General features: G+C 32.0%; 2 protein-coding genes and 1 long non-coding RNA gene across 3 annotated transcripts; all 3 read left to right on the top strand.

Moving 5' to 3' along the window:
- Window positions 1-23,784: 23,784 nt before the first annotated feature.
- Window positions 23,785-42,726, top strand: Cdk1 (Cyclin-dependent kinase 1). The gene is made up of 3 exons (XM_065499598.1): window positions 23,785-24,006; window positions 24,780-25,283; window positions 42,232-42,726. Exons 1-3 carry the CDS (start codon window positions 23,858-23,860, stop codon window positions 42,488-42,490), a joined length of 912 nt encoding a protein of 303 aa, XP_065355670.1. The 5' UTR covers window positions 23,785-23,857; the 3' UTR covers window positions 42,491-42,726.
- A 3,958-nt stretch (window positions 42,727-46,684) lies between these two features.
- On the top strand, window positions 46,685-49,677 carry LOC135951786 (uncharacterized). The gene is made up of 4 exons (XR_010575994.1): window positions 46,685-47,162; window positions 47,270-47,495; window positions 47,581-47,705; window positions 49,373-49,677. It is a non-coding gene; the product is annotated as an uncharacterized LOC135951786 (long non-coding RNA).
- Window positions 49,678-56,022: 6,345 nt separating this feature from the next.
- Window positions 56,023-56,658, top strand: LOC135950525 (uncharacterized). The gene has a single exon (XM_065500062.1). The coding sequence runs from the start codon at window positions 56,023-56,025 to the stop codon at window positions 56,656-56,658; it is 636 nt and encodes a 211-aa protein (XP_065356134.1).
- Window positions 56,659-72,089: the final 15,431 nt, after the last annotated feature.

Below are 72,089 nucleotides of genomic sequence, written 5' to 3'. Positions count from 1 at the left end.
CTCTTGGTTTTGGAATTCTTTTTGAGCGTCGTAGATGCTGATCACTTGGTAATTGCGAATTCTCTACATTTAACTGTTCACTGGTTTCTTCCCGTCGTTCTTGCGTTATTTTGTAATGTTGACTTTGTGGATTTGAAATTGACCAGCTTGTGGTGTTTCAAATTCATCATCTGTGTAGTTTTCCCGAACTGGGTGTGGACAACATTCTCTTCATTTACTGGGTCTATTGCATTGTTAGGAGAACTTGAATTTATTTCAGGATGTTGAAGAAAAGGATGTCTGGGGTCTAAAACATTATCATTCATATTTTCTGGATATGTAATACATGTATAGGACCTGTTTTCCACAGCTCTTCTATTGATATAACTGAGATTTCCATTTTTCACATAATTTTGTACACCTTGACTAGCACCACGAATTTGGTCAATATGTCTTCTTACGTACTTGTTTTGATAAAGAATTTCGTAATGAATATCGCCTAAACGCCTATATATTTTACCAGATAGCCATTTGCTTCCCTTTTGATTACCGGATAAAAAATATATGTTGTCACCCACTTGAAATTCTCTAAATTGCACGTGTTGTTTCATAAATTGTTTATTTGTTATTTTTGAAGAAACATTTTCTGGATGTACTAAATCAAGACGGGTGCGAATTTGACGTCCTAGATAAAGTTGTGCTGGAGATACTCCAGTTGTGGAATGAGGTGCATTCTTATACTGCCTTAAAAACTCGTTGAGATTTTGTTGCAATGTTTGCTTTGATGTACACATAGCTTTTAATGCGTTTTTCACTGATTGAACGCTCCGTTCAGCTTGGCCGTTTGTAGATGGATGATACGGAGCAGTGTATTTATGATATCTGACCCCTACAGCCGTCAAGTAATTGTTAAACTGTTCTGATGAGAAATTTGTAACATTATCGGATACTACCATCACTGGAACACCGAAATTTGCAAAAACTTCATCGACTAATGTAATTGTTGCCTCAGCTGTTATATATTTAGTTATTTTCACATCTAGCCATTTGCTATAGGCATCTGTAATAATTAGTAACATCATACATGACTCTCGAAAGGGCCAGCATAATCTATATGCCAGCATAATCAAGGCCCTTTAGGATATTCCCAGTGATGATCTCTATACCTCTTAGGTTTATTTGCTACAATCGTTACAGTCTTTTGCCAGTGCTTCAATATCTGCGTCGATTTTTGGCCAATACACAAAGGAACGAGCGATACCTTTCATTTTTACCACCCCTAGATGAGCTGCGTGCAAATTTTGAAGAATATCTTTTCGAAACTTCTGTGGTATTACAACTCTGTGTTCGAATATTTAGCAATTACCTGAGAGTCTATAAGTCGATTCTGGTGCAGTGTAACCATTTTTTGCTAAAGAATATCATTTCTCTAATATTGCAACTATTTTCCCAAGTTCTGAATCTTTATGAGTTTCATTGGCAATTTTTTCAGCTGTAACGGGCAACTGGTTAATTTGTCGGAAAATAAATGTATCAAACTCGTCGTATTCAGCAATTACATAATTTTCGTTGCATTGTTACTTTTTTAAACTATCTGGTACAATACGTGACTTGTAATCTGCATTACTATTCTCTTTGGATGGTTTATATATAATTTCGAAGTCAAAATTACTTAAAAAATCAGCGTAGTTTGCCATACGAGAAATGCAAAGTACTGGAAGCGATTTACTAGGGTGCAAAATCTGAGTCAGTGGCTTGTGATCGGTTATTAATGTCCAATGCCGTGTATATAAATATTTAAAGAATTTTTGTAAGGTCCATACTATGGCCAAAGCCTCTTTATCAATTTGAGGGTAACGTTGTTCTGTTCTACTTGCGTATGCGATATTAAAACTTGTGGCGACACTAAAATTTTCTTAATATCGTTATAAGCAGCATCCGCCATTATATTCCATGAAAATACCTTTGATTTAAATATATCTCGTAATGGCCTCTCACGAGTTGCTAAATCCGGAATAAAAGCACTATAGTATGAGGCTTTACCTAGAAATAGCTGCAAGTCTTCTAAGGAGTTTGGTTTCGGCAAAAACACACTTTGATTTGTTTAATTTAAGATCATTTGTTGTAATTCATTAATATCTTTTGCAAATAATAGTATATCATCAAAGAAATTAAGAAAATTAGGTAATCCTTTTAAAACTTCTTCCATTTTTCGCTGCCATATTGCTGGAATATTTGCAGCACCATAGACTGCACGAGTGGGTTGTATAAGGCCATAAGCAATAGTATTTAAGGTAAGAACATGTCCAAACTCTTCATCTATTGGCAAATGCATATAAGCGTCGGTAACATCCAGATGAGCAAACATTGTTGCACCTTTAATTCTGTTGAATAAATCTTTTGGTTTTGGAATAGGATGCTCATCGATAATCATTTGAGGGTTGACCGTGGGTTTATAGTTTCCTGTAATACGTAGAGCTCCATTTTTTTTGGTTACTACGGATCGTGGAAGCCCATTCTGAGAATTCAACTTTTTTATAAAAACCGGCAGCAATTTTGGCATCAATTTCCTTGGCATATGCTTCTCTTAAAGCTAAAGGAACTTCTCTTGGTCTAGCGAATATGGGTCTAGCATTCGGTTTCATATGAATCTTTATAGGTGGACATTTAAGCTTTCCAGCTGAACTACCAAATACATCTTCAAATCTATCTACAATTTGTTGTAGTTGATTTTTTTGAATAGAATTTAGTATCGGTACATCTGAAGTAATAGTATTTAAACTAAAACTATCGTTTTGTGAGTTATTTATTCGTGATGGAGATGAAAATAGATCTGAAAAATTAATACCATGAGCAAAATGACTTATCCATTCACGACCACACAAAGTGTCTAAATCATCTTCTACAGCATATGGATTCAAAGTACGAGAAGTTTTTCCACTGTCACATTTTTTACTACTCTTAATAGCACGTAAACCTTTCTTGCTAATGATACTACAAGGAGCACCAGTATCCAGCTCTTTTCATACGATTTTGAAAATTTAACTTTATTTATAAAACGCTTCATCGATACTTGACCAGTTTTCGTTTTACATACCTTTGAAATATGGCCGATATTACCACAAGCGAAGCATTTCGCATTTTTAAATTTACAGTTGTTTCTCGAGTGGTTCCTTTGTTATTTTTAATTTTAACTGGAGTAAAATCTAACTTGAATGTTTGTTCCGGTTGCGACAATCATTCTAGCCCCATTAAGAGCTGCTCAATTAGCATCCTGTCTAAAAATTGGCCATACTCGCAGAATACTGCTCCATTTTTCAATCGAAGACTAAATTTTGCTACTGATTCACCCGATTCTTGTTTCATTTGTCTAAATTTCACGCTCTCTGCATATTTATTTTTCTTTCCATCAAAATGAATTAGGATATCTTTGATTTCATCGTAATTTAAATCTCCTGGCAATCTCGGACTTGATAATACATATTTTGAATGCTGTATTAAGTTGTGTGCCCATACGCACACGTGCATAATTTGCATACTCAGTTTCTGCAACTCTTGATAACTGCAACGCCCAATGGTCATTAGAACATTTTAAGTTTTAACTGACTATATTTAATTTTTTAATTTAATTAGTATGTTTTATGCTAAAATTGCGACGAAAACTAAGCTCCCAATTAGCATGTAGTATGAAATGAATTTGACTCTGATTCTTTTTTTGCTATTATCAAATTGTTTATTGAAAACGAATATATATTTATCTTTTTAGTTTTTGTATACATATATTTACTAGGATATTCAATTAAACGGGTTTCTGTTTTAATCGGTTAATCGAGCAAGTAATTAATCGAGGTTTAGATTTAATCGGTTAATATTCGGTTAATTTTAAATTATTCGATTAACCGAATAATTTCTATTTGAAAATAAAAATTTTAAATTGAAAAGAAAAACACGAAAACACTTGTGATTTTTTTTTTAGGATTTATTGAGATCTTCTGAAATAATCTTAAAAAAATATAATTTAAATGCTTTCCTTTTAATTTTTTTTTTTAGTTTTAATAAAACTTGGAAAAACTCTCCCACTGATAAAGAACATACAATTTCTCAGTTCTCTTTCTAAGCATATAAAATCCTAAATCATACCATTGGAATACATACTTTAATAGTTTCGTTAAGTTCTGGGGGCAAATCTCGGCATTCGATATCGAGTGCACGTTCGTGTAGAGAATATTTTCGATGGCCGCAATGTTTTGGATCACGGTTGTCGATCGTAATTTATGTTACCTACTACTATTTCTTACATTGCTGAAGAAAAACAAAAAAGGATAACAAAATAAATAAATTTGTGATAAATTGTGAAAAAATGCAGAAAAATTTTAATAAAAATGGATTCAAATGTTTTTGTTTGTATTCCTCATCATCGGCCATTGACAGATTTCAGAATGTTTTTTACTTTGATCAGCACAAAGTACCATGTGCAAAGTTGTGAAATAGTAAACAAAATACAAAACAAATTGTGGCCCAAAATTTTACAATTTTAAATAAAATACATATGTACAGTAGCCCAATAAAGTCTACATACGAATTCAAATTAAATTTCTTTCGTTGAAAGCAGTATTTGTAAGTTAAAATTTATGAAATATATATGTTAAAAAAATAAATTCACACTAAAAAAAATTAAAACAACATCACTTAAGTCGGGTTTAGCAACATTTCCTATCACGTCCAAAATTTCACCTTTATTAGACTTTTTGATTCTGAGTCAAATAACGAAATTTTTTTTTGGGTTTTTTGGGCTTTAATGTTCAGAATATTATGAAACTTAATAAGTAGGCGTGACCGAAAATAAATTTTTCGTTATTTTACTCAGAACTCTAATAACAGTGAACTTTTGGGCCTTATTTGAATTTTTTTTGCTAAAATCGACATAAGACATGTATTATTATATATTTCATAAAAAAAAACTAAAAAAAACTGCTTTAAATTAAAGTAACATAATAATTTTTCCTGTATGTAGACTTTCTTGGGCTACTGTATATTTTTTACAATAATAAGTATATTTTTATTTATTTATTATATTACTTCATTGTTTTGGTTGATTTGCTTAGTTTTAACACAAAACGGCAGTGTTTGTTTTCGATAAGAGATTACCAATCGAGTAAATACGTTTCGATAACGACTGCCGTAATCCACGTTAACTACATTTCGATGACAAAGTACTCGATTTCGAATGCGGTGATTTGGCCCCTGATAAAAGACTCATTAGGACAAAGTTCATCATAGAACATTCTAGAAAACAGGTCATTTCCAAATTCCTTGGTTTCAGTTTTCGTAATATACATACTTCCAAAAACTATTGCTAGAAGGGAATGTTCACCAGTTATGAAATAAAATGTATGTATTTAAAACTATATTTCTAATAAAGTGCAGAAAAAAAGAATTTTTCTTTTAATCAACACAAATTAATCGGTTTATTTGTTATTTGAAAATTGTCAATTTTAAATTTGGCCCAATGGGCTTGGTTAATAAAAATTGTATTGATTAAAAACAAGTAACAGAGCTATATTCGGCTGTGCCGAATCTTATATACCCTTCACCAAAGTATACCTTAATATAAATACTAAATATAAGACCTACAGTGATGAAGATTTGTGTATTGAAAAAAAAACAACAACAAACAAATCTATTTATAAATATATACGTCTTTACTCATGCACAATTGTATGTTGAAAAAAAATAACAACAACAAACACTGTATGTATGAGATGTATCCTCCAATGTGCCGCAGGTCTCACAATCTCCTGAGGATATTACACCCATTTTGCGATAGAGCCATTACAGAATGTATGACCGGGTAGAATCCGTTGTCAAGTAGCGGGTTCAATTTCTCCGCAAAAAGTTTCCCTATCATCCTTAAAAAATTTGGTGTCAAAAACCAAGTCCACTTGTGAACTGATTGGATCCATTGTTAAATAAAAAATAACGAATGTATTTAATGCCAAATGAACAGAAATACAAACAAAATTTTTTGGCGAAAAATATTTAAAAAATTGATGGATCGGGACGCATGAAATATAATATTCTCGTACCTACCAACAATATGTACAAAATTTCATAAAAATAGGTAAATATTGATATTTGGATATTGCTCATACAAAATACTTAAATATCGGCTAAAAAAACGGGTTGGTGAGGATCGGTTGATGAAAATTTGGGGTTATAGGTATTTTTTAATGCCAAATAAATAAAATGCGAAAAAAAGCATTTGGTCAAATTGTAAAAATAAATTCTGGATAGGGTCACCCTAATGACCTAGCGGAATGAAATATACTTTACGACCTATTCTCATACCTACCAAACATACATACAAAATTTCATAAAAATTGGTTGAGCCGTTTCGGAGGAGTTCAAACACTAACACTGTGACACGAGATTTTTATATATTAGATAGATTTTTATTATTATAAAATATTCGTACCAAATTTCGTATTTTTAGTTCCATTAGTTTCGGTTATATCATGTTATTAACAGCAGATATTCGCTGAGGTGGGTCAACGTATTTCCACATATCTTTGTCCATATATGTTTTACCGATTTTTCCAAACATTTTTCAGAAAATAGAAACATTAATAATAAATTTCATACCCTTAGAGGTCCTTTTATTTTGGCTCTATCGCACTTAAAATTCAGTTGATGAAAAAAATTCAAGTATTTGTCTTAAATTGGTGGCCACCACTGTATAGGCTGATAAATGAGAATTGAAAGATCTCATAAACAACAAGAGATTGAGAACATTGTTACGCTCTTTGTTTGTGCTTCTTTCCCCCCGCATCATTTATTTTTTTTAAAAAATATTTTGGTTTTCATTCACATTCACATGCGCATTCTATATTATATATATTATTTGGTTATACACTTAAAGGCCTAATTAGTTTGTACGTTCCGTTCCGTTCCGAATCAGCTGTTTTGTTTTTAGCATAGGGAAATTTGTGTATGTCGTTAGTTTTTCTGTAACGTTGCCGTTCTGTTGCGGATGAATCTGTTGAAAACTGAATTTTGTCCGCAACGTTAAGTGACAGCTAAAACAGCTGATATCATATACACACAAAAATGCTAACAATATGAAAGCAATGGTGCCAACATTTTTGAAAGGAAAATATTTATTATTAACAAAAGAATAAAAAATATAATATTTTCAAAAAACATTGAAATTTAATAAAATAAATCAAGGACTTAATAGTTATAACTTTTATTCGATAAAAATTGCGAATAATTATTAATAATAAATTATTATTTCATTTATTAAGAATAATTATTATTTCCAATTCTTATTTTTAAAAATATTATAACTATTACTATTCGATAGTGATATTATTAATTATTTTTAATAGTTATGAATAAGAAATAACATAACTGTTATAACTCATTTTATATAATAAATTTTAGTCACACAGTTTTTTTAATAAATGATGTTTTATTGCAGTTAAGTCGTTTAAATTGAAACAAAACATAAAAACATTGCTCTATTTAAAAAGAAATAACACTTGTTTACTTGAAAATTATTGTTAAAATCTATAATAAAAAGGGAACACCAAAATTACAACTGCTATCGCAACGAAATATGATATCAATGTTTTATGCACTTGAAAATTTCTTATACATAAATATTAAAAAACTTTATATTGTCCCGTTACTTTAGTTTTATTGCAAATGCAAAGTCTATTATATGATCAATGAATACAAATCAGGTTATTCACCTAATGTATCCATCCACATGCATAATCTGCAAAAATAAAACAATTAATATCAAGAAAATATTAAAAATAATTATTATCGTAAATAAAAATAATAAAAATCTTTACTAATAGTTATCTGTAAGAGAAATAAATATTTATTGATCATAATAGTTATGAGCCAATGTAAAAAGATATTAATTGGATATAATAATTATGTTTAATAAATATTTATTTTCATTACACATAATAATTAAAACCAATTTTTATAAAATATTTCTTAAAATGGTAAATTTTTTGGTACCTGAAAAATGAACATAATTATTATTTAGGGTCCTTGAAATAAATATAAACTTCTTCTAATGTATGTAAAAAAATTAGGTTAAATTAAATCATTAACAAACAATATATGTATATATTTATAAAAATGTTCACAATAATATGTTGACGGTCTAATACAAAAAACACTAAAAATAGTAACAAAATCACCAAGTTGGTTTTTTTGGTTATTATTTTAAAAACAGCTGATACGATCTTACGGAAAAACTAACTACAATATAACAGCATTCAGAACGGCACAGAACAGAAACGTTACAGAACGCAAAGACTAATGGAGCCTTAACAATAACAGCAACTAATAGCATCAATTGTAGAAATGTCAATTGTGCTATAGCACAACCAAGGAAATGTGTATTATTGCTAGAACAATTTGCCAGCACAACAAAATAAAACAAATGGCGTACAATATTAGCACGACAAAAAACTGTGTGTAGATTTTGTTTTTGTATATCGTACTAGCTGAACCCGGTCCGCGTTGCTGGCCTTTAGAAAACATCTGTTTTATATTGCATCTCGATCTCAATTTTAATATACAGTGTCGGAAAAAGTCGGTAATCCAACCTTCAATGTTAATACATGTGGTGGCATTTCGGCTGGCTCCAATGAATTCAAAAATTCAGAAGGACAATTGACGACTTGTTCTTCATTCATTACTGCATCAATCGATTTGTATTTTATTGTTTCGCCAGACACTTTCAATTGTATTTTGTCATCGAGCTTGTTAACATCATAATTTTTTGATTAAAAGTAGATTTGATATGGAAATTTCTTATTCATGCACCTAATATGCAAGAGTAAACTAAATTATTTATCACAGACCGAAAATCAAAAATCTGAAGATTCCGTGAAAATTGTATCAAAATCGGTCCAGCCATTTTTGAGTCCATACCGAACATACATACACACATCCATTTTTATGAAATACTAGCTAAAACCCGCTACCCGTAAAGTAATGATTTACAATATAGTAGTCTATATAAAATTAGTTTCTAAAGCCAGTACTCTGTTCATATTTGCGAAAAATTATGGTTTTTTCATGCGAAAAATTTTACATGCTGTTGACAGCTAGCTGTTGGCACAGAATATACAGAAGTGTCAAATTTGACGTTTAAAAAACTCCAAATCAGATGTTAGGGCAGTTCTCATAAAAAGAGATAGCAATATATTTTGTACTACAATATCAGTGATGTGTTAAAGCAAAACGCTATATACAACACGAATTTGGTAGACAAAGAAATGTGAACAAAACAAACAAATAAATTTGTAAGACAATTTTTTCGTAGTTTGTGGCACAAAATTTTTTTAAATGGAAAATTATAAAAATGTGTGTATTGTTTACGTGTAAATTTAAATGAAACAAAATTTGTTGTTGTTTTTTACATTTGCAAAATAAAACTCCACATGTACAATGGCAATTAAAAGTGAAATATTACAAAAACAAATGATTGCATCAAACTAAATCGGAAAGAAATTGAATTATTGCGGCTGAAAATTAAGACTAAAACAAAATGAAAAGGGCAGTTACTAAAAATGAAACAAATATAGAACTATATTATTTTCTGTCTCGTGACGCCTCTGTATACTTTGTGCTGTTGGTTTTAATTTCGTGCGAAAGAAGTGCTGCGTATGTTATTTCGTGTGGAAAAATAAGGTTGCCAGATTTATTTCACATGTTTTCCACAATAAAAACAGAGTACTGCTTTTGCGAAATTATTTCGCATATATTTCATTCCAAAAAAGCTTGGATTGTCTAGACTTAGTCCGCAAACTTGCAAAGACTGACCTTGAGCTTTATCAATTGACATTGCAATGCTAAGCAAATAGGAAACTGCAATCGATTAAAATCAATGGCATTTCCGAAGTTATAATCGGAATACAGTGAGCCTCAAAAGTGAGTATACACCAAAAATTATTTGATTTTTTTAAGATAATGAAATTTCTAAAATTTATTCATCGATTAAAATTTTAAAGTTTCGGTTTGTTGGAGATTTGGTTGAATAATAGATTCGGTTGTAGAAAAAAAATATTTAAGTCGGACTATAGTGATTTTCATGATCTTAAAACACTTAAAAAATCGCTGGTGTGTACTCACCTCTGAGGCTGTGTGACGTGCAGCAATACATTTGTCCCTTTATACTTCCCAGTTATAAAAGTCGCCCCGATTAGATTGTTCATTAATTTCCTTATACTGTATGTCGAGTGTCATTACAAATACGCAAACAATCATACAAATAAACACACATTGACTTTTATATATAGATAAGGGTTTCAAATGAATACATACAAATTATAACATTTACTTAATATTTTTGGTAGTCCGCGCATTTCTGTACTAAATATTAATATTGATAGCTGTGGAGTTCTCAGTCTCCCATCGGACGCGTCCCAGGTGGCGGTTAGGGGGAGCAACTGCCTAGTCTAGTGATACTGTTTTGACAACAGGTCATTAGCCTTGACAATTGATCAAGCGATGTCAATATCTTAAGATACATTTTTAACAAATGGTCTAAACTTCTTGACATAGCTAGGTTAGTAAACGGAACTGCGCTAGCCGACTATCATATTACTGTGATGCATTTTATAACAAATGGTCACAGTAGGATGTAATTGGTGTTAGGATAATGTTATTACTGGTGATACATTTTTGACAAATGGTTGCCTAGTGCTAACACATTCTTTCTCTCTTCTTAGTGTTACAACCCGCGGACCAAAACTGTTCTTTCCTCTCTCTACTCTTTCTTTTCCCCCCACTTGTAAGGTCAAAGTGATGGTAGCAGTGCTGAAGACCTGAATGGCTAGTAAGTGGTTAAAGAAAACTAGTCGCTAACAGCTCCCCTCCGACGCCAGGGCACGGGTCGGTTGTAATTCAGTTTTTGCCTAATCCATGTACGCCATCCATGTGTCCATCCCCTTACGCGCTCACTCGTGGGAACAAAATGAAAGAATCTTCCAAAATACAACAATAACAAACAACAGCAAAAGGTCAGCAGGGGAAACCTATGCTGGCTGATTGCAAACAGTGACAGTTCGACTAAAAGCAGCGAGGTAGCCTTGGATTTTAAGCCGAGCACCTCTAAAGCTGCATTAGCCCTCGCTGGTAATACACCAGCAACAGCCCCTTCCTTGGACACTGTCGATAAGACAGTTGTCTCTGCGAAAATGCTACAGGTTGGATCGTCGAACCAGAAGTCGGGTCCAACCACCGTAGCCCCACCCGCCACTACGACAGAACCGAACGCCCCCATTCGCAAAGAACCATCTAGGAGGGCTTTCGTGCAAAGGCGTGCCGCTATGCGCATTATCGAACGGCTTGGATCCAAGTCGGCCGATGCGTCCGAAGCAAGAGGCTCGTGTGATAAGAAGGCCTTACAGTGAAGTTGCTCGCAATCCACTTGTAAGGGCGATTATCGACAGGAGTGTGGAGGACGGAACTATCTCCCAGGAGAAATGGCTGAAAATCCGTCAGGGTATGCTGGGGGAAGGTGGTCAAGGTTTCCGCACCTGAAGGTGCGCACAGAAAGGTGGTCGTAGTCCTTAACAAGGAATCCTTGGCGCCACTACGTGAGAGGCAAAGCAAGATATACTATGGTTTTGATAGTATCAAGCTGCGCATCTACCGTGGTGACGACAAGCTCGACCCCGAAACTTCCGGTGTTAAACTGGAAGCTCCGCTGGATATGGACTGCAAAGTTAAACTGGATGACTGCTAGCTCTGAGGACAAAATGGAGACCCAATCACACTCCAGTATGGTTGGGGACCTATTCTGTACTCGGGACGATGTGGAGGATGAAGATGTTCTTCTGGAATCAGACCCAGAAGACGTCGACGTTAAGGTCATATATGATCCAAAGAGTACAAACTTTTGTACATAAGACGCACAGGTAAAATACGATCTTGCATTTTGGCTAAGAACCATCTTAATATCTTCATTCTTTCTGATTATAGCGATGAAGATACAGTAGCTGCTGCTTGGGAGACAGGTGCAGGTAAGGTGTGGCTGCTCTCAAGCTATATGGCGCACGACCAGGTTGAACCACCACCAAACAACCTGGTTCTAATATGATGCGTGCCGCAAACCCGGCCAGAACTCCGGTAATTATCGGAGCTGACGCAAATGCTCACCATACAATCTGGGGTAGCTCAGATATTAACGAACGAGGTGAGTACATTCTAGACTTCATATTAGACTTTAATCTGGTAGTTGTCAATCGAGGTTCAGAACCTACTTTCGTGGTAGCAAATAGGCAAGAAGTTCTGGACATTACGCTTGTCAGTGCAAGCCACTCGCAACTCATAAGGAATTGGAAGGAGATGATTGCTCTCTGTCTGATCATAGGTATCTGACATTCTTAATAGAATTGGAGGTTGAAAAGGAAAAGCCTTTTCTAAATAGGAGGAAAACCAAATGGGATGATCACAGGCGGATCCTTGATGGTTTACTTCCCTCACCCCCTCTTATAGGTGACACTAGGGACATTGAAAGCGCTGTGGAAAAGCTCACACTTTCTCTTAGTGAGGCCACGAGACGTACATGCACTCCATCTGCACGCAGATGAAAGGTAAGACCTCCATGGTGGTCTTTAGACATAGCGAACACTAGGCGTAGTTGTCGTAAACTATTCAACGAGGCGAAAAGATCAGGCAACTGGTCAATGTACAAGTCTATGTTGAACAAATTTAAGAATCAGGCCAGAAGCGCGAAACGTAAGTCCTGGAGGAATTTCTGCAGCGGCGTCGAAAGTTCCTCTGAGACAAATCGTCTACGCAAGATCTTGTCGAAAACACCAACTGTTCAAGGTTATATTCAGAAACAGGATGGTAGGTGGACTACTGATGGACGTGAGACACTAGAGGTACTCATGGACACTCATTTTCCGGGGAACTTGCCTGCAGACATGGCTAGTGCATCCCAACCGAACAATCGGACAACTCCGTCAATTATAATTGACGAACATTTGATAAAATGGGCCATACGGAGTTTTGACTCTTACAAGTCTCAGGGCCCAGATGGCATAATACCAGCTGATCTACAGAATAATATAGATCTAGTCACTCCTTGGCTGATAGCTATTTATCATGCCTGTCTTGTATGGTCGTACATACCACAACGGTGGACCGGATGCAGTGTGACATTCATTCCGAAAGGAGGGAAAGTGTCACACACCAAAGCAAAAGATTTCAGACCGATAAGTCTATCATCATTCTTGCTGAAAACCCTTGAAAGAATCATCGACATCCACATACGCGTGTCTTTGAAACAAGGATCATTATCTCCTTCTCAACACGCCTACATGAAAGGCAAATCTGTTGAGACAGCACTTCACTCCTTAGTGGGATATATTGAGAAATCCCTTGAATTTGGTAATTTCTCTTTAGTGGCCTTTCTGGATATAGAAGGAGCCTTCAATAACGTAGAATCTGCAACTATTGTTTCAGCTCTACAGGATCTAGGTCTAGACCAATCAACTGTAAGGTTCATCACGAACCTTCTACGATACAGGATCATTCGCTCCGAAAAGGGAACGGCAATGATCACGAGAATGGCCACTAGGGGTACACCTCAGGGAGGCGTCTTATCACCACTTCTGTGGAATCTGACCATAAATTGTCTGCTCAGGAAATTGGATCTCTTAGGTTATAAAACTGTCGCCTACGCGGATGACGTCGCGGTGGCAGTCTCTGGGATCCACTTGAACACGATATCACAACGCCTGGAAAACGCACTCAGTATACTAAGTCGGTGGAGTACGGACAGTGGACTGAGTGTAAACCCAGGCAAAACTGAACTTGTACTGTTCACAAGGAGGTACAAGATTCCTCATTTCTCGCTTCCCCTATTAAATGGTGTTGAACTAACATTATCGGACAATGCAAAATACTTAGGTTATCTTTTAGACTTCCGAATGAATGTAGAATTATTCAGGCTGAAATATCAGCCATCAAAACGGCGGCTAACTGGCTTAGTTATAACAAGATATCAGACAGGGATATTTGTATATACACTGACAGTCAGGCCGCTATAAAATCCCTAACAGGTGTATACACAACATCTAATTTAGTCCAGGAATGCCGGGCATCCTTAAACAGGATGGCGAGACATTCAAAAGTCGTACTCAAGGGGGTACGGGGACACGGGGATACTATGGGCAACTGTGTTGCAGATGATCTGGCGAAAAAAGGCGCCATGTTACCTGACGGAGACATAGATTTCCTATGTGGGATTCCGTTATCCAAATGCAAGCTACAAATTAGTAACTTCTACTATGAGCTCGCTCAGGCAAGATGGGAATGTGAGCCCACATGCACTATAACCAGGACGATATGGCCCCGATTAAATCGGGGACGAACAGTTCATATTTTAAATTTATAAAAGCTTTATAAAATAAAATTTTCATACAAAATCTGTTTTATAAACCTTTAGTGCGTTAACTTCTATGAGTTCCGAAAAAACTCATTCAATTATATATTAAACTAGCTGTACCGGCAAACGTTGTTCTGCCATAGCTCCCACAAAGTTTGAAGACTCCCACTATAATAGTACTCCAGATATGCATTAATAAATTTTTACTTTGTATCGGAGGTGCCATGCCCATTGTACCTATATAGGTCAATTGTGAATCTAAACCATCCAGGGACTCACTCAAACACACACAACAAATTTCATCGAAATCGGCCCAGCCGTTAAGGAGGAGTTCAGTAACTAACAGACGTACAGAAGAATTATATAAATAAAGAAGAAGATAATGTTTACAGTATACATTCATGAAACATAAATGGCACGATAATCGTTCTAGTTGGTCCATTCCAATTTCAGAGCTAAGATGTGCTAAATTTGTTGAATTTATTACTTCAAATAAAGATTTAATAAAAGCTGATAAAATTGATTAAAAATATAAATTCAAAATTATGGACTGAAATAATTAAACTTTATTAAAGTTTATCGTAGTAAAATAAAAAAAATGTGAAAGATTTTATAAACTATTTTTTGAAACAAATTAGATAAAATTATAAAAAATAAATTTTCAGACAAAGTTTGAAAATCTCGCAGTCTTAATTATCCAGATATTTAAAATTGACTATGTACTTTGAATGGAAAGTGCCACACCCACTGTTCCGATCCAGACCATTTTTAGCTAAACTCCGTACAATAATTAGAATTTGATTCATACTTAGTTTAAATACATTACAATTATAGTACTCCAGATATTCGAAATTATGTATTTACTTTGTATGAGAGGTGCCACGCCCACTAACACAATACCATATTCACCCAAACTATGTAGAATAGTTTCACAGTTATAGTTCTCCAGATATTCGAAAATAACTATTTACTTTGTATGTGTCACGCCCATTTTTAGCGAAGATGCGCACAATTATACCGAAGTAAATTCTGCGAAGTTTTGCGGCTTTCACAGTTATAGTTCATCAGATATTACATAATAAGGGTCCTCATGTAAACGCTTAAAAGCCTCGCAAACTGTGCAATCTGTGCATTTTTACACTCTCGCAAATGAAATGTCAAAAAATGTATGGAAATTCGTTTGCACAACTCCGATAAGTTTGCGCGACAATTTAGACTCGCAAACTTGAATTTATTGTGCATTTGATGAATCAGCTGCTTTTGTTTACTTTTATTTATAAGAAATAAAAATCAAATAAAATATAAAAATATTGTGCATGTGAAAATTGTGTAACTTTGGAACAGAATGATTGTATTAAATGACATTGTGTATGAAAACATTAACCAACAGCTAGAACATAAACAAAGTCCTCCAAACTATGTATACCACCGTTTGTTCCAAAGATTTAACTTTCATTCAACATTTTAAAATTAAAATTTATACAATTTGAAAAAAAATTATTAAAGCTTTTGTTGAATTTATGTATTTTTATTTGACAAATATAAATTTTCTGTATAAACTTGCACAAAATTGAAAAGGTGGGTTCATGAAACATGTTGCGCAAAATTGCCCATTTGCACAAATGGGAAACTTAAGCGTTTAAATGAGTACCCTTAATAACTATTTACTTTGTATGGGAAGTGCGACGAACACTTGAATTTTTAAAATAGCCTATTGGTCCATCCAGATATAGGGGAACATACATAACAAATTTCAAGACCATCGGTCCAGTGGTTTATTCTGCTATAAGTCACAAACAAATAAACATATTCCTATAATATTAACTATTCCTATTTTATTTACGTTTATGTTTTTTTAAAGTCTAGATTATTGACTTTAATAAATAAAATAGGACAATAATTATAAACGAATTTATTTGAATTTTTCCCAGATCATTTAGTGCTGTCCCGTTTTGGAAATTTCAAAAGGTGGCAAGTCTAGTACTTCCATACAGAAGTAACATACAGTGTATTGTACTGTACATCTTCATGTACTGTACACATACACATTCGCTACAAAATGTACGAAATACCTTAAAAAGTTTTAGAGTTTGCGAAAATGTACATTAAGGTAGGGTCAGACTACGCAAATTATTTGACACAAGATGTTTCATGTGTTTGATCAAAACTACATCAAATAATTCATGGGTTGATTTTGTGGTCACACTGTAAACATTTATTTGCCATATTTGTTTAATCAAACTACACTGAAATACTATCAAACACACGAAGGGGAAAATATATTTGTCTTGTGGTCACATTTATGGTAATATTTTTTCTAAATAATTATTAAATAAAGCTGCAAAAAAACTTTAATTTCTTTCATCAATAAAGAAGACATTTCTAGAAATTAATATATTAGTAGATTTTGCTTTACAATTAAAAGAATTGTGAAATTTCAGTACTTTTATTTAAACGTCAAATATTTTATGTTTCTAGTTTGAACATGAAATATTTTTGCATGGCAAACAAGAAAACAGCTGAATTTGATCAAACAAATTTATTTGCCGATAATAAATTTGACCAATGTGTGACCACTAAACAGCAAATATTTTCATCCATTTTGTGTAATTTTTTATTTGATCTTGCAATTCATTTGCAAGGTCAAACAGCGTCAAATAACAGCTGCTGCATCATGTGTTATCGCAAAAGTAGTGTTGCTATATCTTAAATTAAAAATCGCTAAATAATGAAAACAAATCGCGAAAAGAACTAAATTTTGAACAATTTAATAATATATTTATTAAATGTTTATTTATTAAATTATATTAAAATTTGTAGGTATAATTGAACTTAATAAACAATTTTGGAATTTTATTGTATTTGTTTTGGCTTTGTTTGGATTTTGAACTAAAAATCTTTTTATTCAAACAAAACGAATATTACTATGGTAAAATTAACAATAATCGGAAATTAAAATGAGCTAGAAGTCTAAAATAAAATTATAAAATTCTGTGTGTTAAAGAATTAACGTGAATTGAACTATATTTAATCGACAATTGAAAAATAGAGAAGTCAGACTACTTCTTAACTTTGGTTGAAAAAGGAAATTCATAATTGAAATGATTTTTTTTATTAAATATTATTTATCGAACACGAGTTTTTCTAAACTTTATTCATTCAGAATAAGAACATGTTCACAAATATTATAAAATTATACGGAAATGTTTATCTTTTTTACATACATTTTTTAATAATTTCAATTCAATTGTATTATCTAAAGATTTAGAATAATTTTTTATGATAAAATCAGAAAAGTAAAAATATTATTAGACATATTCTCCTTCTGCAGTAAAAAAAATTAAACAGATCATACTGTTTAATGTATAAACAAGTAAAGGGCACCATACACTATCAAAATGCTTGATGTCACTTTCGTGTACGTGTAATTTGATGCTTTGATGTACACTTGATTGAAGACTCGTCAATCTGCATTTTATTTTTGATTTTGTGGTGTTAACACCAATAGCGGGAATTATATTTAATTTTTATTTGCACTAACATGTATTTAAAAATGTCAATATCGGATGCAACTTTAATTGCAATAACGAGAACATGTTGAGAATAAAGAAAAAAAACAAAAATAATAAGTGAAATATGTAATATAAAAAATTATTCTCTTCATCCGACACGCTCATCAACCTCACGCCTTGAAATATTTTTGTAAATGACTTCGTGATTGATGAGAAAACACCATACACTATCAAAAAGTGGCATCAAGCATGGTAGAAATCAAAATGTTTTTGATTTTCCATCAAGCGTTGTCGGTGTCACACATACAAACTCATTTTCACTAATACTACCATAGTGCTTGATGAGTATTTTGATAGTGTATGGTGCGCTTAAGAGTGCTATATTCGGCTATGCCGAATCTTATATACCTTTCACCATTGTTGTGGATGCATTATTATTTTTTATAATTAGTATATATGTATGTACATTGCCCACTTTCAGCGTACAGCATCGTAAATTTATCAAGAACACTTAAAAATTGTAGAAGTTACAAACGAAACAAAACACTAAAAAACAACAACAACGCCAAACGAAACAAAACACAAAAAGAAAAAACAAAAACAAAATATGCAAGGCAATGAAACCAACACACATCCAAACATACGTTTAATTGTATAAAAAACAACAACAACGCCAAAAGAAACAAAACACAAAAAAAAAACAAAATACGCAAAGCATGCACATCCAAACATACGTTTTGTTGCTTTATTGTCAAAACAAAAACCAACACACAACCAAACATACGTGTTTTTTTTGTTTTTTTTTTATTGTTTATTTATTCACCATTTTGAAAACTTAAACTATAATAAACACTAGTTAACAATATTAATTTTAATTATACAAAGTATCTTAATAGAGCTCTCGAGTATTATTAGAGAAACAAGTGATTTTTATTTACAAAATTCATACTTGATGTACTTCAAATGAAGAATACTTAATTTTTTTTTGTAATGAAAAGTTAAAAAACATTACTTAGATATGTTATAGAGGTTATTAAAAGGGTCAAAAATGTGGAAGAAGCATATGTATTCAAAAATTAATTTAGCCACCAAAATTTTTTGGTTTTTGATCTTTGCGAAGTGCAAAGTTCCATATTTGATATACTAGTATTATACCTCAATGTATTACTTGATGTTGGAGGGCAATTAATAGCTTTGATATTGGCCCGTCTAAAGTTATGGTAAAAGACTGGGGTGCAATTTTCATCTTGTATTAATTTAGCTTTATCGAGGAATAAAAAAGCCTCCGGTGGAACAAATCCTGTTTGCAAGGTATTAATTATGTATTCTTCATTTGTATAGTATGGTGCCAATATTAAGTTATTTTCTAAGCATGATGTGCATCTTAAAATATTGTTTCTTATTAAATATATAATAAAATTATTAGAGTGTCCAAAAAACCGGCAAAATTAAGAAACCGGTTTCCGGTTTAACCGAAAAGGTGTGTTTTTGAAAAAACCGGTTTTGATTTTTATCTTTTAAAAAAACCGATTATCCGGTTTCGGTTTTTGTCTTTAAAAAAACCGGTTAACCGGTTTATACTAAATTTTTATTCAATATGAAAAATACGCTACTTTAAAATTTTTGAATTCTTAAAGCAATATTGTTAAATGCTACAATTTTCTATATAATTAATCAATATTTTTACAAATGGTATCAAAGTTTTTCAAAAATATGGTTAAATGAGCTTTTGAAAATATATTTCATTTAAACCGGTTATCCGTCTTACAAAAACCGGTTTTTCAAAAAACCGAAATGTTAAAGAAAACCGAAATCGGTCGAGTTTATAAAGATGAAAAAACCGGTTGACCGGTTTTCGGTTTTGAATACTCTAAAAATTATCAATTCTAATTACATTTGCGATATTATACAATTTTTTATTTGAAACATATTTTATAAAATTACTTTGTGGTGATCCAAATAATGACGTACAAGCTCTTAAACATTTTCTTTCGAACACTCGTATTTTTTCCATGTAGGATGGCGAAATGTTAAACCAAATTGGGCATGCATAAGTTATTATTGGTCTAATTAATGCCTGGTACATAATAATTTTAACTCTTGGTTTTATATATATCGAATAAAATAGAGATTTATACATAAATAAAGCTTTTCTTGCTTTATTTAATGTTTCATTAACGTGGTTGTTAAAATACAAGAATTTGTCTAAATGTACTCCCAAATATTTGACAACTTCTTTATTTGGTATAATTGTGTTATTTAAATTAGATTTTATCCCAAACGATTTCCAATTTTCCTTATGTTATAATTGCATTTATTTACTGGTGGTCTAAACAGAATTGTCTCACACTTTTGTGTGTTAATTTTCATACTCCAATCAGTCGTAAACTTTTCGACAGTGTCAAAAGATTTCTGTAAATTGTGATTTATTTTTCAATAGTACTATCAGCGTGATATATTACAATATCATCAGCAAAAGATATGATATTATCTATTCTGCTTAGCAGATCTAAAATAAATAGATTAAAAAGAGTAGGAGAGTTCACAGTTCCCTGTTGTAATCCGTTTGTAATACTGAACACTTTTTTGACTTCGTGTCTTTGATGACATACTCTAAAAGTTTTATTGCTTATCATATTATTGATTTTTGGGTTACTCTAATCTCTACCCTTCTTTGGTAAAACAATTACTTTTGCTTCTTTCCATTTTACAGGAAAGTATGAATTATTTAACATGTTATTAAACAGATTGCAATATTCGAAAATCATAATCTCAGGTATATTCTTCAATACTATATTTGGAATTTAATCTACACCTGAAGATAATTTTCAATGTAGTTCCAGAAATTTTCAGATTTATTTTTGTAAGATTGTTTGTAAGTATTTTTCAATCGGACGACAGAGTAAGAGTTTGGAGAAGGCCAAACACTGAATTGGAAAATAACAATGTAGTAAACACTGTCAAACATGGTGGATAAGGGGTCATGTTGTGGGGTTGTATGGCTGCATCTGGTGTAGGAAACTTAGTTTTCATCGACGGTTCAATGGACAAAACAGTGTACCTTACAATGCGCTCTAAAGTTAAAGCTTGGGAACGTTTCTATTTTCAGCAGTACAATGACTCCAAACACACTGCCCATGACGTCCGAATATGAATAGTGCATCATGTTCCCCACATTCTCCCGACTCCTCCGCAATCACCTAACATGAATTCCATAGAACATGTGTGGGATAAATTGGCCGAACGTGTAGAAAAGAACCATATTATTAGTAAGACTCAACTTAAAGAAGTCCTGTTACAAAAATGGCAAAATATTGGAGCTGGCGTCACCAAAAATTGATCGATTCAATGCCAAGACGATTAAAAGAAGTCATTAAAAAGATAGGCTACTCCACAACATATTAAACTATTAAAAAAAACTATTTTCCTATTATAAATTAGAAACTGTGTGAATATTTTTGTTCCCCTTAAAATCGAACTTCGAAACATTAGATAATTATTTTTCTGATATATTTCCATAAGTTATATGTAAATAAATATTTTTGTTGAAATCCGAACGGATGTTGGGGCCTTCGTTTAAAAAATATGGACGATTAAAGATAAACCTGTATGCTGTGTGAATATTTAAGTCCGGCACTGTAAGTACATATTATCAATATTGGACGGATCGCGACATTTATTTGAGGACAAAATAAAAATGCGTGTAGACGCGACGGACGACAGAATACTCATTCTGCCGTGTGTCTAAATATAATTTTTTCAGTATTCTTTAGAATTATGAAAATTTAATAGAATAAATTGTATTTCTATGGAAATCAATTTAATGAACTTGAGCCTAAATAATAATTAATAATATTAATCAGAAAAAAACGTTCGACATAATAACCACTAATATTAATATATTAATATTAAATATTGTAAATTTTTAACAATATTCACATAAAAACAATCTGAAGAACTATTTTTGAAATAGTATTTTAAAAATAAAAATTCTTCTTCTTAATATAATATTAAAAAATACTATTATACGGATTACAAACTACTGACATTCATATTTAGAAATCTTATATATAAAAAGAAATGTACATTTTGATGTCACCACTAACTGCGAAAACGGGTCGACCGATTTCAACCAAAATTTCAGGGTACGTTGGGGATGGTCTGTAGATGGTTTATGTGAAGTTTTTACGAAATTGGCATAGTAGTTCCGGAGATATGGCATTCTTCTGTACGAGTGTTAGTAACTGAACTCCTCCGTAACGGCTGTGCCGATTTCGATGACATTTTTTGTGTGTTTGAGTTTGTCCCTGGATGGTTTAGATTCACAATTGACCTATATAGGTACAATGGGCGTGGCACCTCCCATACAAAATAAAAATTTATTATTGCATATCTGGAGTACTATTATAGTGGCAGTCTTCAAACTTTGTATGAGCTATGGCAGAACAACGTTTGCCGGGACAGCTAGTTTTTTATAAAAAAGAAGAAAATAATCAGTTTTTAAATATTTAGGAGTAATTTTTATATAATTTCCTAAATACTCAATACGAATATAACATTCTTACTTGTTCTGATAGGAGTTGTCGAGTATAATAGCAATCTGTTTTTGAAATTTGCCAAACACCTCAAAAATGTTTAGTTGCTGGTAAAAAATCTGTTTTTAATACCTTTATGCACTTATAAGCAAAGACTCGATAGAATTAATTCTTAATACCATTTTCGAAATAAAATTAAACTGTATCTCTTAACCATTCCGTTAATGAATTCATTATAAATTAATTCATAGGCTTAATTCATTTGTATTGAATCAAATGTATTGAATTCATTCCTTATAGAATCATTAAAATGTTCCTTAATTCAAATCCATTACAAAATAGCTTTAAATATGTTTTGAATGATTACATTTTTTCTTCAATTAGGTTTTGGTTAAAAAAATTTTATGAATTTTCTTACAAGTTAATTACATTATGAATTAATTCAGCGATTAATGAATTCTATTAAAATAAAATCCTTTGAATGAAGCTAAAGAATTAGATATTTGGAATGGATTTATGGAATGAGTGGCTGGCTATTTTTAATACCAAATTAAAATATTGCTGAATTAAGCTCACATTGAATTAATTTGAAGCTCTGGGAACGAATTACCGCATTCGATATCGAGTAAAATGCATCGTTATTTTGTTATTTGAGATTATGGCATTCGATATTGAACAAGAATTTCGATATTGAAATTATTTGTCGATGGTATATATGCTATTTAAGTAACCTTGAGAAATCTTAATGTATTTCTCAAGCAAAAATTTTTTTTATTGTACTCGACAATACTTACCAGAAAAATCTTTCATTCTTATTTGTATCTACAACAAATTGATTGCAAATTTCAATTGTTCATTTAGAAATCTTTAGTTTTACATAAATTTCAAGAAAAACACTCTTCTTCATATATTTATTTTAATTTCTAAAATAAAATTTAAGTGGAAAAATCGTCGGCATGCTAGCGAATTTACAAAAGAAATCGCCAAACGTCGAATCACTAAATTTCCTAAAAAAAATCGCCAAAATTACGTAAAATCGTCATACCTAATACCACTGTGTATTTGGCAAACAGAAACGTAGTGGTGTTTGAAATTTGGTTTTTCAAAATCCAATATGTTTTTGATTTGGTGTAAATGCACTATTAAATAAATATAAGGAAACATATTAAATCAAATATTAGATTGCTGAATTTGACATTTTTTACGGTATAACAAAAATCACGGAATTGGCATCCCAAGTAGGAAGCATTATAAACCTGTAATAGTTGACATCACTCATTATTGGCAATAATAACCAGTAACCGGTACTTATGTGAAAAACAGTATTTACATCACTAATTAGCATTGCTGTATTGAAAAGCTTGGCGGCATTGTGGATGTTTGAGAAATAATTGATTTCAATGGAGGATTTTCAAAAAATTGAAAAAATAGGTGAAGGTACCTATGGCGTTGTATACAAGGGGCGCAACAGGCTAACTGGACAAATAGTTGCAATGAAAAAAATTCGTCTCGAGTCCGATGATGAGGGTATACCATCCACAGCAATAAGGTACACTATTTGCTTCAAATTATCTTAGATTTTGGTCAATTTTACACGTACTCTTAAAATTGGCGAACATTTTTAATAGGTATTTATATAAATTTTTTTTAACCATTATATAAAATATGGTTTTGAAAAATTAACTTTTATAAGACACTGGTTTTCGACATAAAATATTGAAGGCAGCATGAATTAAAAATAATGAAACACATTTTTTTATAAATTAATAATCAGGCTATACAGGATTCTGTTATTAAATAAAGACGGCATTCGATACATATGTAGGTACTTGTGTTTTATTTATTTCAAAGATAACTAATTGTATTGTTGACGCATGTTACAATAATTACAAAGTTTAATATTAACCCCTAGAACGGAAAACAATTGTTTAAATCATGATACAGCAATATTAGGTAATAAGTTCTCATTTATACAATTGATGTAACATCAAACAACAGAAAATTTTAAAAATTAAATAGCAAACTAAAAGATTTTTTAAAAACCATCCATAAATTATATTCCCTCTATGTACATATCTTCAAGATGAAAAAGAATATAGAATAAAGCAAAAGTGCGTCATGCTGACTGACATTCTATGAAATATCTATGCTCTAAAATATATTTCTGAAAACAAAATACATTAGAAATTTAAATGTTTGTCAATAAATAGCTTTTCTGCTTTTTTACTAGGTCAAGTACTATACATTGTGAATACCGCTATTATTGTAAATTTTTTAAAAAAATAAAAATTTTAAAATAAAAAACTTTGTATTAATTTTTAGGGAGATATCGTTGTTGAAAGAACTAAAACATCCCAACATTGTTTGTCTTGAAGATGTCCTAATGGAAGAAAATCGTTTGTATTTAATTTTTGAGTTCCTGTCTATGGACCTTAAAAAGTATATGGACTCTTTGCCACCAGAAAAAACATTAGACACTGAGCTTGTAAGAAGTTACCTTTATCAAATAACAAGTGCTATTTTATTCTGTCATCGAAGAAGAGTTTTGCATCGTGACTTAAAGCCACAAAATTTACTGATTGACAAAAATGGTATAATAAAAGTAGCGGATTTTGGACTTGGGCGTTCATTTGGTATTCCCGTACGTATTTACACCCACGAAATTGTAACTCTTTGGTACAGAGCTCCAGAAGTTTTGCTGGGATCTCCGCGGTACTCGTGCCCAGTAGATATATGGTCTATTGGATGTATTTTTGCAGAAATGGCTACCAGAAAACCACTATTTCAAGGTGATTCGGAAATCGATCAGCTATTCCGTATGTTCAGGTAAATAACTATGATGCTTGGAAATGTGACGTCTCTGATGTTTGGAAATGATTTTACAAAGATGAATCGTTTTTTCAAACAAATATTAAATTTTGCATTTAGTTTTTACTTAATAGTTCTCAATACAGAACTTTCTAAAATGAAATATAACCAAAAAATCAAATAGGAAATGGTCGATTTGTTAAAAATCTCTAGCCGTATTTGTCCCAGGCCATATACAGTGTTGAAAAAAATAATAGAAACGAGTGCTTTTTTAAAATTTTGTAAGTATTTTAGTCAAGTTTAGATTTGTTAAAAAAAAAATTGTATGCAGTTTTGTTTATCAGACATACAACATAAGAAAAAACATAATTCCTTTTTTTTATTTATATTTAAATACATTAGGTCTGTTCATTTACTTTCCCAGTAAATACTTGCAACGAGAGAATAAAATCAAAATTTACAAAATTACTCTTTTAAATTCTCAATAATAGTAAAAAGTAAATGAACGCTTTTCCAGTAACAATTGTTTTATACACACAATTTTCTTATTTTATTCCTTTTAAAATGTATAAATACTCACATTTTCTTCAATTTTATTGATAATTCTTTTTTTTTGACATTTTTTCACCACAAAAATAAAATTGTAAATAAATAAACAATAATACAAAACATTTGAAATATAAGCTGCTAACTATTACGAGTTCCAAATAGAACTTGTAATAGTTTGCAACGAGAGAACACTCTCTAAAATTTATACGTTCTTGATTTTTTCTCTACTTGCAAGTTTTTTGAGTTAATGAACGCTTTCCCAGTAACAATTGTTACTAACTAGTAACAACTTTTAGTTATTGAACAGAGCTATTATATGACTAACAATGTGAAGAGTTGTTGTTGTTGTACCAGCAGCAGTGTTTGCTGAGTTGACAGCCCTTTTCCGAGTGAACTCGGGTCATTCCGGTGCGTAGAACCGGCTGTCGTGGGAATGGCAATGTGAAGGGTCAATATTTTTACTGGAAAAATAATAGAAACGCGTAAAAGGATTCAATTTTTAGAGGCACATTTCCAAACGTCCTTGTCAATGGAAAACCCCTTTTCCTGGATTTTCCCCCCATAATTCGTCCTTATTTATTTTTATTGATTTCAATACATACATTTTTCGGGCGAAACCCTCCAGCTTTCTCTTGAGCACTATCCAAAGGTGTTCTAGTGGGTTTAGGTCCGGTGACTGCGATGGCCATTCCATAAGAGGTACTTTGTTGAAAGCAAACCAGTCCTTTGCCAATTTTGAGGAGTGCTTCGAATCATTGTCCTGCTGAAACTCCCATCTCAAGGGCACCTCTTTCTCAGCAAATGGAAGTATTATGCTTTGCAATGTATTTGCGTAGTCCGGGGCGAATATTTTGTTCTTTATCCAAAATACTGGACCTGGTTTCAGTCCGTAAAATAAGGACGAATTGTGGGGAAAAAAATTCAGGATGAGTGATTTTCCATTGAAAACAAAGGTAGAGCAACAAAATTATAAAATAAAATAATTTTTTAACTAAAAATAAAAAAGATGTGCCTCTGAAAATTGAATCCTTTTACGTGTTTCTATTACTTTTTCCAGAAAAAATATTGACTTCACGTTGTTAGTCATATAATGTATTTAAATATAAATGAAAAGAGTTGTATTGTATTTTTTTAATATTGTGTTAACAAAACTAAACTTGACTAAAATACTTACAAAATTTTTTAAAAAAACACTCTTTTCTGTTACTCTATACAAAAAAATCAAATTTTTTCCAAAGTTACAAGGTCCGACCAATAAATTTTGATAGAGGAGACAAAAAAAAAAGACAAGTGTATCGGTGTTTTGAAAGTTTACATCTGAATTTCATTTGAGGGGGGGGTTAAAGTTTCCCAACTCTGGCACATTCTTATTGTTAATCGGCATAAGAAACCATGTGATCCTTACATTTTAGGTATAACATGTGTTAAGCAAATTTATGTAAAATATTATGGAGAACATTTGTGTAGAATAACATATTGTACAAAAATGTTCTCCGTAACATTTTACACTGTGATTGAAATTGGACGTGTTTTATTTTACTCCGAGTTAATTTGTTATTTTAATGATTCTTTCGGAAAATAAATATAAATTACACCTGTTTATTAATTACGCGAAAGGACGCTTTTATTTCAATAATATTATTAAATAAAACAATCAAAACAAGAACTAAAAGACAAATAAGTGAAAATTCTTTATTTTTCTTCTTTGAACCCTGTGCATTAACTATTAAATATAGATCAAGAGTGTTAACTAAAGTATTTACAACTACTCTTTAATGAGTCTCTTTAACGAAAACAGTGAGCGAAGGTTAAGTGTAAACGGCAGAAATGCATACGTTACAGTTAATGCAGATGAAAAAAATATAAGTTGTGTTCGCGTACTTGATAATTTGTAATAATTTGTACAAATTATCACTGGAAGTTACGGGATTCCGTTCGTTTACTTTTAAAAACTTGAAACGAGAGAGCAAGAGAGTGTTAAAAGTGACAGTAGATAGAGAACATGATATTTTTTACTGGACATTTTTTGTCCAGTAAAAAATGTCAACATAAAAAATATGTTTAAAACATATTGTTGCAAATGTAAACAAAACCAAAAAGTTGAAAATTAACACAATTTGCAAGTCTTACAAAGAAAAGAAGTAAAATAACAAAAACAAACGTTTTAAATTGATTTATAATAAAATTCAACTTATTTTTACAAATTGTTGTTCGCGTACTTTTTTGGATATTTTTTAAATTGAGAGTAAATGTATTTTTACGCTCTAAATTAAAGTTACTGCATAATTTTTACTGTAAAGTACGCGAACACACTTATAAACAAAACAAACAGAAGAATAGATGACAGCTTGTTTTTAACCGCCAAGCCTGTTAACCGTGCTCGTTCTTGTTCCCCCGCATTGTCAACAAATAATGATTGTCAAACGAAAGAAAACCCAACAGCTGTTAATCTGGAGTTACCAAAAAATACAAATATTTTATTTACGCCTAAAAGTATGCTAGCTATAACAGCTTCAGAAACGAAATCCACCACACCGACTACAAATAAAATTAACCCATTAAGCGGCGCTATACCGAAGATTAGTCAACCATTAAATAAAGATAATAAATCCCAAATACAGGTTGGAATGGACCGGTATGTTACAGTATTAAAACGGGCACGAAGTCCCAAGTCTTCGAAAGCGGCACCCTTGGCTAAATTATATAAGAATAGTGAACCTGCTAGACTAAATAAGGAAAATCGTTTTTCTATTCTGGAATGTGAAACCAATGATGCCAAGTGTAGGGATTTTTCCCTTTTTGTAGGGATTTTTTCCCAAAATTTCACATGTAGGGAAAAAGGGAAAGATTTTTTACTTTTGTCGAATTGTAGGGATTTTTTGCAATGGCAATTTAAAACTACATATTATGCATTTTCCAAATATAAAATTAAATAAAAACATAAAATTTGTTTAGCATATCATTAGAAATTCGTAAATCTTGTATAATATGAAGTAAGTAATAATGTGGCATCTTTAATATCATCACCGCTTTCAAACTACATACATATATAGTGATTATCTCAAGGCGTATTAACTCACTCACGCACTTACCTTGTTAATACGACTTGGATTCTCGTTTTTACGGTATTTGACATTTCCTTAAAGAACTAGCTACAGAGTAGATTCTACAATAAATTTTCTTTTGAAGTAAACACATGTTTGGTTTTGTGCATTTTTTTTACATACATACGTACTCCATCTTCGCAGGTCTCATCGATTTTAATACATAAGTTTTTAAGAAATAAATGTCATTATAAATTAAAACAACAAATTTTAGAAAAAAAATTCCGATTCGTCTTCTGATAATGATGGAAACAAAGTAAAGATACTGCTCAAGTTGGTTGAGAAATGAGAAGCTATTGGGATGGCTGGAGCCGGTCAAAGATGACGACTTTAAATGAAGATACAAGGCTTGTGTGCTAATACCCAAATGTACCAAAAAATCTCTCAAAAACAAAAACCCGAACAATGGATTCTCTTTTTGGCAAGCAAGTCCTGGAAAAACCAATGATGTGGCCAATTTCAAAATCCGATTAAGCCTTTTTTTTGGTTGAACACAACTTAGCTGTTCAAAAAAGAAAAAAATAGTGTAGGGAAAAATGTAGGGAAAGTCAAAAGTGAGTGTAGGGAAAAAAAGGGATTTTTTTTCATAAGCGTAGGGATTTCTGAGAAAATCTCCTGGCATCACTGTGTGAAACAGATGAACCAGTAAATAAAATTACCTCTACAAAACCACCCCTTATTTACTTGAGAGAAAATAATTCAAACGCACTGGTTCAGAGCCTGATCTCATTAATAGGAGAGAACTCTTTTTACGTTATCCCAATCAAGAAATGCACGATTCATGAAACTAAAATACAGGTCAATAGTGAAAACGATTATAGAAAGGTTGTAACAGAAAGTTTTTACACTTATCAGCTGAAAGGAAGCAAGGGTCTAGAAGTTGTAATAAAGGGTATTGACTGTAATGTCGAACCACTCGAAATAAAGCAAAGCTTAGAAGATAAAGGTTTTAAGACAAAAAATGTGATAAACATTAGAAATCGCGAAAAAAAAACCCCAACCACTCTTCCGTGTTGAACTTGAACCCGGTGACATAAACCTGAAAAAAAAATGAAACACATCCCATATATAACCTGAAGTACTTATTGCATCGTAAAATTATGGTAGAAGAACCAAGAATATGGACACACCAAGGTATATTGCAAATTGTCACCAGTATGTGTTATTTGCTGGGAGTTGCATATGTACATCCCAATGTAACAAATCCAAAGATGATCCTAAAATAAAAAAAAAATGCAGCAATTGCGGAGGTAACCACACAGCAAACTACAGGGGTTGTCCTGTCTACGCAATTGTTAAAAAATCACAAATCCAGAAACCGAAGATTTTCCCCGCTATATACAGTTGTGTTCATAAAAATAGGAGTGAACCTATTAAAAAACAAGAGATTAATTTTTACAATGATACCTAAGCCGGGAAAAGATCACAGTAAAGTAGAATCATATAGACCCATTAGTCTATTGTCAAATATATCCAAGCTATTCGAAAAACTGTTAATGCACAAGCTAAAGCCGATAGTGAATCATTTTGATTATATTCCAACTCATCAATTCGGATTTCGAGAAAAATATAACACCATAGAACAAACTCACAGGTTGATAGAAATCATATCCAAGACATTTGAAGAAAAAAAATATTGTTCTGCTCTCTTCATCGACGTTTCGCAAGGCTTCGACAAAGTATGGCATGAAGGATTATCGATAAAAATAAAACAATATTTACCAGTGAACACACATAAGCTTCTAGAAAGTTATTTAATTCATCGTAAGTTCGTTCTTAAGAGGGAGACTTCATAAGTTCACCACAGCCTATTGAAGCAGGCGTACCCCAAGGAAGTATACTGGGTCCTTTCCTATATTTACTATATACTTATGATATGCCTACAAACAGTGGAACCCACATATCAACTTTTTCTGATGACACAGCTATACTAGCCATTCATGAAAACCCCCAAGAAGCATCTGTACTTTTACAAGACCATATACTCGACGCACTACGTGGATAAGAGCGGTTAAACAAGAATGTAATACTGTTAATAAGTCATGGAACCAAATTAAGTATCTTGCCAGGGATCGAAGAAAATGGAAGGAAATTGTAAATGCCCTATGTTCAACATGAACTTTTATTTTTTTATATTACATATATGTATTTATATGATTATTTTAAAATAAATAAAGGACATATATATATATATATATATATATATATATATATATATATATATATATATATATATATATATATATATATATATATATATATATATATATATATATATATATATATATACACATCTGCTCAAAATAATAGATACACCTAATTGGAAAAAATTTAAATGGAGGTAACATTGAAAATTTCCTCGCAAGCGTTAAGAATACATCATATTATTAAAATTTCTATCTGGCAATTTCATGTCAGTCAAAAATCTGGCAACTATTTGCTTTCATGTTGATTTTTAAAAACGAATTTATTTGAATTACAAAAAAATATTTGCTCATAAAAATAGATACACATCAGTAATTTGTAATTTGTTTATATACAATTTTTTTTTTGTGCAATTTTTTGTTCCTATTTACGTGAAACAGTAAGTATAATTTAAATTTTAGCAACAATTTTATAAAAAATAGGACTCTTTTGAAGAAAATGGGACGAAATCATCATTGTACCGAAGATGAGAAAAAAATTGTTCAAACGATGAGAAATCAAGGAAAATCATTACGGGAAATAGCAAAGAGCATAGGAAGATCTTTACATTTTGTCCAAAATGCTTTATCTAAAAAACAAAAAAGAGAAACTTGCGGTAGACTAAAGAAAACCAGTCCAGAAACAGATAGGCGGATCGTCCTTATGGTTAAAAAAGACCCTTTCATATCATCGAAAGCTATTTCTGCGGAGCTATGTAACGAAATCAATCCACAAACAGTTCGTCGTCGTCTTTTACAAGCTAAATTGCCGGGAAGAATTGCCAGAAAAGTGCCACTAATGCGCCAAAAAAATATCAAGACAAGATTAGAATTTGCTAAAGAGCACTTACAATGGTCCGGGTGTGAAGGCGAAAAAAAATGGAGAAATATTTTATGGAGCGACGAAACAAAAATAAATTTGTTTGGAAACGACTGCCAAAGAAATGTACGCCGACCAAAAGGAAAAGAATTCCACGTTAAATTTACAAAAAAGACGGTAAAACATGGCGGGGGAAACATAATGGTTTGGGGTTGCTTTTCATGGAATGGTGTTGGTCCGATATTCCGAATAGAAGATACCATGAATTCTAGTGGGTTTAGAGACATATTGGAAAACGTAATGCTTCCATATGCATCGGAAAATATGCCATTAAAATGGACATTCCAGCAGGACAACGACCCAAAACATAGTTCAAGATTAGTTAAAAACTGGTTCTTGGAGAATAACGTACCTGTTTTAAGCTGGCCCAGCCAATCCCCTGATTTAAACCCAATAGAAAACTTGTGGAGTGAATTAAAGATAAGGCTTTCGAAGGAAGTTTTCAAAAATAAAGACGATTTATGGGAGAAAACGCAAAAAATATGGTACGAGATTCCATTGGAGAAGTGTCAGAACTTGATATCCAGTATGCCCAGAAGAGTGGAGAAAGTTTTACAAAACAAAGGTGGATATACTGGATACTAGCTTTACTTTAATAATAAACTAATTTTTTTAAGATAAAATTTATTAGCTTTTGTTTAATAAGAATTTTTAAAAATGTATCTATTATTATGAGCACCAAATTTTTCGAAATTTAAGAAATTTAATTTACTTTATAATATTTATTATTAATTATGAAATATTTTGTTTTTGTTTTTTACTCTCCTTTTAACTATAAATAAAAATCGACTGAATTTTTTTTAAAATTTTACAATATACCATTATTTTTTTTCGTTTTTAAAAAATAAATTTTGGTGTATCTATTATTTTGAGCAGATGTGTATATATATATATATATACTCGACATAGAAAGGTGGTTAAAACAATGGAGAATAAAAGTAAACGAGCAAAAATGTATACATCTCACTTTCACATTGCGTAGAGAATCGTGCCCTCCAATCCTAATAAATAATCATATAATACCTCAACAAACTGAAGTTAAATATCTAGGTCTGCATCTAGACCGACGTCATACCTGGAAAAAGCATATAGATACGAAATTGACTCAAATGAAGTTAAAATTACTACAAATTTACTGGCTAATTGGTAAAAACTGGAGATTGAGTTTAGATTGCAAACTTTTGCTGTACAGCTCAATAATAAAACCTATATGGTGCTATGGAATTTAATTATGGGGCACGGCCTCTGCTTCTAATATTGAAAAAATTCAAAGATTCCAAAATAAAATATTAAGAATTGTTTGGCATCAATCCAAGTTTTCCAAAATTGTTATAAAAATAAAACAAACAAATTTCAAGTTTAAATTAGAGACGAAGATCTCTTTTTATTGTTAATTAATATTACCTCGTAGAAGGAATATATTGCGTTTTCTTAGTAAAATGCACGTAGTGCTTATGTCGAAGACAATTTGACAAGTGTTTTTTAATGCTAAAATAACAAGCATAATTTGGTGGCAAACAATATTTAAGGACCCGTTAACGGTTTACTCGCTAGAATCTAGTAAAATACTTCCAGCAAAGTTGCATAAAAAAAGGAAGCAACAATAAATTCTAACGTTGTTAAAAATAGTATAATACGTTTAATGTAGTTATTACCAAAAGGATGCAACCTAAACATTGCCGGCCACCTTGCAACACTAATGTATGTTGTAATGTTAATAGCATAGGTATGGTTTTTAGACAGATCCATAAACTGAATGGTTTTTAGACAGATCCATCAACTGAATGGTTTTTAGACAGATCCATCAACTGACCCTTGCGGGCAATGGTTTTTAGACAGATCCATCAACTGACCCTTGCGGGCAATGGTTTTTAGACAGATCCATCAACTGACCATTAAAGGCATTGTTTTTATAAAGAATATAGTAAAATAATACATACTAGGGTTAATCGTAAATATATTTCAATGAGCTTTTTTAATGATAATGTAAATATACAATTCGAATGTTAGTTAAAATGTTGAATTCATTTGTGTTTAATTCATAGATGTAGATCCATAGTAATAAAAATAGGAATAATCAAATGACAGCATTAGGTCTTTTAGGAAATCCCGAGTTAGTGAAATACCATTAACTGATAATTATATAGAATTAACTGGACCTGTCAGTATCCAGCCAAAAATTGGTCTCTGAACCAATAATGACCCTAATACGTCTCGTCGAATTTACGGTAACATAATTTGCGGATATAAATCAGCCCCAATAAGAATATCAACAGGCCGGCTATGGAAAGGATTGGAATCTGCCAAATGAAGATTTGGCAATAATCCTTTAATGTCGGCGTTTACAGAAATCGAAGGCAAATTCTCCGATATATCTGCCAAAACAAAGGCCGTTATATTTAGTACTACAGAAGAATCCAAATCAGAGCCGATCTTCAGAGAACAAGCCTTTCTCGAAACTACAGAAACCGCATTATTTACGCCAGAAACTTTAGCATTTGCAGAATGCGTGGGAAGTTTAAACCTTTTTCGTAATCGATTACTAACAAATGAACATTCCGAAGCTGAATCAATAAGAGCTATGACCTGATACCTATTGCCATTATGTATGATATTTACTGATGCAGTTCCTAAGATAACAGATTGATTTTGACGTGTATGAAATACTTGTCGAGTTTGCGTAACATTAATAGAAGTAGAAGGTCGTTGATAAGTCGGTGAAGAGTTAGTGGGTCGAAGAACCTCAGCAGAACTCTGACCGGAAGAAGTCGTAGGCAATTCCACGTTTGAATTTTCTATTGGCTCTTGATGAAGCATAGTATGGTGTCGATTATCGCAAATTAAACAATTATTATTGCTTTTACAATTGCTGACATGGTGTGTCCTTGAAAGACAATTAGAGCAACAGTTATTTTCGTTCACAGCTAAAATTCGGTCAGTTATTGGAAGACTCTTAAATCGTCGACAAGTGCGTAAAAAGTGAGATTGGTTTGGACATAAAATACAAGAAATATTCGAAGAAGTAACATCGTCAGAAGGTACAGAATATTTCACGTGGTTTGACTTTGTTTCCAAAACGTTACCCTTAAGATTGTTAAGACAGTCCAATGTCAGAATTCTTTCCGTCAGAAAGTTATCCAAATCTTGCCAAAGGGAGAGAGCCGTCTTGTTCTTTACACTGTGTTCCCAAAGAGAAACTGTCGATGAAGGAAGTCTTTGAATGCATATAAAGACGATAATTGGGTCCCAATTATCCGTAGACACTTTATAAATAGAAAGGGATGTAAGACAACTATTAATACCGCGTTTTAAGGTCTTAAGTCCGGCACTAGTTTCCTTGTCAAAGGAAGGCAGACTAAACAGAAGTTTCAGTTGGTTGTTTACTAACATACGAGGATTCTCATATGCAATCTTAAGATCCCGCCAGCCTACTTCAAAGCCCTCATTACTCAACGGACAATTTCCTTAGCTTCTCCTTCGGTCTTACGTATTAAATGGCAAAGACGTTCCACATTACTAAGGCGCGAGTTAATATAAATCGCCGTAAATAAATCCCTAAAGGCCGGCCAAGAATCATAATCCCCTCCAAATGCGTCGACATCGCAAGGGGGTAGTGTCAAAGTATGCCCAGAATTAGAATCAACCGCTGGCGAATCACCTGCGTTCGGTACCGATTTAAATTTGCGCACCTTCTCATTAATCACACCTAAACATTTAATATAGGCTACATATGTGACCTGATATTTAGACGCAGCTACATCTACATCACTAGGCTCTGTATCAGAATTCTCCAAAAAATCTAAACAGGCCTCATATGTTGTCTTAACTTTCTCCCATAACACTTTTATTTCAGCGCTCTGAACCTCCAAGGTATAAATATTATGAATGTCCTCAGGAAAATCATTAAAATTTGCCTCAAAAGCAATAAGAGCATCCGATGCTCTATTGAATCTATTTAGTGGAGCGATCGATATTTTCCTTATTCAATTATCGATAATAAATAGAATTAAATTTCTATTTAGTTACAAAAATATGTAAAATTCAACAAAAATATTTCCGAAAACTATGTTTAGTCAAACTGACCGACCGTAGGGTGACCAATACAATTGAAGAAGAAGAATTAACCGTATACACATCTGCTCAAAATAATAGATACACCAAAATTTATTTTTTAAAAACGAAAAAAAATAATGGTATATTGTAAAATTATAAAAAAAAATTCAGTCGATTTTTATTTATAGTTAAAAGGAGAGTAAAAAACAAAATATTTCATAATTAATAATAAATATTATAAAGTAAATTAAATTTCTTAAATTTCGAAAAATTTGGTGCTCATAATAATAGATACATTTTTAAAAATTCTTATTAAACAAAAGCTAATAAATTTTATCTTAAAAAAATTAGTTTATTATTAAAGTAAAGCTAGTATCCAGTATATCCACCTTTGTTTTGTAAAACTTTCTCCACTCTTCTGGGCATACTGGATATCAAGTTCTGACACTTCTCCAATGGAATCTCGTACCATATTTTTTGCGTTTTCTCCCATAAATCGTCTTTATTTTTGAAAACTTCCTTCGAAAGCCTTATCTTTAATTCACTCCACAAGTTTTCTATTGGGTTTAAATCAGGGGATTGGCTGGGCCAGCTTAAAACAGGTACGTTATTCTCCAAGAACCAGTTTTTAACTAATCTTGAACTATGTTTTGGGTCGTTGTCCTGCTGGAATGTCCATATTAATGGCATATTTTCCGATGCATATGGAAGCATTACGTTTTCCAATATGTCTCTATACCAGTCACGAGCAAAATTGGGATTCTAATGCACGCGTGCATAGGCCAAAAAATTCTGCTGACGCTTTGTTGACACACCTACACTATAAGCTTCTGTGTATTAGTGTGTCTGTGTTTTACTGAAATGACCACTTGTTTGTTGCTTTGTTACGATCTCAGAGATCAAAATCAAATCAGTTGCTGTTTAGCATTTGTAGAAGCAAGTTTATGTTGCGGATTTTTTTATGTTTATGATTTTCTCTCTTTTATTGCAGTCAGTCATCTCTCTGCTGCTTAACGCACACAAATATATTCATGGTGGTATGTGTTTGCCCATGACTGCTCTATACCCACTAGCATTCATGGTATCTTCTATTCGGAATATCGGACCAACACCATTCCATGAAAAGCAACCCCAAACCATTATGTTTCCCCCGCCATGTTTTACCGTCTTTTTTGTAAATTTAACGTGGAATTCTTTTCATTTTGGTCGGCGTACATTTCTTTGGCAGTCGTTTCCAAACAAATTTATTTTTGTTTCGTCGCTCCATAAAATATTTCTCCATTTTTTTTCGCCTTCACACCCGGACCATTGTAAGTGCTCTTTAGCAAATTCTAATCTTGTCTTGATATTTTTTTGGCGCATTAGTGGCACTTTTCTGGCAATTCTTCCCGGCAATTTAGCTTGTAAAAGACGACGACGAACTGTTTGTGGACTGATTTCGTTACATAGCTCCGCAGAAATAGCTTTCGATGATATGAAAGGGTCTTTTTTAACCATAAGGACGATCCGCCTATCTGTTTCTGGACTGGTTTTCTTTGGTCTACCGCGAGTTTCTCTTTTTTGTTTTTTAGATAAAGCATTTTGGACAAAATGTAAAGATCTTCCTATGCTCTTTGCTATTTCCCGTAATGATTTTCCTTGATTTCTCATCGTTTGAACAATTTTTTTCTCATCTTCGGTACAATGATGATTTCGTCCCATTTTCTTCAAAAGAGTCCTATTTTTTATAAAATTGTTGCTAAAATTTAAATTATACTTACTGTTTCACGTAAATAGGAACAAAAAATTGCACAAAAAAAAAATTGTATATAAACAAATTAAAAATTACTGATGTGTATCTATTTTTATGAGCAAATAATTTTTTGTAATTCAAATAAATTCGTTTTTAAAAATCAACATGAAAGCAAATAGTTGCCAGATTTTTGACTGACATGACATTGCCAGATAGAAATTTTAATAATATGATGTATTCTTAACGCTTGCGAGGAAATTTTCAATGTTACCGCCATTTAAATTTTTTCCAATTAGGTGTATCTATTATTTTGAGCAGATGTGTATGTATATTTGTTATTGTAATGTACAGATGTAAATCTGTAAACAAAAAATGTACAAAAGAAAATGTAAGAAAAACTAATTTTTATTTATTGTCCGTATAAATTAAGTTTTAAACAAATGAAATAGTGTCACTCTTTTTTCCTTTTTCTTTTAAACCGAAGAATTTAATGAAATAAAACACAAATGAAATGTGTATGTGCGTCGCGTTAATATCAAACGAATTTTAATCACTTCACTTTAGCTCACAATTGAAATATATTTACGTACCTTATTTTATGAAAAATAAATAATAAATATGTATATTGCCGGTGGACTGTATTATTGCCAGGGGATGATGGAGTCAATGATGCCCAAAGATCCAGTACTCGTTTAAAAATCCGGTTCGCTGGACCAAATGTTTGGCATCAATCCAAGTTTTCCAAAATTGTTATAAAAATAAAACAAATTTCAAGTTTAAATTAGAGACGAAGATCTCTTTTTATTGTTAATTAATATTACCTCGTAGAAGGAATATATTGCGTTTTCTTAGTAAAATGCACGTAGTGCTTATGTCGAAGACAATTTGACAAGTGTTTTTTAATGCTAAAATAACAAGCATAATTTGGTGGCAAACAATATTTAAGGACCCGTTAACGGTTTACTCGCTAGAATCTAGTGAAATACTTCCAGCAAAGTTGCATAAAAAAAGGAAGCAACAATAAATTCTAACGTTGTTAAAAATAGTATAATACGTTTAATGTAGTTATTACCAAAAGGATGCAACCTAAACAAGAATGATAACAGCAGCGCCTTGGTATGTGAGAAATATTAACATTCATAAGGACCTAGGTATCTTCCTGGTGAAAAATGAAATAAAAAACAAGCGGAGTCATATTTGAAAAAGTTAGAAGTTCACCCTAACCCACTTGCACGAACATTAATGAGAAGTAATGGCTACATCCGACTAAGAAGAAGGAATCGAACAGACCTGCGCTGATGATATAATATATAAATTAAACATAATTTTTCGTCCAACTGTGGTGGGATGTACAGTATTGGCCATAACTAAAGCTCCTCCTCAGTGCATTTTTTTCATATGGTATTTTTTTGTATAAAAACAAAGTTTTAAATATCTATTATGTATTATTTTCATTTGTTAATATGTTTATTATTGATAAACAAATACTTTCAAAGTTAACCTTTCTATAAGAGGAAATGAAACGGACAAAACTAAAGCACCCCTTCAAGGATATAATATAAAAAAAAAATTTAATTCATTTTTTGTTGCAAATCCTTTGTTTTGAATGGCACAAGAACATCTCTTAGCATAGAAGATATTATGTTTTTATGGCGTTTTTCAATATTCCATCCCAGGCTATTTTAACGGCACGATCCTTATTTCAGCAATTTTCACGATTTATTTTCATATTAATAATGTGCCACAAGTTCTCAATAGGATTAAGATCGGGAGATTGGCCAGGCCAATGAAGAACTTGAATCTTATTGCTTTGAAGCCAAGTCTTACAAACTTTGGAGGTGTGCTTAGGATCGTTATCCTGTTGGAAGCTCCCTATAAGTAGCAATGTTGCCTTATGCCAGTGAAGCATAAGGCAACATTACATCTTTCAATACATCACGGTACATGAACCGATCCATAATCTCATAAATTTTATGATTTGGCCCAAATCCTTGACCAGAAAAGCAACCCCAGACCATTACATTGTCTCCTCGTCAGGGAACAGTACCAGTCGATGTGGGCTTTGGTAAACTTCAGTCTAGCTTTCTTGTTCTTAGCTGATGGAAATGATTTTTTTAGCTGGTCGTCAGCTGAATAAATGGGCTTCTACTACTCTTCTACGGATTGTTCTTTCGCTAACGCATAATCTTAAACTTGTTCTTACTTGACTAACGGATGCTGTATAATCTTTTTGTATTGCTCTTTTGATCAAGGAATCATCATATCCTGCAGAATGCACCGGTGATATGCGGCCAGTCTTAAAAAATTTTGAAACGAGCCAGAAAATATCTGATCTGTTAATTGAATATTTTTACTCAATTCATGTAGTGATAAGCCCGTCTTCCAATCTTCAATAACTTTAATTTTCAATTCACTGGAGTACTTGTTCCTTGTCATTGGTTTTTTTTAACAATAAACTGTATAAAACTTAAATTTTAAACACTACGCCTTCCATTATTTTTATCTTTTGGAATTTTTAAATGCATTCATTGTGATTTCCGATAACTCACATTGCAAATATGCAGTACCGAGTCAAATTTTTAAACATCTTATAAGAGGGTGCTTTTGTTTTGTCCGTTGCGTTTTGAGTTTTTATATGATTTATCATTTTAAATTAATTTTTAATAAAATTATCTTTTACTAAATTAATATTATATGAACATTAATAATATTAGTTAATAAAATATACAAAATACATCCCAAAAAAGCCGTTTTTATCAAAAAAATTATGATTTAAAAAAATTCATTGAGGGGGTGCTTTAGTTATGGCCAATACTGTAAATAAAAAATTAATATTTAGATTTAAGATTTGAACAAATTATTGATAGTTCACATTATTTTGTGAAGATACAATAAATAAAATATAAAAAAAAAAATCATAATAAATGCGAAATTAACCCTAGGCTCTCTTTTGTTATGTCTTATTTCTGACTTTATTGTTGAATTTTCCATTTTGGTGTATTCAGGGACTTATAGTAAAATTTCACGGATAATATTTTTGCGGAACATTTTAACCCCTTAAATCCCTGTTTTAATGGTGTTTGAGGCTCTTATTTAAAAGAAGGACAAAAAAGACCCATGCCATGAGCATTTAGAGGGTTAACATATTCTACAAAAATGTTCTCCGTAACATTTTACATAAATTTGCTGAACATATTTCATACCTAAAATGTAAGGATCACATGGTTTCTTATGACGATTAACAATAAGAATGTGCCCGAGTTGTGAAACTTTAACGCCCCCTTAAATGAAATTCAGATGTAAACATTCAAAACGCCGATACACGTATCTTTTTTTTGTGTTGTACAGTGTTATATGAAACACTCGTAATATGAAATTTTATAGTACAAGTTCCTAAGATGCATAAAAGGTATATTAATTTTAGTCTAACGTCTTTTGGGAACAGTTTACACAATTTTCAAAATACATTTTGTGACTTTTAAATAATTTTAGAAAGATAAAAACATTTTTTTAACCTTGTAATCGAATTTTCTAACTTCAGACATAACTCGAAGTGCACACAATGATACAAAAGTAAAATAATAAAATAGGCAGGGGTTCTCATGTAGCAATTCTGTAGAGTATGGAAATACTTTTAGTTTTTCTCTATCACTTCGTTTTTGTGAAACAACGATATTTTTAAAATTACATACATTACATAATTTTTTAAAATTACTTCGTTAGTACTACAACATGATACACGATAATAATTTCATACTTATACGATTTATCGCACAACTTATCGTAACGTGTATACCTAGCATTAAATGTAGTGAAATAACGATATTCTTAAAATTACAACTTCAAAACACCATAAATGTGTTCTTTAGAAATTACATTGAAAATTTTTTTTTTTTTGCAGAAACGTCTTTTACTTTTGAAATACAAAAAGACTTACTCATCTGAATTTTTGTATTTTGATCATTTTTCTTTGAAATCATGTCTTTTTAATTGAAGAAGCAATTTTAAAATCACTTTCAAAACAAAAAAGTTGTGATTTTTTGAAGTTGTAACTTTAAGAATATCGTTATTTCACTACATTTAATGCTAGGTATACACGTTACGATAAGTTGTGCGATAATTCGTATAAGTATGAAATTATTATCGTGTATCATGTTGTAGTACTAACGAAGTATGGAAATCAAACATTTTTGATTTTTTGAGGGCGGAGCTTCGATAAGTACGATAATTAGTATCGTATCTCATGCTGCGTACTACGAAATTTATTTCTTCAGCTGCTTATTCAGTTATTTTGTGATATTTTTTTTATTTTTAATTTTTTTCAAAGGAAATAGTACGATTCGTAGTAACAAAACTATAAGTATTTCCGAACATTATGGACTTCAATACAACATTGCTGCTATAGGACCCCATTGCATATTTTAAGTGTAGCATAGTGTTATTAACGTTTTCATTTTTCTCACAGGATTCTTAAAACACCAACGGAGGAAATTTGGCCAGGCGTAACATCGCTTCCAGATTACAAAAATACTTTTCCATGTTGGTCAACAAACCAATTACCTAATCAATTGAAAAATCTTAATAGCGATGGGCTCGATTTAGTTCAAAAAATGCTTATCTACGATCCGGTTCATCGCATCTCAGCTAAAGACATATTGGAACATCCATACTTCGATGGGTTCGATAATAAGCTCATAACACTACGTTGTAAAACGGATCCCTAAGTTTTCTTATTTTTACCATTTACAAACATAAAATATATAGATATTTAAATGTAAATTCACATTTGCTTCTTACCTAAACATACATTTAACATCAAAATGAGAATTTGTAATTTTATTCCCAAACTCATTGAAATTGGCCAATAAATATTTAGGCCAGCATAAATGTAATTTTAGCTTGTAAAAAATACAAAGTAATTTAAAAAAAAAATCATAAATATAATACTTAGCGTGTAAAACTTTGCATTCTTTTCTTAGGGTGGTTAAGAAATTGGACGACATGGTTTATAGAATACGGAAATGTAGAAGACCGATATCGGGAATTAAAGTTGAACGTCTGAAACGTCTAGCCGCCTATGGGAGAAGTGAATCTATGCCTATTCGGGACGAACAGGCTTAAGCGGGGGGCAGTGTTACGAAATTGTACTTGAATTCAAATATAACGATTTTAACGGCTGATTTAAAAGTAGCATAATGTTTTCAAATAACAGTGATGTAAAACTGTAACATATCTGTGGGCATTATTAAATAAAAGCTTTCAGTTGATTTGATCGTATGTTGGCAACGCTGTATTCGATTTCGAATATTCAGTTAAAGAACATTGTAGAAAGTACACCACAGATGGCGTATGTATTAGAAACCTCTAGACAGTTAAAGAGAAATCTAGAGTGCAGATGGCAGTGTTATAAATAGTAGCAGAGGTTGCAGTCGTTAGTGAGTTTATCAGAGACGCTTTTCGAATAAACATCATCTGAGTGCCTTAAAGTGTGTTGTGTTTTACAAGTAAATTCGTGTACATTATAAATTGTGTCTGTAATTCTGAGAATTTATAAACCTGTTGTTGTTGTTGTTGTAGCAGCATGAACAATTTACAATAATCAATCTGGATGTTCTGGTGGTTCTGCATGTTGTTCAAGTCCAAGAAATTGAGCTACTTCAACAGGATGAGTCCATAAATCCATTGGACTGAGTGAAGTAGGGTTGGCTGAACAGTTAAATATGTGGAGGGTGTCATGAGGACCCTGACCACATGCTGGGCATAAGTTAAGGACGAGACCAAAAGGCATTAAGCCTGTTGCTCCATCCTGATCTAAGTTGTGCCAGAACGACTCTTGTTCCACGCGGCAGAACCTTCTCGGCGTCTGCTATCGGTGGTGGGCGACCTCCAAGTACGACATTCATACGGTATCCTGCTACCGCGGAATTGATGGCGTCTCTGTGAATGTCGTTCAAAGCTGTCATATACGAGCGGCGATCAAATGGATCCTGCACATACCTCTGTATGTTCTCCTCGTATTTCCGAAGGTCCTGTCTGACATGCCTCGGGGGAGATTCCAACTGTGTGATGTTGAAGTTTGGATGACTCCTCCGATGACATCCCAGAAGGAACTGTTGCGTCAACATGACGTTGTGTTCCTTGACCGGTAGAACCTTGGTTTCCTCGTGAAGGTGGTGTTCGGAGGTTATTTGAAGGGAGCCTGTGACGGTCCTTAAGGCTGCGTTTTGACAGCTTTGAATATTTCTCCACTGGGTATCACTCAACGAAGGTGACCACACTGGAGCAGCATAGTTGACCACTGACCGGCCAATCGTTTTGTAGGTAGCAAGCAAGGTTTCTTTGTCCATACCCCAAGTACTGCCGGCTAGTGCTTTGAGGACCTTGTTCCTATTTCGCAGTTTATGCGTGATTGCAGTGGCGTGTGCTGAGGAGGTAAAAAGGCTATCAAAAGTGACACCCAAGATTTTCGGGTGGTTCACTGTCGGAATTTGTACGCCGTCGACCATGATGCCTAAATTCAGTTTTACCTCCTTCGTCCAGGTGGTGAAGAGTGTTGCTGATGACTTCGTTGGTGATAACTGCAGGTTACGTGCAGTGAAGAAATTGTGGATTTCATTGAGATAACCATTTACCATACCGCAAAGCTCATCAACGTTGTGACCTGTTGCCAATATAGTACAGTCGTCCGCATACGAGATTATCTCTACGCCCTGTGGGGGCACTGGGAGTTTAGAGAGGTAGAAGTTAAACAGGAGCGGCGACAGGACCCCGCCCTGAGGGACTCCTTGTTTAACTCTACGGGGTTTTGAGCATTTGTCTCTAAACTCCACGAACGACTGCCTGCCACTCAGATAGTTCACTATCCATCTCTTCGTGTTGTTGGGCATTGTGGACTGCAGGATGTCCTGGAAGAGTGTGGCGTGACTGACAGTGTCGAAGGCTTTCGACAGGTCAAGTGCCACTAGGATAGTTCGTTCACAAGGCCTCTGCTGGTTTAAGCCCTGTGAGATCTGAGTGACTATGGCGGATAATGCTGTGGTGGTACTGTGCATTTTACGGAATCCATGCTGGTGACGAGCAGCTGGTAGTTGACGGGTCAGCTGGGGGAGGAGAAGAGCTTCGAGTGTCTTCGCTACAGGTGACAGGAGGGAAATCGGCCTGTACGATTGTCCCTCACTCGCGATTTTCCCAGGTTTTAGCAATGGGATCACTCGACCCATTTTCCAGACATCGGGTATTGTTAAGCTCCTCACTGACAGATTAAAAACCATTGTCAGGTACTCGACTCCCCGCTCGCCTAGGTGTTTTAGCATCAGCATGGATATCCCATCAGGTCCTATTGCCTTTGAAGGCTTAGCTGTGTTGATGGCTTCTGCAACTTCAGTTGGCGTGTAAAGTTGTGGTGTGTCCGAGACTGGAAGATCGTGTAGTTTGCGGACAATACTTCTTTTCGCCTTGTCTCTCTCGGGGTGCTCAATGAATTGTCGGCAAAAAGCTCGCGCGCACCGTTTAGGGTCGGATATGGTGGTATCTGCAAACTTAATCGCGACCCTATCATCCTTCTTAGTCGGATTGGAGAGAGACCGAACTGTGGACCACAACTTGCCAACTCCAGAACTTAAGTTGTAGTTCTTCAAATGATCCAACCATTTGTTTCGCTTGTCCTCATTTACCAACCTGCTGATATCGCGGTTCAGCTGGGCGATCCTAGGGTCGTCAGGGTTGGTACTTCGGATGTCATCACGCTCATCTGCGAGTCCCGCTGCTTCTGCTGGGAAGTGCGGTATAAAACCTGTATAAACCTGTGGTTGTTGTACATTTTAAATAAATAAAGAGTTGTTACAATTTTTAAACTACTAAACGGCTTTTATTTGCAATCAAAAGTATCCGGTTTATTTAAAGGAAATAAACCAGCGTTTTAAAAAGGTTAAAACGTAACAATATTGTAAATTGGATCAATATAGTCTGTTTTAATTGTAATATTTATTTAGAAAATTAGAAAATAAATTTTCACTTTTTGATTGTCTTCAAAGAATATCAATTTTTCTACAACAACAACTTCTCTCTCTTCTCACATACAAGTAGTATGTGAATTCAACACACTTGAGAGAGAGATTTGACTTCAAAACTTTTTCTTGAAAATTGCAATAAATTTGCAATTCTAACACACTTTTTCACAGACACATAATATTCTTTTATTTTTTTCCACACATATAAACCATTAAAATAACCGAAACATGTATATTTCGCACTAACGAAAAATATTTTTTTTTAATTATTTTGACTTTTAATTTTTGGGTGTTGAAATTAAAACTGAAAAAAAAATTGAAAAATTTAGTATTAACAAGTAAGAGTGCTATATTCGGCTATGCCGAATCTTATATACCCTTCACCTTTGTTGTGGATGCATTATTATTTTTTATAATTAGTATATAGGTATGTATGTACATTGCCCACTTTCAGCGTACAGCATCCTAAATTTATCAAGAACACAAAAAACAACAACAACGCCAAACGAAACAGAACACCAAAAGAAAAAACAAAATACGCAAGGCAATGAAACCAACACACATCCAAACATACGTTTAATTGTATAAAAAACAACAACAACGCCAAAAGAAACAAAACACAAAAGAAAAACAAAATACGCAAAGCATGCACATTCAAACATACGATTTGTTGATTTTTTGTCAAAAAAACCAACACACAACCAAACAAAAGTTTAGTTGTATAAAAAACAACAACAACGCCAAAAGAAACAAAACACAAAAAAAAAACAAAATACGCAAAGCTTGCACATCCAAACATACGTTTTGTTGTTTTTTTTGTCAAAAAAAACCAACACACAACCAAACAAACGTTTAGTTGTATAAAAAACAACAACAACGCCAAAAGAAACAAAACACACAAGTAAGTAAGTAAGTAAATTTTTATTAAGTCTTTTTTCTTTTCGATAACATTTTTCGTGTCTTACATACAATGAGAACAATATAATTCTTAGAGCTATATTTGTCTTACTCTAATAACAAAAATAGGATATTACACAACAATGTAGATAAATGAAATAGGATATGTATTTTCTACAAAATGAATATGAAAACAAACAAGACTTGCTTTCGGTCTTTACTTTGGCTAACAGAGCGAATGTCTGTAAATAACAAACTTAAGACTAAATAACACTTAAAAACATAAATAACAAATATTCTGTTAATAACATTGACAAACAGAATGTAAATAATATATTGTAGACGACAGCATATAAATGCAGAATTTGTGTATCAAAACAAAACATAAATGTAGACATATACTATGTAGCTAAGTGTGTAAGTTAAAAATACGAAAGCATATAAATGCAATAATTTCCAATGAGAACGGAACATATAGTCAAAATAAAAGGTAAATATTATAAATATCACAGATTAATTAAAAAAAATAATAATATATATACAACAATAATAATAGTAACAGTTACAAATAATAAAATCTTATAATAATATTTTCAGCCTCTGTGTACACCAGGTGCTGATTTCAAATAGAATGATGGCAAAGCATAAGGATCCGGATCATTATTGATGTTCTCGTGGAGAATTCCTATCGGAGAGAGGTACGGAAAGGAAGTCCAAGTTGTCAGATTCTCTTGTTGAAAGATTTGTTCAATAAGAATGTTGTCATGTGTTGAAAGCTTTTCAACAAAACTTTTTTGTTGTACCATGGCATATCGGCAAAAAGGTAGTATATCTGCATTCTTATATATGTAATTGTTTGAGAATCGTTTTGTCTCATTCTGGTAATTTTTCCCAATACACTTCCTCAGTATTACACGTTCAAAGATTTCAATCTCCTTGGCCACCGTTGGCGACATAGTGAACCAAATGGGAAACCCGTAGATGAGGACCGATCTGATTGCAACTTTATAAATTAGAAGTTTTGTCCTTATTGGTAAGTATTTGTTGTACAAAAGGCTTGAAAACATTCCTGATATTTTCCTTGCCTTTTCCAGACGATTTCTCGCATTACCATTGAATTTTAACAGTTTGTTAAATTTTATTCCCAGGTACTTTATAGTGTTTTTAAGAGGAATTTCCACACCGTTTAGAGAAAGTTGTAGTGATTTGCTCTCTGGGACCACAAACTTTGCACATTTGCCGGATGCATTTCTGATACAAATGGCTTCCGACTTCGCAGCATTAATTCTTATTCCCCATTCATTATAAAAATTGTTTATTATGCCAAGATGAATAGCTGCCCTGTTCAAAGCTTCTGATGGTGAGATGTCATGAGCATAAATGAGGCAATCATCGGCATAGAGAATAGCCTTAGAGTTGTTGTACTGATGTGGGAAATCATGGAGGAATATATTAAAAAGAAGTGGCGCTAATATGCTGCCCTGAGGAACTCCGATGTTGACGAAGCTGGTATCTGACGTGGTGTTGTTGATTTGAACGCAGAATTCTCTTTTAGTGAAAAAACTATTCAATATTTTCAGAAGATAAGGATCGATGCTAAGATTTATAAGTTTGTATATTAGACTTTTATGACAGACGGAGTCAAAAGCCTTTTCGATATCCAATGAGATAGCTAGAGAACATTTTTTCTCCCTTAGATTGTGGACCACGTCATTATGAAACTTTAGCAAAGCATGTTGAGTTGAATGATGTCTTCTGAACCCAAATTGGAAATCTGTAATAGGTTCAATGATGAATTCCTTTTCCAGTTTTTCCTTCAGTATACGCTCGAATAATTTGCCAATATTAGACAATAGGGATATCGGTCGAAATTCCTCTGGCTTCTTACTGTCTCTTTTCTTTTTGATAGGCAGGATTTTGGCGGTTTTCCAGGCATTTGGAAAATATCCATTGTTAATGCAATTATTAAAGATTATCGTGAGTAGTTTTAGCGTTGTGTCAGGGAATTTTTTAATTAGGAAATTTGAGATATTGTCAAGCCCATATGATTTCTTGCAATTAATATTATTAATATGGGATCTTATGGTATCAATATTTATAAAATGAAGAGTATCAGAATTTTCGTCTGCTTTAAAATTTGTGTCAAAGGAATAAATATTACTAGGAAGATCATTGATGGATATTGCAATTTGATTTTCATCGTTAGAGGCAGACCTTACAGGATTTACCACACTAAAGACATTAGAGAAGTGGTTTTTAAAAATAACAGCAATTTCTGAATGATTTGTTGTTATACCATTATTATTAATAATTTGATGGCAAAAAGGCGATTTAGACTTTCCAGTAATTTGATATATATCTTTAAATGCTGTTGGACCAGGTTGGATTTTTGATAACCTATTGCTAAATCGTTTTGTCTCTTCCATATTAACCAGTTCATTAATAATTGTTTTGAGCAGCTGGATTTGATTTGACAATATTCTATACTCACGATTAAGTTTGTTGCCATTCCGATGGAAGATTTTTTTCAACTCCTTCTGCCATGTGTACTTTATTTTAAAAAATTTTTTAATGTTTTCTGGATAAGGTCTCTTGCGATCAGTGATTTCCATTTTTTCCGAATGAGTATTATGTACTGTAGCAACTGTTGAGTTGAATGCATTAATTAATGAGTCCAAATTTTCATTATTTAAATTACAGATGGTAGGTGGAAGAATATCACAGGATGCAGCTTCAAGGTCTCTACGAAATAAGTCCCAATTGGTGTTTTTGTAAGATGTTATTACTGACGGATTTCTAAGATGTAGATTTCCTGATCCGAATTCCAGTTTTAAATTCAGTGGAAAATGATCTGAAAAAGTTGGAAGACTTTTGACTTGATAATTAGGATGTAGACTGTCTATTATGTTCGTGCTTAATAAAAAGTGGTCAAGGTAGGACGAACCATTGGGATAGGAAGGGGATACATCGCAAACTCGTTTCACGTCTAAACAATTACCTTGTAACCAGTTACGGATTGTTCTCCCATTACCGTTATCTGAACTGTCTCCCCAAGTAGTGCTTTTAGCGTTTAGATCGCCGCCAATTACAAACCCATCAAAATTTCTGGACACATCAAGAATCTTGTTTAGGTCGTTGTGTAGCTCTTGAGCCGCATGAATGCAAGGTACGTATACTGAACCAACTAAAAACTTTTTGGTGTAATTATTAACAATGAGTTCTATTTGAATAAAAACATTACTGAGCGATGTTCCAGCAATATTAATTCTGTTGTTTTTAATTGATTTTTTTAGTACTATAGCCACTCCTATAGGTGAGTAGTCATATATAACGTTATAGCCAGGAATAGTAATTTTCTTATTCTTATGTAGGTGACATTCTTGTAAAAGGGCAATATCAATATGATTTTGATGAAGCAGACTAGAGAGTTCAGCTTGTCGACTGGTGTTTACAAGAGAACGGACATTAAAAGATACAAAATTTATGAATCTATGGCCCATATTCAGCTTTAATTTTGTTGAGGAGGCGCAAAAATTCTGTTTTGGCTTCATGTTTTGTCATTGTTTTGTATTCTTTTAAGAAATTATTGATTTCTTCTTCTAACGACAATTCTGTTGATTCTAAAAACAAGCTGGCAAGTTTCAAAAAGTCCATGACGATTGGTGGTTTTTGTGTTGGCTCCTGGTTTGTATTTGCATGAAATAAACTTGCAAAAGATTTTCCTGGGGTATATTGCGAATTGCTTATGATTTTGTTTACATTGTTTTTGGCCATATTTTTCTCCTCATAAGATTTTTTAATTCGCTCCTGTCGACTATCAATAAATTTTTTGTAGGCAGTACAACCTCTCCAGTTTGCAGGATGGCCGCTTTCCCCACAGTTCACACAATACGGATCTGAGCCTTCAGACCTTGATCTTTGGCACTCGCCTGGAATGTGTTTTTTATCACATTTTACGCACTTGTACTCAGAATTACAATTTTTTGCTATATGGCCCCATCGCTGACACCTGTGACATTGTGTTTCCTTTTCTTTACTTTTCGGTCTTTCCCAAGTGATAGACTGACTAAGCAGATATTTAATATGTGAAATGTCGCTAAGTGTCTTTCCCGGTTTTAACGTGATCAAAAACAACCCGGTGTTGTATGCATTTCTGATCGAATGTGGAGTTGTAAAATGACTAACCTTTGTAACAACATCTGGAGTAATTTTATCCAGAGCGTTTTTTATTTCATCATCCTCGGTATCGAAATATAAACCTCTTAGGACAAATGACATTTGCTTCAACTCTTTTGGTGTGTAAGAGTACGACTGTATATTTTTTCACGTAAGATCGCCATCATTTCAGTGTGTACCAATGCATCTGATAAATAAAGCTTGCTTTTATGTTTATTGACATTTCTTATTTTAAAATTAATTTTTGGTGTTTTCGCTTCTAATTGCTCAACTAGGCGCTTTATATTTACATTGTATAAAAATATTGGTGGGCAATATGGCGTATTCTTTGTTGTAGTTGTTTCAGCTTTTTCATTTCTTCCCCGCTTGGGCTGTTCCTCATTGTTCTCAATTTCCAAACCAGCTAATAAAGCAAATCTGTTTTCACCCAGATGGGAGACATCAATATTGGTAGGAGATCCATCATATCTTCTACGTTTAGAATTCAGATTTGCCTGTGATGGCTCATCAAATATTGTTGGTTGTTGGCCATTGACATTACTGTCGCCATCCGTACCGTCCTCGTCCATGTTACCTCAGGTTCCACTATCGCAATTATTGCAAAAAGTGTGCCCGAAATATTCGGAAAATCGTCAAAATAAAATTAAATTGAAAAATACACAAAAAATAAAATTTGCGCTAAAAAAACCTCCTCTGTCGTTGACAGTGATGCCGGATCTTCGACCCAAAACACACAAAACCAAGTAAGAGTGCTATATTCGGCTATGCCGAATCTTATATACCCTTCACCTTTGTTGTGAATGCATTATTATTTTTTATAATTAGTATATAGGTATGTATGTACATTGCCCACTTTCAGCGTACAGCATCCTAAATTTATCAAGAACACAAAAAACAACAACAACGCCAAACGAAACAGAACACCAAAAGAAAAAACAAAATACGCAAGGCAATGAAACCAACACACATCCAAACATACGTTTAATTGTATAAAAAACAACCACAACGCCAAAAGAAACAAAACACAAAAGAAAAACAAAATACGCAAAGCATGCACATTCAAACATACGTTTTGTTGTTTTTTTGTCAAAAAAACCAACACACAACCAAACAAACGTTTAGTTGTATAAAAAACAACAACAACGCCAAAAGAAACAAAACACAAAAAAAAAAAAAAATACGAAAGGCTGCACATCCAACCATACGTTTTGTTGCTTTTTTGTCAAAGCATGCAATACATTGTGTTTTTTGATGAAATTTTCAGAGGTTGTCTCGGATTTTTGCTCATATCTCCGTTATTTATGGACGGATTTTGCTGATTTTAAATAGCAAAATTCTCGAAAGTATGTCTGACAGAATTGTTGAAGATTTGGATCCCGGAGATATCTGGGGCCTTCAGAAAATTGATTTCAACAGACAGACGGACAGACAGACAGACGGACATGGCTTAATCGACTCCGCTATCTATAAGGATCCAGAATATATATACTTTATAGGGTCGGAAATGAAAAATGTAGAAATTACAAACGGAATGACAAACTTATATATACCCTTCTCACGAAGCTGAAGGGTATAAAAATTAATAAAATATTCAAATAGATTTAATTTTTGCAGAAATTATGGAATAAAAAGCTGAAAAATCTAATTATATAATCTTTTCAGTTCAAATATACATTAAATAATTTGAAAATTGTTTGAATTTTTTAAATTTAATTGTAGTACAATTTTGTTATAATTTTTAAGGTCGCTTTTTTACAACTCTTGAGGAGTGTGGTGAAAGTGGTTTGAAAACTAATACATATAAACAAAATGTTACCAATACATGCATAGAGTTAGGTTTTTTATGACAACCGACTTAGGTTTTTTTTGACAGCGTTTCACTTCTTGTTATTATTCTTTGGTCTTTCTAAATCAGCGAAATGCAAACTCACACCACTACAGTTTTTAGATATTGTAGTTGTATGAGTTGAGAATTATTCTCTGGCAAAAATAAATAGCTGAAATAATGAAATAAACAAGCATAAAAGCGTAACACAACCTGCTTCTATCAATGCTCATGCGAGACTGACTGTTTTTATACAATGTGTGTGCTTGCGTACATGTGAAAATAAAAACAAGAGAGCTCATTTGAGAGCTCATTGCATTTCGCTGTTCTAAATATACGTAATACGTATATTTAGAACAGCGAAATGCGTATTACGTATCACATACTAACAGGTTATGGGCCCCTTCGCGATATAAGAGTTAAAATAAAGTGCGTGAATATAAAAGTGAGTTCAAGAAGAATCAAGATTTAAGAAAACTCAAGATTCAAGATATTTCAAGACTCAAGATTTAAGATATTTCAAGATTCCAGATGTCAAACAACAATAATGAATTATGAAGATTGGAAATTTATGGTTGAGGCATATTTCCAAATGAAAGGTCTTTGGGATGTTGTCCTTGGTACTGAAACAATGTAGGATAAGCAAAATCTGAATTAATACTATTGATGGATAAGACGGTTTATCCCCACATTCGTGATTGCAGTAATGCACAAGAGATGTGGAATACACTAAAAACTATTTTTGAAGATAGCGGACTGGTAAGAAGAGTGGGATTAATTCAAAAATTTTGTTCTACAAAATTACAAAATTGTGCAAACATTGAAGAATACGTTAACGAAATTATAAGGACAGCCCACAAACTAAGAGCAGCTGGCCTCAATGTCGACGAAGAATGGGTAGGTTCGATGTTGTTAGCTGGATTACCAGAAGAATATGAAATCAAAATTTAAGAAAAATGTAAATGCGATGTTGGGTTGTTTTTCTGCTCGAGATTTAAACAAAAGTGAATGGTATTTCGATTCTGGAGCAACTGTACACATGTGCTCAAATTCGAAATTTTTTGCTGATAATTTTCAAGAAGAAAATGCTGAAGTTACCATTGCCAATAATGAAACAATGCAAGTAAGGGGTAAAGGTCAAGTTAATATGACTGCTCAGATTGGAAAGAATAAAGAGGAAAATGTTAGATTCAGTGTATGTCAATATATTGTCCGTTTCAAAAATAGTTGACAATGGTTATGAAGTCGTATTTAACAAAAAAGGTTGTAAAGTTATAGACAACACTGGCAGCATTATAGCAACGGGAGATATGGTTAACGGTATGTTTAAATTAAATATAGCAAGCAACAAAGTACTTATTTCTGAAGTAAAAACTCAAGAATACAATCTGTGGCATAAACGACTTGGTCCTGTAACTGATGAAACTTTAAAGGATATGAATTCTGGTGCAGTTGTTGGTGTAAAATGCGAGATAAACAAACAAAATTGTATTACTTGCTTAAAAGGTAAATTTTCAAGATATCCATTTAAGAATTCCTGAACTAGGTCAACTGAAATTCTAAACTTAATACATTCAGATCTTTGTGGACCCATGGAAGAGAAGTCAATAAATGGTTCAAGGCACATGTTAACATTTATTGATGACTTTAGTAGAAAAGTTTTTGCCTATTTTATTAAAACAAAAGATGAAGATTGTTCCAAATTTTCCGAGTTTAAACAATTTGTGGAAAATCAAACTAGAAAAAGGATAAAGGCATTTTGAAGTGATAATGCAACTGAATACTGTAATACCAAAATGAAGAAAATTTTTCTAGAGTGTGGTATTGAGCATCAAACGACAGTCCCATATACGCCCCAACAAAATGGTATGTCAGAGAGAATGAACCGAACAATTATAGAGAAAACTAAATGTCTACTAATTGATGCCAGTTTAACAAAAAAGTTCTGGGCTGAAGCTGCAAATACTGCAGTGTATTTAATAAATCGTACTCCTTGCAAATCATTGAATGATGTCAGTCCTGAAGAGCTATGGTCTGGAAGAAAACCAAATTTAAAACATCTAAAAGTGTTTGGATGTAAAGCTGTGATACATATTCCGAAAGAGAAAAGAAAAAAGCTTGATGCTAAGGCAAAAGAAAGCATTTTTGTTGGATACTGTACTCATTCAAGAACTTATCGTTTTTATGATGTAAATCGGAACAAAGTCGAATTAAGTAGAGATGCTAAATTTTTTGAAGACAAGTTCTATTCTGAAATGCCTAGTGATGATTCAAAATTTTATGTATTTCCTGGATGTGATTCAGTGGGGGATGTAGATGTTCAAATGGAGCCTATAGAATTAAGTTCTGATGAAACAAATACAAATTCTGAAGATATTTCAATCATTATAGAAGAGAGTAACTCAGAAGAAGAACAATATTTTTCAGAAACTGATGACACATCATTGAGAGGATTAGAAGATCAAAGTATTGATTGGGCACCTGGACCATCGATGAGAAGAATCACATCTCCAGAAAATGCAAGGAAGTCATCGAGAGTTCCAAAACAAGTACAAAGGTTTGGTTTTAATGTGATTCAAGTTGATGAAGAACCCAAAACAATGAAACAGGCACTAGAAAGTCCTAATAAACAAAAATGGCAACAGGCAATGAATGAAGAACTAAATGCATTAATAGAAAATGGAACGTGGGAGATTGTAAAATTACCAAAAGGCAAGAAACCTATTGATAGCAAATGGTGTTATAAAATCAAAATAAATTCAGAAGGTGAGATTGAACGTTATAACGCTAGATTAGTCATTAAAGGTTATTCTCAACGTTTTGGAATCGACCTGTGGTTAGAATATATTAATCAGATTACTTTTAAGTCTGGCTGTTCAACATGATTTGGATATCAATCAAATGGACGTAGTAACAGCATTTTTACAAAGTGAATTAGATGAGGAAATTTATATGAATATTCCAGGAGGTTTAAATGAAAACAAGGATTTGGTATGTAAACTTAAAAAATCATTATATGGTCTCAAACAAGCAAGTAGAGTATGGAACAAAAAGTTAGACCAAACTTTAAAAAATATAGGACTATTCCAATCCAATACTGAACCTTGTATATATTATAAAGTAAATAATAATGAAATAACATACGTCGCAATTTATGTTGATGATATTTTAATCTTTACAAATAATCCTGAAAGTAAGTCTAATATAAAGAAAAGCCTTACAAATATTTTTAAAATGATATCGGAGAAGAAAATTATATTTTGGGGATGAAAATTACAAGAGATCGATTGAACAGAAAATTATGGCTTGACCAAGAACAATAGATATCTAAGGTTTAAAAAAATGTAATATGGATGATTGTAAACCTATCTCAACTCCCTTAGACATAAATAAAACGGTTACCAAAGAGATGAGCCCACAAACTGAAGAAGTTGAAGAAATGAAAAAGATACCATATCAAGAAGCAATTGGAAGTATTATGTATGCAGCTCAAGTAAGTCGTCCAGATATTTCATTTGCAGTGGGGGCTTTAGCCAGATTTAATAATAACCCTGGTAAGGCACACTGGCAAGCTGTAAAGCGTATCATGAGGTATCTTAAAGGAACTATGAAATACAAACTACAATTTTCTAAGGATGAAAATGAATTCATCGAAGGATTCTCAGATGCAGATTGGGCTGGAGATGTAGATGAAAGAAAATCAACCTCGGGTTATGTTTTTAAGTTTCAAGTTGGCTGTATTTCATTGAACTCTAAGAAACAGCAAACAACAGCGTTATCAACAACAGAAGCGGAATATATGGCTTTGGCAGCAGCTGGTCAAGAGGCGTTGTGGTTACAATCTTTGTTTAATGAACTTGGAAGACCATCATCAATTGTAATAAAATGTGATAACAAAAGTGCTATAAATTTGTCTCACAACAACACTTATCATCAGGGCAACCAAAAATATGCAATATCATATTCTTTGCTGTGCGTCGTATAAACATATGAGTTAGTTTTATATCCGTTTCAGACAATTTTAAGAATTTTGGCATCGATTTGTTAGTGCATATTTTTGCATATTTTGCTCTTTACTGCATATTTTGCGTTTTATAGCATATTTTTGCATATTTAACTCATAACTGCATATTTTTGTTGCATATTTCCTTTTATTTTTCATTATTTTATTTTCCTGATATAATTTTATTGTTCCAATGATAATTGGTCTAAGCTACTTAAATACAAAAATAGAGTACCCGTAATCGACTTATCTTCATAGAATTTTCGTTGACTTATGCCCGTAATTTCAACAAATAGGTATCTACGGTGTAAAATAACCAGTAGATAAATTTACCTAATCGGTAACTTGACATTGATTTCAAATCAATATCTACGGGTTAAAATTACCAAATATTTTTACTCCATAAGTAACTAAGCACTAATAGATATTTATTTGTTGAAATTACGGGCATTAAGGGTGCTTAGTTTTCATATATTTCAATTAAATTAAAAATATACACACACAAATATTAAAATTTAACAAATAGTAAAAATACGTAAAAAATTAAAAGAAAATTCCAAAATTGTATGTTATTATGGGCAATTTCATAACAAATTTTTGGATACATTCAAAAGAAGGAATTTAAGGCAGCTTGAGACAGTTATGGTTGGGCATTAATAGTTTACCACTAATGTAAAATTGAATAAGTATTCAACAGATGTTCAGAATATTAACATCCATCGAAAATTTCGCGTTCAAAACCCATTGATATACATATGTATTTACATAACTTGTAAAAAAAGTTAAGAAATCATTAAAAAACAATATACGTGGATATCGATAGACGATACAATGGATAAGAAAGGAAGAAACATGGGAATTTTGAGTCCCAATGATCAAACTTGAATAAAAAGTTTTTTTATATTTTTTTAATTGCAGTCATTCCACTATTGTATGGCTTTTTTTATAATTCTATTTAAATTTTAGAAGCCGTATTCAGATATTAATCTAGATACATGATGACTGCTCCAAAATCCATTGCAATTTTTACCATAAAATGACACAGGCTATTCATAGAGTTTTTGAAACATTATTTAAATGGTAAAAAAGTTTTTAAAGCTTTATATAGAATAGAAACATTTCGAGTAATTGATTGGGTACATCCTCAGTAGGGATCCAATAAACATTGGGACACATGGATTGAGAAAGTAAAATATTATGCCACTAATTACCAAAAAAAATAGTTTGAAGTATTAGGCAGTTTAAAAGATGAGACAAATCAATTGATTAAGATTGTCTAAGAAACTCGGAAATCTAAAACAAAGATTTAGTTTAAAAATTTTAAAACTTAAATAAACACAATTATTTATAATTTATTGCTAAATATAATAAAATGAATTGAATCAAACTATTTTCATGTAGTGCCAAATTCACTAAAATCGAAATTTAATCCTATAATAACCAATTTTAATTTATGAGCTCAATATTTTATTTACTTCATATACATATATTTTTTTAATGAAATTTTGAACTCAAACAATAACCAACTATATTTAAGTGCATATTTTTTATATTTTAATAGCATATTTTTCGTTTTTAAGTGCATATTTTATGCGCATAAAACACTTTTTTTAGAGCATATTTTTGGTTGCCCTGCTTATCATGCTCGTTCAAAGCATATTGATATAAGACATCACTTTTTAAGAGAACTAGTTAATAATTAAAAGATCATTATTAACTATCTCAATACCGAGAATATGGCAGCAGACATCTTAACAAAATTCCTACCAAGTGTGAAGCATTTTCATTGCTGTGACCTGATGAATCTTGGCGTTCATTCTAGTGTGGGTGTTGAAGAATGAGAATGAACTTTGTTAATATTATAACTTGTTTTATATATTGTAAATTGAATCAATATAGTCTGTTTTAATTGTAATATTTATTTAGAAAATTAGAAAATAAATTTTCACTTTTTGACTGTCTTTCTAAATATACGTATCACATACTAACATTAATTACACTATGGGATGTAGGGTATACAAATCTTTTTGTGTACATAAAAGATTTCGTATTCTTATATATAACTCTGGAACGGTAAAAGCAAATTCAAAAATTGTCCCTAAATTATTAAGAATTAATTGATCATTCAAACTGCATTGTTAAGTGTTTTCATTTTTGTAAACATTTTTAAAAGTTATAAAGCGTTATTTACAAAATTTATTGAATAAATACGAAAAATTGTAATGTAGGGCACCTTAATGAGCCAATTCATAGCAAAAACTAATAGTTTTTGCACACAAAAATAAAGCTTGGACATTTTTCTTTTAAAATGTTTCCTCAAAAGTAAAGAAAATCGTGGGTTTTGACAAAGTTATGAAGAAAACTCAATAAATGATGCCAAATTTTTGTTTGCGATCCGATTTGAAAGATTGGGGGATTTCATGTCAAATTTTGACCCCCTCTAACTCAGAGTTCTGGACCGATCTTGTTGAAAAATTGTGTCTGAATTACTATCCAATAGGTCTAACCTTGGTGTAAATTTCATCCCTATCGGAAGACATCTATTTTAAAAGTTGGTTCACTTGACGTGAAATCGCCCATATATGGAATCTACTAGACGAATCTACATTGCTTTAGCCATATCTTATAGTTTACGAGTTATTCGCATTTGAAAAGTAAAATTTTATTTTATTTACCTACCTTGGTCTGGTTTTTTGCTAATAACGGATCGAATTCTTTCCCGATTTTCTTGAAATATAATTTTTTGAATTAACAAGACATGTAGTAATAGTAGGAAAGAATTGTTTAAAAACCTCTACTGAGTCAAAAGTTATGTGCATTCAAATTTAAAAAAATAAAAAAGTCGTTTTTTCGCCATTTTTTTCGAAAAAAGTACTTACATTAATTTTAAATTATACAGAAAATAAGAAAAATATAAATAGTGTATTTATATTTTTCTGAAAGACAACATTTCGGGAAATATAAAAGCAAAATAATATCAAAATTCGTATTATTGCGTGGTCCAGAGCCTTCCGAAGTAGACCTATTTTTTATATAAATTTCAACTTTAGACAACATTTTCTCAAATCTCATAGCTGATTTCATAAAATTAAGACCTGTTTTGTATGTCCCAATATGTTCTTCAATATTGCGCAAAGGGATTTCATAGCCCTGAGCTTGGTCCCTTCAATAAATCAAAAAATCTAAAAAATTCACAAATATCTTTTTCACTTTTAGATTTGGATAGAAACTATCGATATAAGTGTAAAATTTCATTAAAAACGATTTATACACAAAACTTATTGCATTTAAAAAATTAAAATTTTCCAAAATAATCAGCTATAATTTTTTATTCCCATATTTTTTAAAAAAGTCTTTTATAATTTTTTTAATTCTTAAAAATTTTGTACATTTTTGAAAAGAGGACATAATTTCCTACAGGTTGATATATAATATTGTTACGATTTAACCTTTTCAAAACGTTTGGTTTATTTCCTTTAAATAAACCGGATGGACACTTTTGATTGCAAATAAAATCCGTTTAGTAGTTTAAAAATTGTAACAACTCCTTATTTATTTAAAATGTACAACAACAACAGAATTAAATAGTCACTCAATGTTTTTTATATACCTTTATAAATTCGCAGAAATACAGACACACTTTATAATGTACACGAATTCACTTAAAAAATACAGCACACTTTAAGGCACTCAGTTGATGTTTATTCGAATAGCGCCTCTGATAAACTCACTAACGACTGCAACCTCTGCCACTATTTATAACACTGCGGGTGTGTTCGTAAATGCAGTAAATTTGTGCATCATTGATGCCACGACCTGCAAACTTTTGCAACATATAACTTAATGATGCATTAGTTGCATAAATTTGCGGCATCACTGCCAACAATTTGCATTAAAAAACGTTTGACGTAAAGCAATAATCGCAAATATGCTTTTTCGAACGCTAAACTTTTAATTTGCTGCAGTGATGCAATCATACTGAATTTACGAACACACCCTGCAATTTGCACTCTAGATTGTTCTTTAACTGTCAAAGCTCATATATTCTAGAGCTTTCTAATACATACGCCATCTGTGGTGTACTTTCTACAATGTTCTTTAACTGAATATTCGAATTTGAATATACGGTCGCAGCAAACAGCGTTGCCATACTTACGATCAATGGTCAACTGAAAGCTTTTATTCAATGTTAATAATGCCCACAGATATGTTACAGTTTGGGCACAGCTATTTGAAAGCATTATGCAACTTTTAAATCAGCCGCTAAAATCGTTATATTTGAATTCAAGTACAATTTCGTAACAATATGTATATCTTTTCTTTTCCGCTAGTCAAATTAATGGCTTCCAAATACATAACTCGCAGTAATTAGCTTCATCTTGTAGTTGTCTCGCATGATTGGATTATCGGCAATGCAGTGGACAAAAATATATTACAAAACAGCAATTTTCTATAAATTTTCAGTTTGTTGATTTTATATCTATAAATTTGACTAGCGGAAAAGAAAAGATATACATATTGTTACGAAGTTGTACTTGAATTCAAATATAACGATTTTAACGGCTGATTTAAAAGTAGCATAATGCTTTCAAATAACAGTGCTGTAATAGCAAACTATAACATATCTGTGGGCATTATTAAATAAAAGCTTTCAGTTGATTTTATCGTAAGTTGGCAACGCTGTATTCGAATTCGAATATTCAGTTAAAGAACATTGTAGAAAGTACACCACAGATGGCGTATGTATTAGAAAGCTCTAGAATATACGAGCTTTGACAGTTAAAGTGCAATCTAGAGTGCAGATGGCAGTGTTATAAATAGTGGCAGAGGTTGCTGTCGTTAGTGAGTTTATCAGAGGCGCTATTCGAATAAACATCAACTGAGTGCCTTAAAGTGTGCTGTATTTTTCAAGTGAATTCGAGTACATTATAAAGTGTGTCTGTATTTCTGCGAATTTATAAACGTGTATAAAAAACATTGAGTGACTATTTAATTCTGTTGTTGTTGTACATTTTAAATAAATAAAGAGTTGTTACAATTTTTAAACTACTAAACGGCTTTTATTTGCAATCAAAAGTATCCGGTTTATTTAAAGGAAATAAACCAAACGTTTTGAAAAGGTTAAATCGTAACAATATTATATATCAACGTGTAGGAAATTATGTCCTCTTTTGAAAAATGTACAAAATTTTTTTCAAAAATATGGTAATAAAAAATTATAGCTGATTTTTTTTGGAAAATTTTAATTTTTAAAATGCAATTTTAAAAATTTTCTGTTTGTTTTTGATTTTGAGTCCATAAATTTGACTGAAAGTTTTGTTTATGAATCGTGTTTAATGAAATTTTACACTTATATAGAAACGTTCGATCCAAATCCAAAAGTGAAAAAGATATTTGTGAATTGTTAATCCCACAATTCCCAAAAATCCAAAAATTGGGATTTTTTAGATTTTTTGAAGGCACCAAGCACGGGGCTATGAAATCCCTTTGCACAATATTGAAGAACATATTGAGACACACAAAACAAGTCTTAATTTTTTGAAAGCAGCTATGCGATTTGAGAAAATGTTGTCTTAAGTTGAAATTTATATAAAAAAATAGGTCTACTTCGGAAGGCTCTGGACCACGCAATAATACGAATTTTGATATTATTTTGCTTTTATAATATTTCCCGAAATGTTGTCTTTCAGAAAAATATAAATACACTATTTATATTTTTCTTATTTTCTGTATAATTTAAAATTAATGTAAGTACTTTTTTCGAAAAAAAATGGTGAAAAAACGACTTTTTTTTTTTAAATTTGAATGCACATAACTTTTGACTCAGTAGAGGTTTTTAAACAATTATTTCCTACTATTATTACTACATGTCTTGTTAATTCAAAAAATTATATTTCAAAAAAAATCGAGAAAATCGAGAAAGAATCCGTTATTAGCAAAAAACCAGACCAAGGTAGGTAAATAAAATAAAATTTTACTTTTTAAATGCGAATAACTCGTAAACTATAAGAGATAATATATGGCTAAAGCAATGTTTTTTTTGCTGATCTCGTCTAGTAGATTCCATATATATAAAAATCTTTCAAATCGGATCGCAAGCAAAAATTTGGCATCATTTTTAATTTTTGATATACCCGAGGTGCCCTTTGGGGCATTTTGGCTCGGCCCCCCCCTTGGTGTTATAAGCCCAAATTCAAAACTTAATCTTATCAACACCTCCTCTATGGCCATATTTATTAAAATCGGGCTATTCGTTTAGAAGTTACAGATTTATTTCCACTTTTTTTCCCCACTGTGTGACGTAGGGTTGGCTATACAATTAATAATGTTGGGGACGGCATGGTCTATGCCTAACCTCCTAAAAGTACAACATTCATACGATATCTAGCGATCGCGAAATTGACGGCATCATAGCAAATGGATTCGGTTTGCTCTCCTCGTACATTCGTTGGTCTTGTCTGACATGTCTCCAACTGTGTAATATCGAAGTTTGGATGAGTAGTCTTCTCAGAAGAAACTGCTGATTTCTGTTCCAAGAAGCATTTTGACAGCTTCGAATATGAAATGTTTTATTGTGGATTTGATGAATCAGCTGTTTTATTTATAAGAAATGAAAATCAATTAAAACATAAATGTATACATTAGGGTGAGACGATTTGTAAGGATTAAAATTTGTCGATATTGTGCATTCGATATGATATCGCCATCGTTTTAAGCGTACAATTTTACCTTCTATAAAATATATTTACAAAATTTTAATTCGACGAATTTTTTTAACATACCTACTAAAATGTTGGTATGCCCAAAATCTCAAGAAAACCATTTTTTTTTTGGAACAACTGCCAGATAGCAGTTGAGAAAGAAAACAGCCGATTTCTTTTTATTTCCTACTAAAAACAAAATTAAAGATAAAAGTTGAGAAAAAGTCAAACAATTTAAATTTGGGCCTTGAATTTTTTTTTTTTGATATGTCGTAGTGGAACATTTTCCCCATTCCAAAAGCTATCGAAAAATCGATGGCACAATATCGATCCACCCTAATATACATACATGTGCAAATTGTGTGACGTTGGAACAAAAATGTTATCCAACACCAAGAAAATACGCAAAACTTTTCAGACTATCTGCCTTATCGTTTAAGGCGTTGTCGTTCTTCGCTGTACATCGCACAATGGGGAAAATGAAAAACAAAGTTGAAATAAATCTAACTTCTAAACGGCGGAGCCTCATTGCGCCATATTGGGTTATCTCTGTTATATGAAAAATTAAAAATTATGCCAAATTTTTGCTCTCGGTCCTATTTGAAAGATATGTAAATAGAATCCCCTTATATAAAAAATGTGTTTGTATCCTCTAAATTAATTTTTTTTAATGGCAACGAATGAGTAATTTTATTTCAATGTACATATATTTTCTCGTGATCTCGTTTTGTTTTGTAATGCATTTTATTTTTTTTATTTCATATTTTATTTATTGTATCTTCACAAAATAATAAACTATCAATAATTTGTTCAAATCTTAAATCTAAATATTATTTTTTATTTACGTCCCACCACAGTTGGACGAAAAATTATGTTTAATTTATAGATCCTATCATCAGCGCAGGTCTGTGCAAGTGTTTGGGTGAACTTCTAACTTTTTCAAATATGACTCCGCTTTTTTTTTTATTTAATTTTTCACCAGGGAGACACCTAGGTCCTTATGAATGTTAATATTTCTCACATACCAAGGCGCTGCTGTTATCATTCGTAATATTTTTTTTTTTGGAATCTTTGAATTTGTTCAATATTAGAAGCTGAGGCCGTGCCCCATAATTGAATTCCATAGCACCATATGGGTTTTATTATTGAGCTGTACAGCTAAAGTTTGCAATTTAAACTCAATCTCGAGTTTTTACCAATTAGCCAGTAAATTTGTAGTAATTTTAACTTCATTTGAGTCAATTTCGTATCTATATGCTTTTTCCAGGTAAGACGTCGGTCTAGATGCAGACCTTGATATTTAACTTCAGTTTATTGAGGTATTATATGATTATTTATTAGGATTGGAGGGCACGATTCTCTACGCAATGTGAATGTAAGATGTATAAATTTTTGCTCGTTTACTTTTATTCTCCATTGTTTTAACCACCTTTCTATGTCGAGTATATGGTCTTGTAAAAGTACAGATGCTACTTGGGGGTTTTCATGAATGGCTAGTATAGGTGTGTCATCAGCAAAAGTAGATATGTGGGTTCGACTGTTTGTAGGCATATCACAAGTATATAGCAAATATACGAAGGGACCTAGTATACTTCCTTGGGGTACGCCTGCTTCAATAGGCTGTGGTGAACTTATGAAGTCTCCCTCTTTAAGAACGAACTTTCGATGACTTAAATAACTTTCTAGAAGCTTGTGTGTGTTCACTGGTAATGCATTTTAATTAGACATCTGCAGCGAGTAAGTTTTTTTCTTCATGTGTGAAACTCGCCGTCGAATGTAGTATTTATTTGTACTCTTACTCAGAGCACAAGTAGGGAAGTGAAGAGAATGTTTGCTTATTAAATACGAATAAGTAAGTAGCCGAAGTTAATAGAGTACCGAAAAAAAAGAACAAATGATATGTGAACAACAAAAAAAGAAGTACCTTAAAATTCATGTTCTCTTCATGTGGTACTGCAAGTATTTTTGTGTATTATACAGTAGAGATTATAGTAATGTATTAATGTAATTAACGGCATTTACATTTGTATATTGTGCATTATAAATAAAACAAGCCAAATTTCATTAAAATCATCAGATAAATACATATTTTATTCTTGATAAAGTAAAAATAAAAAAATATTAAATTTAAATTTTATTTGCCAAACTTCACGTAGTACTGCAAGTACCTCGATAAGTTTGGTTGTAGCTTGATACTCGATATGTTCTCTTCTTGTATGTGGAGAGTGCGAGTGTAAAACAAACCTGTAATTAACTAGTAAACATAAAGGCGAGTAACAACAAATACATATTCGATAATTTTGTTGTTCCCAAAAATATGAACATTATTTTTAAATATAGTTCGAGTAAGAGCACATACTTTACAAGTACACATGTACTACTTAACTACAAATCCATTCATGCAGAGGTTTAATTTTAATCAATCATTTTTGTTTTATATTTTAATAATGAAAATAAATTTTATTCTTATTTTCATTATTTCATTTTATTCTTATTTTCACGTTCAAGCGTGTAAAAAACACTTGCTGAATTCACAACATTTTGTATCATGTATCTTGTATTAAATACACTTTTTGTTTATTAGTTTTTGAACACCCATTGATATTGTATGAATGTTTTTGAAAGAGTAGTATGTATAACATGTAGTCCGACTCTCAATTTTTTCAAATTACTCACATATACGGGTACTATGTGAGCTCAGAGAAATTTAAACAAATTAATAGCTGTAAACAGTGATGTTAACCGTACGGTAATTACCGTATTGTACGGTAATTTAGACCTCCGTACGGTAGGCAGGTAATTTCTATATTTGTACGGTAATTTTAAAAAGTTTAAATTTTTAAGAATTATATCCCAAAAGTTATATTGCCATAATGAGTCTACATATGATATACATATTTCTCATTAAAATAATCAGACAGTTTTGAAGATGATGATAACCAACTACCGCTAGACAAAATATATCTAGGCGGTAAAGTAATCGCAAGTCTTTCAAGTATGGATATTTCAACATACAAATTAGTATTAAAAACTGATTGCAAAAATTTTTTTGAATCAAATCAAATGCAATAATTAAAAATATTGACGTAATAAATCCCCAATTGTTCGATACCAACTAGTTTAGTTTTCCCAGAATGGATGAATTTAATCTAATTGATAAGGAATTTATAAGGCAAATAAAAGATGTTGATAAAAATGGCATTCTGCCGTTTTACAAACTTGGTCCTATATTCAAAACCCTCTATCTTTGATATTCACGAAAATTACTATTTGATGGAAAAATGTTCAGTAAAAAAGCCCTCATCTATGGTGTGAATTTCTTACAAACATATTGTTTTTGCTGTTTTATTTGCATTTTTGTTATTTCTCTATGTTATGCAAAAAATAATTAATTTTCAAATATTTTTTTGGAATAATTTCTTCTTGCAATTCATGTTTTCTTACTAATTTTTGAATGCTGAACATGAATTTTACATTTTTCAATCATTTAAAAAAATGAATTACCATGAAAATATTTTCATTGTATATGTTTTTTATCTTATGTTGTGTTATTAGCCATTATCTTAAATAAATCACGTTAACAATTGAGATATGGCATAAATGAAATCAAAATAATTTAATTCTATTAAAATACAAAATCCTCTATCTTATCATTTTTATACATATACATTGAATATTTTGAGAAAAGTCTCCAATAATGCAAAATTTTAAAAACCAATTATATGTGAGATTCAGTAGTTGCTTTAAAATAATAATTGTAGCATACCGAATTTTAATAACTCAAGTAATACGCGAAAAAAAAACAGTTTTTTGGCTTTCTTCAAAAGTTGTGTTTTTTAAGATAGAGAGTTTTGAATATAAGCCCTCTTATTGAAATAAACCTGTTTCAATAAGAAAATATTATTATTTTTGAATAAAACTTTGGATACGGTAATTTTACCTAAAAAACGGTCATTTATTTAGGGCTGTACGGTAATCGAAATTAAAAAGTTAACATCACTGGCTGTAAACCAATAAAACTTTTTAAAAATATATAAAATAAAAGTGTATAAGTGTATTTAATTTTTGTATGCTTACACTATTGTATTGAATACAATAATACACTCGATACAAGGGCTTTTGTGAATTCAGCAACTGTAAACACTTTCGTGAATTTTTTTCGAAAATAGTACTTCATTAATGTTTAGTTATACTAACAATACAACCAAAATAAATAATGTCCCAGCAAAAATTTTGTGAATTTTTGTAATGACAACTAGTTATTTCATGCATTATTTTGTAATGAGTGCACATTATTTTATTTACTAAGTAAGTACTTATTTTTATACAGGTTGGTAATAAATTTTTGCATTTAGCACAGCTATCTAATGTGTTTGACTGGAAAACGGGAGGTTAGTGGTTCGCCACCTGTCAAAGCCATTAATTTTTTTGTTCATATTGTTACGTTTTAACCTTTTCAAAACGCTGGTTTATTTCCTTTAAATAAACCGGATACTTTTGATTGCAAATAAAAGCCGTTTAGTAGTTCGAAAATTGTAACAACTCTTTATTTATTTAAAAATGTACAACAACAGAATTAAATAGTCACTCAGTGTTTTTTATACACGTTTATAAATTCGCAGAAATAAAGACACACTTTATAATGTACACGAATTCACTTGAAAAACACAGCACACTTTAAGGCACTCAGTTGATATTTATTTGAATAGCGTCTCTGATAAAATGACTTACGACTGCAACCTCTGCCAATATTTATAACACTGCCATCTGCACTCTAGATTGTTCTTTAACTGTATATTCGAATTCGAATACAGCGTTGCCAACTTACGATCAAATCAACTGAACGCTTTTATTTAATAATGCCCACATATATGTTACAGTTTGCTATTACAGCACTGTTATTTGAAAGCATTATGCTACTTATAAATCAGCCCTTAAAATCGTTATATTTGAATTCAAGTACAATTTCGTAACCATATCATATTCATTTATTATGTTAATGTTAAAACTATTGTTAACTTACAATAAAATAACTCGTACAGTGAGCAGTGAGTTAGCAGCTTGACTATCAAACACAAGCAAATAATGTGACTGTTCGATTCCCACACAAGGCAATATTTTTTGTGTTTTTTTTTAGCTACATATTCTTGTTGTGAATTTACACTTATTTCTCAACTGATTGTAAGTACATTTGTAAGCTTGACCCATGAATTTTTTAAAAATCTCGAACAAAGATAAGTAGTGTTTCAGTCAAATAATAAGTAGTTATGCCTTGGCTCCAATATTACTTGCTGGCTTACTAAGTAAAGTTTCTGCTGGGGTGTTTATATTTTTCTCAAAGGTTAGATTTTGGGAAGTTCTATAGAAGAAAATAATTTTTTATTCTGGGATTCTCAATAACAATTCAAAAATATCTTTTTCGCTTTGAGCTTTGATTATATTTGTTTGTGAATATTAAACATTTCTATTTAATATTCTATGTAACCTAGTGTTTACAATCCAACGAGGTACGTGTTTTGAAGTGGCCTGCCCAATCGTCAGATCTCAATCCCATAGAAAATCTATGGGAAATTGTAGATCGTAAAATAAGGACCCAAAATTACACCAGGAAGGAAGATTTATCGGAGGCGGTTATAAGGGAATGGCAAAATATTTCAAAGGAGACCATTGACTCTTTAATTGGTTCAATGCATCGTCGATGTGTAGCAGTTATAAAAAATAAGGGATACCCAACAAAATATTGAGTTATTGCAAAGTTTAGACAATATTTGTTAAAATAATACGTAAGTTTCCATTGTTTTGTCAATGTCGTAATAAAGAAATCTTTTAATTTTGTTTTCTCATTTTTAGAATTTAAATAATTATGTCCTTTGTTTTTTGTTAAATTAAGTTAATAAAAGTATACAAATAAAATACAACAAAAATGTTAAAATTTTTTAAAAAATTATTTCAGATTTTAGGCCACTAATGAAATATTTGGAAAAGTTTCCATTGTTTTGTCAACCACTGTATGTCCGTTATAGACTCTGAGACTATCCAACCGATTAGCTCCAAACTGGTATCATTGTAAAGGAAATTTTCTGAATATGGTTTTAGACACCTAAAATACTACATTAGGTCTATTTTTTTTTTTTTTTTATTTATTTATTTAGTCTATGGATTAACTCCGTTCAGACAAAAATTAAAATATTATAAATATTACAAACAAATTTAATGTAATCTATTTAAATATAAAATTAAATTACGTTTAATAATATTAATACTCAAAGTTGTATCGATAATATTGTACAAATCATTAAAATTTAAACAGATTCGACGAAAAGAGTCAGCATTAGCATAATTTTGTTGAAAATATGGAATTTTTAACGGATGGTAATAACGTGTAGGGCGTTGAGGGACATTAAAATGTAAGTTGCTTAAAAGGAACTCTGAGCTAATATTGCCATTAATAAGGTTGATAAGAAATATGACATTCAACATTGTTCGGCGACTTTTTAAAGTTGGTAAATTGAGTTCCAATAACCTGGTACTGTATGGAGGAAGATATATAGATGGATTTGGGTAAGATCTCCTTAAAACGAATAGCAGAAATTGTTTTTGGACAGACTCAATACGATCACTATGGATCCCAAATGATTGATCCATATTCGATTATAGGTCTTACAAGAGCTATATACAACTGTTTTGTTATAGATGGATCAGAAAATTCCTTTGACCATCGTTTAATAAAACCAAATACACCACGAGCTTTATTAGTACACATATTTATATGTTCGATAAAAGATAACTTAGCATCAAATAATACACCAAGATCCAAGAAAACATCAACAGCACTACGCCAAGCACAGAGAAAGCTTCAAGTAAAATCCGTCCTTTTTCATTTGTACGAGAGCAGCCCCAATCAGTAGACCATACATTAAAATCACCTGTAACTACCATCTTAAAGATGATTTTCGAATTTTCTCATACAAACATTTTTCATCTAATATACATGTTCCGAATGAATTCAAAAACGGCTGGACCGATTTTAATCACCCCTATCGGCAATAACATGTTAAATTTTGTTCCCATGAAATATCCATTACCTTCGAAGGGAAAATTGCTATCGTGATATTCCCATGAACTTTTCATTCACAATAGTTAATTTTGTTCGTAACAGCTGTTTATTGTTTACAAAATTCCATCTAAAAATTTCACAACAAGTGGAATTTTTTCACGTGAACAAAGTTGATGAACGAAAAAAGAAAAGGGAAAATATTTCATATGTAATATTGATTCGCGATAGGGGTGAATGAAATTTTCAGGGAATCATCAGAATAGCCTAGCGGGTAACACTCTAAAGTCCGATTTTTGATTTTCGGTCTGTGGGCGGAGGGGTGTGACAAAATCAAATTTTTACATTATACCGTTAATGCCATCTATACATCGATGGCTTAATATAAAAAAGGCGTAACTCAATTTTTTAAAAATAGCGTTTTTTTTGTTTATTCCGGTAGACAAATGTCAGATGCAACTTTCCTCAAAATTTCAGGTTGATATAATTGCAAATAACAGATTTATAACGATTTCAAAAAAAGCCCTAAGTCAAATCAAAGAATTTGTGAAAGAAAAAGCCCTAACTCGTTTTTTTTTTTGTTTGATTGGTTAGCACAGCTACGCGCAGCTGTAGCTGTGCGTTTAAATTTTCCAAGCATCAAATTCGCTTCTGAATCGGATTTTTCCACCTATCAGGAAATTTAACAGCTTTATGTCGCAGACTGTGATTCAAAAAAAGAAAATGGAAACATAAAATTGTCCTATCCATTTTTTGCGCAAATATTAAAAGGATCGAGCTATTCCATATTTAAACCTAGGAAAAAATTAATTCCTCAACTAAAGACGAGTGCTGCATATTATAAAATGAAGCCACAACTACATAATTTCACAATATACAATATTTTAACATACTTAGGTCTAAAACCCTAGCTGTTAGTACCTAATTTCTTTTGATTTAATCTTATAATTTATTATGATTTTAAATTTTTATAAATAAATATTTTAACACACGAATTGGACATTATGTTTGGGATGAAACAAATGGATGTCTAGCGTCTTCCGTTTTTGCTACGTGTCTTATTAAAAACATGTAATTGTTTACTCAGATGGTTGTTACTACCAAAACCGCAATGTAATATTCTCTAATGCATTGTTGGCTTTTAGTATGGAAACTCAAATAACGATAGAACAAAATTTTTTAATAAGTGGACATACTCAACTGGAATGTGACTCAAGCCATTCCCTTATAGAAAAAAAAATTAAAAATATGCAAAAAAAAAATTGCCATCGCAATTTGTGCAATTGATAAAGGAGGTACGAAAAGTTCCAGCACCCTTACAAGCTCAGCATTTGTACTACGACTATTTTCAAAAAAAATCAATTTTTTACATATAAATGGATGTGTGTATTAAGGTGGACCTTATTTTTTTATTTTCGATTTTCCAAAAACGAAGGGCAGTTTTGTGTGAGGTTAGGATAAAAAAAAATCTGAAAAAAATTTGAGCTCGATCGGTTAAAAATTGGCGTGCCGCACGAGGGTCAAAGTTCAACCTCACACAAAACTGCCCTTCGTTTTTGAAACAGATGAGTTTTAAATTTTTTCATACATTGGGGGTCCACCTTAGTGTGTATGTATGTTCCATATGGACTATATGGCTGGACCGATTTTGATGAAAT

Source organism: Calliphora vicina, chromosome 2, assembly GCF_958450345.1.
Source record: "Calliphora vicina chromosome 2, idCalVici1.1, whole genome shotgun sequence".
Classification (NCBI taxonomy): domain Eukaryota; kingdom Metazoa; phylum Arthropoda; class Insecta; order Diptera; family Calliphoridae; genus Calliphora; species Calliphora vicina.
The sequence above is the reverse complement of the archived record's forward strand: the minus strand, read 5'-3'. Positions and strand labels throughout refer to the sequence as shown.

Coding starts and splice junctions, on each gene's coding strand:
- Cdk1 (XM_065499598.1), top strand. CDS start 23,858: ATGGAGGATTTTCAAAAAATTGAAAAAATAGGTGAAGGTACCTATGGC. Junction 24,007..24,779: donor ATACCATCCACAGCAATAAG/GTACACTATTTG, acceptor ATTAATTTTTAG/GGAGATATCGTTGTTGAAAG. Junction 25,284..42,231: donor CAGCTATTCCGTATGTTCAG/GTAAATAACTAT, acceptor TTTTTCTCACAG/GATTCTTAAAACACCAACGG.
- LOC135950525 (XM_065500062.1), top strand. CDS start 56,023: ATGGATGATTGTAAACCTATCTCAACTCCCTTAGACATAAATAAAACG.